This window comes from Gossypium hirsutum, chromosome A08, assembly GCF_007990345.1.
Source record: "Gossypium hirsutum isolate 1008001.06 chromosome A08, Gossypium_hirsutum_v2.1, whole genome shotgun sequence".
In the NCBI taxonomy this organism is placed as follows: domain Eukaryota; kingdom Viridiplantae; phylum Streptophyta; class Magnoliopsida; order Malvales; family Malvaceae; genus Gossypium; species Gossypium hirsutum.
In genome coordinates this window covers 105813754-105885842 of record NC_053431.1, presented here as the reverse complement: position 1 = coordinate 105885842, position 72089 = coordinate 105813754, and the positions used below count along the sequence as shown (strand labels likewise).

The window sequence follows — 72089 nt, the reverse complement described above, 5'->3', positions numbered from 1 at the left end:
TTGAAAAGAATCCTGAGTAGCATTATCAATAGAATCGATAAAATAACATGAGTCATCCTGTTCTCTAGAAAATCTCATGGCATCATAAATTTTGAAAATAATCTCTTCGTCACCTACCCTAAGTACCAATTTACCATCACCCACATCAATTACAGCCCTAGCAGTGGCTAAAAATGGGCGACCTAAGATTAAAGGCACCTCAACATCCTCATCCATGTCAAGCACAACGAAATCAATAGGGAATATAAATTTATCTACTTTTACAAGTACGTCCTCTATAATTACCCTAGGATATTTAACAGATCTATCAGCTAATTGAATACTCATCCTACTGGGTTTAGGTTCCGCAAGACCAAGTTGTTTAAACATTTTATATGGCATCAAATTAATGCTAGCGCCTAAATCAGCTAGTGCTTTATCAACATTCAAACTACCAATTAAGCAGGGAATAGTAGAACTTCCTGGATCTTTCAGTTTGGTTGGCAGTTTATTTTGGAGTATGGCTGAGCATTCCTCATTAAATTCCACTATAGATAAGCTTTCAAACTTCCTTTTATTTGTTAGAAGCTCCTTTAAAAATTTTGCATATGTAGACATCTGCGATATAGCTTCAACAAAAGGTAAGTTAATATGTAGTTGTTTAAAAAGTTCAAGAAATTTACCAAATTGTGCATCCATGCGGTCTTTCTTCAACTTTGATGGGTATGGGATTGGTTGTTTATATTGTTTTGGAATTGGGTCGTTATTATTGTAATGTTCTACCTCCTTTCCTTTGTTTGTGTCAGCTTCTTGTGGTGGCTTCTTTTCAGATTCAGCTAACACTTTCCCACTCCTTAGTATAACTTCTTTCACATGCTCTTTTGGATTGGGTTCGGTGTTACTAGGTAGACTTCTTGGTGGTGTTTCAGAAATTAATTTGGCAAGCTGTCCTATCTAGATTTCGAGCCCTTGGATCGACGCTTGTTGATTTTTAAGTGTTGTCTCGGTATTCTAAAAATGAGTTTCTGACACCGAGATGGATTTTGTTAGTATCTCCTCAAGGTTTGATTTTTTCTCTTGTTGGTAAGGTGGTTGTTGGAAGCCTGGAGGTGGTGGTGGTCTCTGATTCCCTTGGCCTCCCCATGAGAAATTTGGGTGGTTCTTCCATCCTGCATTGTAAGTGTTACTATAGGGATTATTTTGAAGTCGAGAATTATTACCCATATAATTTAATTGCCCGTTGTCCATATTGTGGCCATAAGGTGGGTATTCTGAATTGCTCGTTCCTCCTCTACTTGCATTAGACTGCATTATTGGGTGAACCTGTGAAGAACCAAGAATATCATCAATCTTTTTATTCAAAAGTTCTACCTAATTAGAGAGCATGGTGACCGAATCGACATTAAAAACGCCGGCTGCTTTCGTTGGCTTTGTCCTCATGACTTGCCACTGATAATTATTCAGTGACATCTCTTCTATAAATTCATAAGCATCCTCAGGTGTCTTATTATTGATAGTCCTACCATCAGATGCGTCAACCATCTATCTATTCGAAGGATTCAGCCCATTGTAAAAAGTTTGAACCTGTAGCCAACCCATGGTGAGGGCACCTTCTCAACAGGTCCTTGTATCTCTCCCATGCATCATATAGTGTTTCTAAATCCATCTGTACAAAAGAAGAGATATCATTCCTTAATTTAGCTGTTTTAGCCGGTAGAAAATATTTTAGTAAAAACTTTTCGGTCATTTGTTCCCATGTAGTGATTGACCCTCGTGGTAATGAGTTTAACCACTGTTTAGCTTTGTTCCTTAATGAAAAGGGAAACAACCGAAGGTGAATGGCATCATCAGATATGTCATTGATTTTAAATGTGTCGCAGAGTTCCAGAAAATTTGCCAAGTGAGTGTTTGGATCCTCATCCTGCAAACCATCAAACTAAACAAATTGTTGTATCATTTGAATCGTGTTAGGTTTCAGTTCAAAATTATTTGCAGCAATAGTAGGCCTAACTATACTTGACTCAGTTCCTATTAAATTTGGTTTAGTATAATCATACATAGTGCGTGGAGCACGATTCTGATTTACTGGATCAGCGGCAATCGCAGGAGGTAGCAGATTTTCCTGATTTTCAGCCATCTCCTCGGTTGTGGTTTGAATATAGTCCTCTTTCTCTTCCTCTGTGTATCTTAAGGTTCACCTTATTTCTCTTCAATTTCTACGAGCTTTGCGATTGATCTCACTATCAAAAAGTAATGGTCCCGACGGGTTTCTTCTAGTCATACACTATAAAAGAAACCTGCCAGAAGCGAATAAAAGAGAAAATTAGAAAAGAAAATAATAATTCAAATTTCAAATAAAGTAAAATGGCTAAAGTAATAAAAATCGAGTGTCCCTAATATCTTAGTTCCCCGGCAATGACACCAAAAATTTAATACATGATATTCGCGACAGGTTTTGAAAATTTATAATTAATCGTTCTTGAAACTAACTTTTATCACGATGAAGGCAACTGTACCTATCGAACAGTACTATAGCTTTAGCAAGACCAGATTTTTGAACCCAAAGGAACCAAAAGTACTAGTAATTACTTTCTTTTTATTATCTAGCCTAAAAATTAAGGGATTTGTTTATCTAAACTAATTAACTAAACTAAGGGTGCACAGAGAGGGGAAAAGCTTTTGGGAAAACTCGATTGATTAAGACAATACCCAAGGAAAAATCCACCTAGACTTCACTTGTTATTTAACTCTGAATCAGACGATTTATTCACTTGACTTGATCCGTAGAAATCCCTGAGGTAATAACCGAAAAATGGGTTACCCATCACTCCCTGATACATAGACATATAACCCTGAACTCTTCCTATCTTATGGCATGCCAATTATACCCTACTTGACCCGAACAGTTCATAGGGTAACATATTTACCAAATCAATTCATAAAGTAAATCCTCAATAACAAATCCCAATTTCTATCAATTCATAATCCATTATCATGCATCTATCAACATTATTCATTTCTCATATCAATTCAATATACATTATCTTCATAACTATCAAATTAAATCCATTTTCACAACCAATCATTCAATTATATTTGTTCAATTAAATTTAGCATTTCATCATATTTCCGAAGAACTAACTCACCTTATAAACTTACCATATAATGCAATATTTATATGCAACAATTGAAATAGGATTTTAGAAACACAAACCGTGGACTTTGAGTTAATTGTCAAAAACTTTATCTTTTCCTTTATTTTTCAAGGGATCCGAGTCGATGTTAGCTACAGATTAAAAAAATATAATAAGTTATCAATAGAAAACCAAATTCACATTCAATTGCTAAATTATGCAACTTTTGCATTTTTTTCAATTTAGGCACTAAAACTAGGATTAACATAACATTCACATGTAACCCTCTAATTTAAAGCCGAATTCACTAGAGTCCCTATACAACTTCCTATTTTTTAGTTCCACCATAAATTTCACATTTTGTTTATTTTAGTCCTTATTACACAAATCATCAATTGACTTTACAATTTAGTCCTTAATCAATTCTAAACTTAAAATCTATCCAATTAACACTTCAAGATTCAATTATTTAACAGCAGTAATATCCTAATTCTTTAACAACATCAAAAAGTATGAAATGTGTCAACTAGCCTGAACTATCGAGATTCCAAAAACATAAAAATTACAAGAAAATGACTAAATTAAACCAACCAAATTGAGCTTGAAATATTCAAACACTTATGTCATGCACTCTCCCCCTTGTTCTTTCTGCTTCGAAATGAAAAGAGAATGAAGCGAAAATTGGCTTTCTTTTTCACCCCCACTAATTTATTTCTTTTAATATAAAATTCATTTTATAATTTAATTTTAACTAATGTTTTATAATATAACATATATGTATAATTCATTAATCGGTCATATAATTGTAATTTAGTATATAATTTCTATTTTAACCCCTTTACTTTAAGTCCTAATTATAATTCTGAGCAAATTTCACTTTTACCCTTTAAGCGTTCTAGTCTCTGTACTTAAATTAAACACTAATAATATGAGATTACCTAGCCAAAATTCAATTCACTTCAATTATAAATCCGTAATATTTAAGAAAAATATTTACGAGTCCGATTTACAGAAATGGAGTCCCAAAACCACACATTTCGTACCAGTGACTTTTGGTCAGTACAACTTCCTTGGCGAGTCCTTTCTTATTGCAATCTCAAAGGACTTGTTGTCATCCCATCAGTTAGGATAACTAATGGAGACCCGTGCCACTCTGGGAAACTGAATCTCATCTAATCCTACCTAGGTTGTAAAGTTGTTTGGATTATTCCCTTGTCATCTACCCTATTTGTTATACCTTGCTTTTAGGATTAAACATGTCCGTCTATAGTCATTCTAGCCTATAGTATCTAGCAAACTGTTACCTAAACAACCTTTTGGGTTTACAATTTCGCTTATGTAATGGTCCTCTGTGAAACTAACTCTATGACGATTGTCCCTACAATAGCTTCCCTTCAAAGAGAAATAGTCTTGAAAAACATAATTGTCGCTTAGATAATCCCTATTAAAAACTCTTTCTGTCCTTAGGTCTTAACTAATTCACTTTTATCAAACTTGACTATCCAGAGTACATACAATTGATCTTCCCCTTATAACTAAGATATCATCGAGGCCTTATGACCGCCTATAAATGAGTTGTCATTTATAGAATAAATATAACACCAAAATATAAGAATTAAGAGCAACAATATCTGCAAGTGCACAGGTCAAATTGTAATATAGTTGTACAACGAAATACCGGAAGTATTCCGAGGAGCATACTCAAGGGAGGATAGAATAAATAATAAAAATATTTGTTTACAATAATAAGTCTAAATGGTAATAGTTAATTCCTATATTACGATTGACCATAAAATAGATTAGAGAAATAAAAATAAATAAATAACAAAAAGAAATCAATAAAAAAATAAACAAATGCAATAAATCGATAAACCAATCAGAAAGATGAACTCGCTTTAAGGTTTGCAACTAATTTTGGATTAGAGGTCTAGAGTGGATTAGTCACCAATTAAGTAATTATTACCTCCCGACTTTTAATTAACTTAATCAATTGGTTGATAATCTCTTATCTCTCAACCTCGCTTTCTCAACCAGGATCAATTATGATTTACTCAATTTGACTTATCTTCCGACCTTGTCTATCCTATGATAACTTATTAGGGTTGTCAAGCCAAATAGTTTAAGAGCACATAATTTATACCAACTAATCCATCTCTAGAAATCCCAAATCCTCCCTTAATTACATCCACATCCACTCGTTAATCTCCCCTAAGGGATTTAGCTACTCATGCTATCATAATCTCAACTTGGATTGAATAAACCATGTGAGAAACACGATTGATTCCAAAAAGAAAAAGGATTTGAATAATCATGGATTGAATATCGAATGGGAAATGGAGTAACAAATCTCTCAATTGGAATAACAAAATAAAACAAATACAAAGAAAAATATAAACTGAATACTTTAATTAAATAGGCAAATCCTTGGACCAATACTAATTCAAGAAGAAAAGCAATAAAGTACTTAAATAGCTGAAAAGAAAATAAACTAAAACTAATTCTAAACTAAGAGGTTTTTTTAAGGCATCTAGGATGACTTGATTACATTCAACCCCTAATGTCTTATTTGTAGAGGTGTTGGCAGCCCAATTTAGGTCTTCGGCACATCCTAGGTCTTCGTATAAGATTGATTGCGTAAATGAATATAACCCCAAAATACTTGGACAACACATTAGATCTGTGATGCGTCACACCCCTTGTGTAGCACAACACGACACCTAATTACTTCCTTATTTCATTCTTTTGGTGCTTTGACGTCCTAGGAAGCTTGTGTATCACTCCACCTTCGCTTCTACATCAATTGGGTCTTTCTATCTCAATCCTACACACTCAATTGAACCAATTAGCACAACCTAAGGCCCATGTCGACCTATTGGGTCACAACACCTTCAAAATGTGTTAAAAACACTTATTTTTGTTTACCTTCTAACCTAAAGCCTAATTACTGAAAACGTTAAGTTAAATTCTAAATTGCTTAGAAAACAAGCTCCTGAAGTGTGGAATTGACCTGAATTAATTACTGCATTTGACGACTTATCACCTTATACCAGGAGTAAATCTCTCGTTAAACATCCAAGGTCTTCCTCTGATCCATTTTTCAGTGGTGTCACAAATGGTGGTTTCAGGATCACAATTTTGGTTAATGAGTTTCTAATTTATAGGTATTTAAAATTTTTAGGGTTATATGCTTATCATATTAAGATTTAGTTAGTTGATTTTAGAGTCTACTTAGTTAATTAAAAAAAAGGACTAATTTGTAAAAAATGTAAAATTTAATCGCTATTGAATTATAAAGATCAAATGGATTAGCTATCATTAAATGAAGTATTTAAATGGAAAATATACCATTTTTATATATATGGGACAAATATTAGGTGAGTTTTATACTTTTATACATGATGGTCACTAAACTAACTAAAATTACGACAAAGGCAAGCGTACGTATCGAATAATAATATAGCTATGGTGAGTCGGGAATATCGTATCCATGAGAAATAAAAGTACAAGTACTTACTATATTTCTATTATCTAGCTGAATAAATTGAAGGAATTGTTTTTAATCTCAAAATTAACTAAACTAATTACTAAGACCGCAACAGAGAATGAATTAGGAAAAAATAATCAAATAAGCTAATGAGATAGACAATACCCAGGAAAGAATCCATCTAGACTTCACTTATTATTCTGAATTTGAATTAGATGATTTATTCACTTGTGCCTTAATCCGTAGAAATCCCTAAATTATGCTAATATCTCTTTCGAGAATAAGAACAACTGACTCTAGGTTGATTAATTGAAATCTCTTTCTAATTAAAATCCCTATTGTCGCATTAACCTTTTTTCATGGATTCCCCTATTAGATTTGACTCTAATCTGGTAGATTTATGTCGTCCTATTTCTAGGATTGCATGCAACTCCACTTAATTATGCTAGATCTACTCTTAAACAGGGACTTTTGCTTCACTAAAATAAGTACATTAAGTATGAATTAATATCCTGAAATATTAAAACACAAAATAAGCATACATAATTGAGGACAAGAATCAAGTATTTATCATGTAATTTAGAAATCAAATAATAAGATTCATATAGGTTTCATCTTCCCTAGGTATCTAGGAAATTTAGTTCATAATCTAGAATAATATCATCTCAAAGTTAGGAAAACAACAAGACATAAAAAACCCAATAAAACTTCTAAAGAAATTGGATGGAGATCTTCAATCTTGAAGGAGATCCGCTTCTGAAATGAATCTGATGGCATTCTTCAAGTCTTTTCTTCGCTCTTCTCTATGTGCTCCTTTACGTCCTTTTTTAGTGTGTATTAATAGACTTTAGAATGCTCAGAAAGCCTAAAAATTAAGTTTTTTTGCATGTTTTGGAAATAAGGATCGATATTGACACGGGCTGGCACATGGGCATGTGGCTAGCCCGTATGGCTCACATGGGCGTGTGCCCAGCCCGTGTGGAAAATGCTCAGGCCGTGTGGATCTTGAAAACAGCTCTTTTTGTCTGATTTTGGCTTGTTTTTCTCTCCTTTCATTTCCATATGCTCGCCTAAGTATTAAAACATGAATTTAAAGGATTAGGAGCATCAAATTCACTAATTTACATAATAAATCATCCAAAAATGCATCAAGAATGGGAATAAAAACATGTAACTTTTATAGCTTATCAAATATCCCCACATTTAAGCGTTTGCTTGTCCTCAAGCAAAATCCTCATTCACAATTAAGAATTAATCTTTCTCAACTTATAATTCTCATCAATAATGTTTCGAAATAATTCACAGATAATCATACATTGATAATTCAACTAAAAGAGCACTAAAGATTCAAACAATCCAAGTTGAATTTTTTAAAGCATGAAAGAATAGGTATTTCCCTTTATCTAAGTAATTACCTTTAATTCAAAACCGACAAGAATTCACATCCTCACTAAAGATTCACTCAAATCACTCAAAGTGTTTAAGGTTCAAGAATAAGCACTCAATAGTCAAACATGAAAAGTCATTACCATAGGCTTGCATGAAAATCTAATCTCCACCACTATAAAATGAGATGATACACAAATCAAAAGGTCTTTAAAAGGTTGTAATGGGGATAGGTTAAAGGCGTGGAGAAAGGCTGAAAAATATGGTTAAAATTGAGATCGAATTGATAAATTACCAAACTAGAAAAATAAACAAATGTTGAATTAAAAACAATTACATTAATCAAAAACTATTTAAGAATAACACGAGCTTCTTCTCAAAATATGATTTTAACTGTTCAAGCTCAATTAACATAGAACTAAATAATAATCAATATATATATTTTTCATCATTTTTTTAGTACAATAAGAAATAACTCAGTAAATGAAACAAAAGAGCATAGTTAGGCAACTAACCAAATGAAATCTCGATAAAAAAGGGAGTCAATAAAACGGGAAATATTCTCAATGAAAAAAAAATGAGTTATGGGTTAACATTAATGGGTAAATCAAGAAATGGTGAGTTAAGCTCAAAGGGGTTCACTGAGGGTTAATTATGTAGGTAGACTTTTTATGGGATAATTGGGGTAAAACCTAAGTGTCTTTATCATCTCAGTATATCAAATCAAAGGTGTGGTCTCGACATGCATAATCGAAGCAAGTTCTAGAATAACAAATCAATATTGACACATTCATAACCAATAATAAAAATGAGCAAGAAAAGTGTATGCTCTAAAGGCTCAAAATCTCACAAAAAAATTTAGTTTTGTTGTCAAACTTGTAAATTTAAAACTTCAAGATAATACCTCAATTCAGGAAAACAAACTAAAATTTTTAATTCTGAAAATCAACTTATCATGCTTGATTCTCTCATGTCTTAAAGTTTAAACAATTAATGCACAAATACTTATGAATTTAATCCAAAATACATTAATAAAAATCACAAGTCAATAAAAATTCATTGTAATAGAAGTAAGAAAAAATTACTTAAATACAAGACATAATTTAAGGATTTTCTAATAATTCTATAAGTAACCTCTCCACACATAAAATGTACATTATCCTTAATCTAAAAACATATATAATCACAGTATAACTAGAATGTCATAAGAGAGGGAGAAAACTGAAACTGCCCTGAATAATAGATGAAATCCCCAGAATAGTGAAAAGCGGAATTGTAGACAAATTTAGATGTAGTGCATGATTCCGAGCAAACTACTAAGAAAATAAACACGAGTACTGAAGAAGATTAAGGGATTATACTCGATTAGAAAAAAACCAGAAAAATAAATATAGTTCAAAAGATAAAAACAAAATAAATCTAAGAAAATAAAAATAAAAATAAAACAAATGGTCATCAGACACGTCGGTGACGTGAGTCGTCGGTGCTGAAGAGGAGATATGGAGATGCTGACATATCTACTGCAATGTCGTATCAATACTGTCGAACATTTGAACACAGTACTACTCGAAGCGAGTGAACTGCTCGGAGAGGTTCGCTAAAGTAGCAGCAGAAGGAATAGGGTGGTGACTCGAAGGTGGAGGCTGTGGTGGGTCCTCATAATGGAGAAAAACATCATCAGCAAAGTCCTCAGGCTCATTCTGAGCATCAGAGTGAAACAATAGATACTGGGGAGCATCCACTCTACGATGCTACTCTATCATCCTCATATGAATCATGCTCGAGATTCCCTGTAGGGACATCTGCCTGACGAGACTAAGTGAAGAGGACTGCTCCAGTGTGTCTAGGAGACCGAAGTGTCAAACAAGGCAAGTCACATAAGAGCCTAAACAAATTGGGCCCTTCCTATGGCGTTTAGTCTGATGGCGGAAGGCTAATGCGATGAAGTATGCCAAATCAAAGATATGCCCGATAGCCATGCTCTATAGAAAATAGGCATCATGAGTACTAACGACTCCGGTGATCTTCCTCTTAGTAGTCAAAGTGTCAGCTAAAAGTGAATGAAGGTGCTGTAAGGTTGAAGAAAGAGAGGTTGCTTTCGGGTGACTCGTATCATAAAGTGTCTGGCTTACTGTAAGCTCTGTCCAACAACATGATGGTGTGTAATGGATGTGCCGATGTAGACAGAAGAAGTTCTTGGCACTCATGAATTCCTCAGTGTATAGTCTCATAGCGGCCCCGAACTCAGGGACACTCATCTGGTGCACCAAACCACCAAGTCAGAAAGTGATAGTGCCTGGCTTGTAATGAGTTGTCATGACCTACTGTAGAATAAATGTTGCACAGAACTCTAAAGTAAGCTCCATGTAGGTGGACTCAATGATGGAGAAAAATCTATCCCACAGAGCTGTGGCAATAAAGGCGCGAACATCATCAACTAGGCGGACCTGCTCTAACCCGGCCCAATCAATACATCAGCCTAGGTCATGTGGGCCTTGTCTAAGTAACTGAAATAGATCCTCCTAGGGGCCCGCAAGAAATCAGAGGTAAGGGAGGTGGGCCTCAGCGGAAGCACACAAGGACGAGGTTGTGCCAGGGGTCTTCTGCTTTTTTGAAACGGGGATGGCAACCTTAGACTTGCCGCGTGTGTTCATCATGGTGTGCTTGAAAAAATAAAACAATGTATCAATAAATAGAGCATCACCACTGGTCAAAAGGTAAAATTCAAGTGGTCCGAAATAGCAAATTATTCCTAAAACAATACGTACGAAGATCCAAGCATGCAAAAACCATAAAGTGAAGCCATCATGAATTAAAGTGGTTAAAGCAATAAGGGGCAATAAATTAAATAACGAATTCATAACTAAAAGGCAAATTGTGAAATTGTGAAATTCTGAAATTAAGAATTATTATTATAAAAATAAGAAATAAATAAATAAACAAACAATCTTAATACTAAGAACAAAGAACAATAGTAATTGAAACAGTGAGCAATAAACTTAACGAAGGAATAGCAATAATTATTATACTAATTTTTAAATAGTAACAAATAGAACCAGAAAAGAAAAATGACTAATAAGAATAATACTAAGAATAATAATAATCAATAAAGAAATAAAATAATCTAACTAATAATAATATATAAGAATAATAATCAATAAAGAAATAAAATAATCTAACTAATAAAAACAATAATATATAAGAAATACATAAATAAATAAATAAGTAAAGAAAAAAAGAAGGGTGAAAGGGAAAAAAAAGTAACTGACGTTGGTAGGACGGTGGTCGAAGGGTCGCGCAGTAGTGGAGAGAAAGAGCCAATGAGTTGGGCTGTAACATTTGTGGTTCGAAGGGAGGCTGTTGTGTGACGGGGTAAGGGGAAGAAGAAAACTAAGGGGAAAGAAGAGGTGAGAGGTTCAGATGAGTTAGGGAGTGGGTTTAAGGAAAGGAGTCCGGGTGAGGTCGGCGCAAGGGGGTGGGGTGGTGAAGAGGGAAGTCGAGTGAGAGATGGGGAAAAAAAAGGAAGGAAAAGGGAAAATGGGTTGGGTGTTAGGTGAAGGGCTGTTGGGGGCTTTGGGTAAATGAAGGAAAAGAGGAAGAAGGGAGGTTGGGTTCGGTGAGATGAGGGAGGGAAGGCTAGTGTCTCGAAGGTATGAAGAAGGAGAAGGTACGACAGCCGGAAGGAAGTGGTGGATAGGGTTCGTGGGTGGAGATTTGGGGAGGAAGACAAAGTAAAAAAAATAGTTAGGGTTTGGGGTTAAAAGGGGGACATGTTCGTGTGAGTCCTGTGTTGGGCCATACGGCTGTGTCACACACCCGTGTAGTGTTTTTCTAGCCCATGTGTGTTTTAAAAATACAATTCTACTCTTCATACGGTCTCAGACACACCCGTGTGTCCAGGCCGTGTGGCACACACGGTCGTGTCGCATGGCTGTGTACAACTTCCTTTACTTTTCCCACACCCATGTGACCTACCATACACCCGTGTGGCTCAGTCATATCTTGAACACGACTGTGTATCTTGCTCGTGTTACTCTCTGACTTGTTTAAAATTGAAAAATTTAGCTCCAGGTTTCACACAGCCTAGGACACGCCCGTGTGGACTATTTTAGGTCGTGTCTCTGTCGAGTTTTGGAAAAATTAAGTCCCAGGATCCACACGGCCAAGGACACGCCCGTGTGTCCAGGCCGTGTAGGTCACATAGTTGTGCCAACCGGCCATGTTGGTCACTCGGTCGTGCCAACCGGCTGTGTGGGTCACACGATCGTACCAACCAGCCGTGTGGGTCACGCGGTCGTGCCAACTAGCCGTGTGGGTCACACGGTCGTGGCAACCAGCCGTGTAACTCACTAACGATTTCTTTAAAATTTCAAAACTAAGTCTTAAGATTTCACATTGCCAAGGACACACCTGTGCATCCAGGTTGTGTAGTTTAAAAACACCTTTTTTTTCAATTTTGAAAATTAATTAATAAAATTAGCAGAGTTAACACTCAGGTTGCCTCCCAATAAGCACTTATTTAAAGTCTATGCTCCACTTACCTCATATTCGTACGGTCACAGCGATTCGTGGAGTCAAAACTCCTCTTCCTTGCTGTCAATTCTATTTTTAAAACAAGGTTTGAGTCGAGTAATATTTACCTTAAAAGTGCCAAATTCAGAATAAGTTACCTCAACTGTACTGTATAGGAAGACATTTAATATCGTAAAAGGAGTTGCTTCATTCGCATTAAGCTCAAAAGTGGTAATACGAGGATTCGTTTTATCTAACAGGACCTAGTCCTCAACCTTATATTGGTTCGTTCCATCCTTATGCTCGTCATGGCGTTGCTTTGGTTCTGCATCGTGTATTCTCGGTTTCTCCTTGACATATGTCCGCCATTCGTCTAGTTCATCGATTTATAACATTCTTTCTTCATGAATCATTCTGTTTCTATCACATGGACTGGAACGTGGCTCCACCATGTTTTTTCAAGGGGTTTCCTGCAAAGAAGGTTGAGCCACAATGTTATTCATATTAATAGAACTTGTATAATCATCTCGATCACTAGATGTCTTGACAGAATCATGAGTTTAGAGTTTAATCGTATCATCACCTACGTGAAGTATCAATTCACTTGTACCAACATCGATAATAGTTCTGGCAGTTGCTAAAAAGGGTCATCCTAAGATTAAAGGTACGTCTCTATCCTCATCCATGTCTAAAATAACAAAATCAATCGGGAATATGAATTCATCAATTTTCACAAGTATGTCTTCAACAATACCCCTAAGAAATCTAATAGTTCTATCTGCTAATTGAATACTAGTTTGTTTGCGTTTCCCAAGACCTAGTTGCTCAAACATTTTATAGGGCATGACATTAATACTCGCCCCTAAATCATCCAAAGCATTATCAACATCTAAACTACCAATTAAACAATGAATAGTAAAACTCCCTAGATCTTTCAATTTATTGGGTAGTTTATTCTGCAGAATGGCTAAGCACACTACATTTAGCTCCACGTGCAACGAATCATCTAACTTTCGTTTGTTTTCCAAAAGCTCCTTTAAAAAATTTATGGAATTGGGCATCTACGAAAGAGCTTCAATAAACAGTAATTTAATATGTAATTTTTTAAAATTTTAAGAAATTTACCAAATTGTTCGTTTGTGTGGTCTTTTTTTGTCATGTTGAGATATGGTACACGAGGTTTATATTCCTTACTGACCAGTTTTTTCTTATTTTGGCTTACCTCAACGTTACCTTTACTTACCACAATTTCTTTGCTCGGTTCTGGTTCAAGTTCAACTAACATTTCTTCATCTCGCATAGTAATTGCATGAAGTTGCTCCATTGGGTTAGTTTTAGTGTTGCTAGGCAAGTTACCTTGTGGTCTTTTTGAAATTAGCTTGGCAAGTTGACCTATTTGGTTTTCAAGGTTCAGCTTTTTCTCTTGTTGGTGAGGTTGTTGTTGAAAGTCTGGAGGGGGTTGTGGTCTCTTGTTTCCTTGACCACTCCAAGAGAAATAGGGATGGTTCCTCCAACCTACATTATAAGTGTTACTGTAAGGATTATTCTGAGACTTAGAATTATTACCCATATAGTTGACTTGTTCGTACTCTGTGCTAGGACCGTGGGGTAAATATTCTGCATTGTTAGCTCCTCCTCCATTTGAATCACATTGCATCACAGGATGTACCTGCGTAGAACCATATAAACCATCAATTCTCTTAATTAAAAGTTCTACCTGATTCGATAACATGGTGACCGCATTTACGTTAAAAACACCGACTGCTTTCATCGACTTCATCCTCATGACTTGCCACTAATAATTATTCAGTGGCATTTCCTCTATAAACCCATAAGCCACTTCAGGTGTTTTATTGTTCAGTGTACCATCGGCTGCTGTATTGATTGACTGCGTAGTTGAGGGATTCAAACCGTCGTAGAAGGTTTGAACCTGTAACCATAAAGGTAACCCATAGAGAGGGTACCTTCTCAATAAATCCTTATACCTTTCCCATGCATCATATAGGGTCTCTAAGTCTATCTGTACGAAGGAAGAGATATCATTCGTCAACTTATCTGTCTTAGCCGGTGGAAAGTACTTCATAAGAAATTTCGCGGTCATTTGATCCATGTAGTGATAGAACCTCGTAGTAAGGAATTCAACCATTGTTTAGCTTTATTTCTCAATGATAATTGAAACAACCGTAAGAGAATGGCATCATCAAAAAAGCCATTTATCTTGAAAGTGTCGCAGAATTCCAAAAAATTAGCCAAATGAGTATTTGAATCTTCATCTTCCAAACCATCGAACTGAACAAACTGTTGAATTATCTAAATAGTGTTTAGCTTCAATTTGAAATTATTCGCAGTAGTGGCAGGTCTCACAATACTCAATTCAGCCCCAGTTAGAGTGGGCTTGGCATAATCGTACATAGTACGAGAAGCAGGATTCAAATTTACGAGATTTGCGGCAACCACAGGAGGAAGCTGATTATTTTAATTATCAGCCATCTCATTAGTAATAACAATAACGTCCTCTTACTCTTCCACTATATTCTGTCGATCCTGCCTTGCTTCACTACAGTTTCTGCTAGCTGTACTTTCAATTTCACTATCAAATACCAAAGGTCCCGATGGGTTTGTTCTAGTTATAAACTAAAGGAACCTGCTAGAAGAAAATAAAAGAAAAAATTAGAAACCAAAAATTAAGCTAAAACAAAAATAAAATGCAATGAAAATAAAAATGGCTAAATTAATAAAAATCCAGTGTTCCTAATATTTTAGTTCCCCAGCAACAGCGCCAAAAACTTGATGGTCACTAAACTAAATAAAATTACAACAAAGACAAGTGCACCTATCGAATAATAGTATAGCTATGGTGAGTCAGGAATATCGTATCCACGAGGACTAAAAGTACTAGTACTTACTATATTTCTATTATCTAGCCAAATAAATTGAAGGAATTGTTTTTAATCTAAAATTAACTGAACAAATTACTATGAACGCAACAGAGAATTAATTAAGAAAAAATAATCGAATAAGTCAATGAGATAGACAATACCTAGGAAAGAATCCACCTAGACTTCACTTATTATTCTGAATCTGAATTAGACGATTTATTCACTTGTGCCTTGATCCGTAGAAATCCCTAAATTATATTAATATCTCTTTCGAGAATAAGAATAACTAACTCTAAGTGGATTAATTGAAATCTCTTTCTAATTAAAACCCCTATTGTCACATTAACTTGATCTATGGATTCCTCTATTAGATTTAACTCTAATCCGGTAGATTTATGTCATCCTATTTCTAGGATTGCATGCAACTCCACTCAATTATGCTAGATCTAATCTTAAACAGTGACTTTTACTCTACTGAAATAAGCACATTAAGCATGAATTAATATCCTAAAAATATTAAAACACGAAATAAGTATACATAATTGAGAACAAGAATCAAGTATTTATCATGTAATTCAGAAATCAAATAATAAGATTCATATAGGTTTCATCTTCCCTAGGTATCTAGGAAATTTAGTTCATAATCTAGAATAACATCATCTCAAATTTAGGAAAACACCAAGACATAAAGAAACCCAATAAAACTTCTAAAGAAATTGGATGGAGATCTTCAATCTTGAAGGAGATCCGCTTCTAAAATGAATCTGATGGCGTTCTTCGAGCCTTGTCTTCACTCTTCTCTGTGTGCCCCTTTATGTCATCTTCTAGTGTGTATTTATAGACTTTAGAATACTCAGAAAGCCTAAAAATTTAGTTTTTCCGCGTGTTTGGAAAATAAGAATCGATATCGATACAGGCTGGCACATGGGTGACTGGCTCACACGGACGTGTGGCTAGCCCATGTGGAAAATGCTCAGGCTATGTGGATCTTGAAAACAGATCTTTTTGTATGTTTTTGGCCTATTTTTCACTCCTGTCACTTCCCTATGCTCACCGAAGCATAAAATCATGAATTTAAAGGATTAGGAGCATCAGATTCACTAATGTACATAATAAATCATCCAAAAATACATCAAGAATGAGATTAAAAACATGTTACTTTTATAGCTTATCAATACATTAAAATTTTAATAATTATAATGATAAAAGATATAATAAAATAGTAAAATCATTAAAAATGATCATTATCTTTATTTCTCTATTTGAAAATCGAAATCTTCAAGGAAATGATCCTTCAAGCTTTGGTCTTCTCTCTTATGCTTGCATGGTATGATTTTCAAACCCGTTTCTTATAATTTTTACGTTTTTGAGATCGTTGCAACTAGGTCCAACTAACTTATTGCTTTGATTTTGAAACTGTTAACGATTTTGGATTTTTCCATTGATGACTCTCATTTATTCTTGATATTAAATAATGAATTTGTAGTCTCGGTTGTTGATTAAGATTATTTTATAAAGTGATTTTTGTTAGTTTTTAGTTAAATGATTAAATTGATAAAATATTAAGGTTTACATAGAAATCTTATGAATTTTGAATAATTAGGGACTATACTAGTTTAGAAACAAATTCATATAAATGGACTAAATTGTGATAAATGTACAAGTTCAGGCAAAATATGTTAATAATGAAAACTTAAGGGTCATAGGCATAGAAATAGTTTGATAACGTATGTGAATTTAATTACTATATAGTTCAAGAACCGAGTTAAAAAGAAAATAACTGAGGAAAAGGAAAAATTACGGAGCAATCTGTGTGAAGAAACTAGTAGCGAATTTTAGGTAAGTTTAGAGTATAAATGAATTAATTTGTATTACATTTAAATTGATGTTGTTATGAATTAGTTAAATATTTTATTTTGAAATGTGAATCTTTTATTGATTACTAATAAGTATGAAAGGATTTTGTATTTGTTGAGAAATGGATGTAATCATAATAATGAAATCTTAGAATGAAAACCCTGGATTCGTAGAATAGGTGTGAATATTATGAAAGTACCTCTAATATGTTATTTTGATCAATTCGGTTAATTTCCTATTTGAACGTAGTAAACAACTAGGATACGATTGGGATGTTAATAGGGTTAGTATGCATGCTTGCACAGGATTGCACTTCGGTGCTTCTATTCAGACTTTAGTACCTCTATTTACACTTCAGTGTCTCTATTTACACTACGATGCCTCTGATTGCACAATTGTGCTTCTATTTTCACTTCGGTACCTTGTTACGTAAATGCCTTTGGTATGTGTAGTTACTCGAGTATCCGAGTCAAGTTACTATAGTTTATTGGGATAAGTGTTTATTGATTTATAGTTTAATTACTTACTTAATACTATTTCATATTTATGATGTTATTAAGTTATGAATGTTGGAATGAAATTCTTATATATATATATGTGGATGGTTACATTGAGATAACTTGATTGATGGAATTGATTGACTATTGGAAAGGTGTTGATATGTTATATATGAATAAATACTAATAATTTGTAAACTTGTATTTGGTTATTAGAAGATAGAAATTAGCTTCTTGTTTATTTAACTTATTAAGCTTCTTAAGCTTACTTGTTCGTTTGAGGTTATTTTGTAGTTACCATTTTGCGAATTGATCGGACGAATCGATTTAGAGCTCACACTATCCAGCCATCTCGGTAGCTTTTGTTTTTCATTTTGGGATGTGGTATGTATATAGGTGTTTTGTTGTTGATATGTAAATTGTAATGTAATTTTGGTATATCTAGTAATGTGCTTGGTTTTGGAAGTGTACTTGTGTTGGTTATAAACAAGTTAATCCCAAATGGTACATATATTTGATAAAGATGTTTTGAAATGGTTGCTTGTTGAGTATGCCCATATTTTGGTCAATTAGATTGGTGGTTTTAGGCATGAATGGTTGACTAGTGACACAGTTTATTCCCTAACTGTAACCTTGTTCTTGAATTGAACGAGTGTGTGAATAGAGGTTCCTTTTAATGGCATCTTGGTTAGACATAGGATGCAAGAATATTTTGCATGTATTTGGTGATTTGAATGTGCTTTTAACTATGTAAAATAGGTTAGTTATGGTATGTATTGTTGTACAAGAAATGATGCTTGAATTGGCTTGATGTAGGGGTTAAAAATAGAGCACACGGCTCGGGACACAGACTGCCACACCGTGTGTGCCACACATGGTCACCCCAAACGGTCGTGTGTATTTATTGTTTTAAGTGTAGGTTTTTGATAAACCGTAATTTATACATGTTTTTATCCCATGCTTAGCACATTTATGGATGATTTCTCCTTAGATTTGGTGAATTCGATGCTCCTAATTCTTTAATTTCATGTTTTAAAATTAAGTGAGCATAAGAGAGTAAAAAGAGCGAGAAACGGGTCAAAAATAGAGAAAATGGACCCACATGGGAAATCAACACGGCCTGGGCTTCCTCACACGGACGTGTCCCACAGTCGTGTCCCTTTGGCAGGATCAAAGTACGACTTACATGGGTAGACTACATGCTCGTCCCTATTCAATAGCCTTGACCACGGGCTGGAGTAATCGCACACGGGCGTCCCACACGGGCGTGTCCCTATCGGGCCTAAGTATAACTCTATTCCAAAAAGGCCAATTTTGAGGGCTCTTAGGCATTTTAAAGCCTATTTAAACACCTGATGAGGCACTTAGGAATGGGACACGGAGTAGGAAGCAGGGAATTACTCAAGGAAAGCCGATTGATCCATCTCAAAAGCGGGATTCATCATCAAGACTGAAGATCTCCCTTCAAGTTCCTTCAGGAGTTTTGGGTTTTCTAATGTTTTGTTATATTTATGCTTTTGAGATGTTATCTCAAAAGTATGAACTAAACTCCCTAAATACCTAAGGGGAATGAAACCTAAGATGGATCTTGTTATTATTATATGAATTGTATGATAAATATTTGACTTATTCTTAATTATATGTTCTTAATTCTTGTTTTAATATTCCAGGATATTGATTCGAGTTAATGTTCTTATTCAGAGGAGGAATAGACCCTGTCTAAGAGTAAATTTGTCATAATTAAGCGGATTTGATTGCACGCCTAGAAATAGGGTGATAAGATTTTGCCAGATTAGGGTGAAACTTAATAAGGGGATCCATAGATCGAGTTAATGCAACACTAGGGCATTAATTAGAAAGAGATTTCAATTAATCAACCTAGGGTTAGCCATTATTAGTCTCGAGAGAGATAATAATATAACTTAGGAATTTCTACGGATCAAGTCAAATGAATAAATCGTCTGATTCAGAGTCAAATAACAAGTGAAGTCTAGGTGGATTTTTCCTTAGGTATTGTCTTAATCAATTGAATTTTCCCAAAAGCTTTTCCCCAATTTCTCTCCGTGTACTCTTAGTTTAGTTAGTTTAGATAGCCAAATCCCTTAATTTTTAGGCTAGATAATAAAAAGAAGGCAATTACTAGTACTCTTGGTTCCTTTGGGTTCGACAATCCAGTCACGATAGGTACACTTGCCTTCATCGTGATAATAGTTAGATTCAAGAACGATTAATTATAAATATTTAAAACCTATCGCGAATATCACATATCAAGTTTTTGGTGCCGTTGCCAGGGAACTAGGATATTAGGAACACTCAATTTTTATTACTTTAGCCATTCTACTTTATTTACAATTTAAATTTTTATTTTATTTTCTAATTCTTCATTTATTCTCTTCTGACAGGTTTTTATAGTATTTGACTAGAAGAAACCCGTCGGGACCATTACTGTTTGATAGTGAGATAGATCACACAATTCGCAGAAACCAAATAGAAATAAGGCAAAGCTTACAATACACAGAGGAAGAGCAAGAGGACGATACTTCAACCACAACTAAGGAGATGGCTGAAAACCAAGAAAATCTGCTACCTGCTGTGATTGCTGCTAATTAGAATCCTGCTCCATGCACTATGTAGTATTATGCTAAACCTTCTTTAACAGGAACTGAATCAAGCATAGTTAGACCTGCTGTAGCTACAAACACTTTTAAACTGAAACCTAACACAATTCAAATGATACAGCAATTTGTTCAGTTTGATGGTTTACAGGACGAAGATCCCAACGCTTATTTGACAAACTTTTTGGAACTATGCGATACATTTAAAATAAATGGCGTTTCTGATGATGCCATTCACCTTTGGTTTTTTTCCTTTTCATTGAGGAATAAGGCAAACAGTGGTTGAATTCGTTACCCCGAGGGTCAATTACTACTTGGGAACAAATGACCAAAAATTTTTTACTAAAATATTTTTCGCCAGCTAAAATAGATAAATTACGTAATGATATCTCTTTTTTTTGTGCAGATGGATTTAGAAACACTCTACGATGCCTCGGAGAGATACAAGGACCTCTTGAGAAGATGCCCTTACCATGGGTTACCACTCTGGCTACAGGTTCAAACATTTCATAATGGCCTGAATCCTTCAAATCAACAGATGATCGACGTAGCCGCTGGCGGAACCATCAATAATAAGACACCTGAAGATGCTTATGAATTTATAGAAGAGATGTCACTGAATAATTATCAGTGGAAAGTCATGAGGACAAAGCCAACGAAAATAGCCGGCGTTTATAATGTCGATTCGGTCACCATGCTCTCTAATCAGGTAGAACTCTTGAATAAGAAAATTGACGGTTTTCTTAGTTCTTTATAGGTTCACCCAGTAATGCAGTGCGAATCAAGTAGAGGTGGATCGAGCAATCCAGATTACCCACCCTATGGCCACAACATAGAGAACGAGCAGTTAAATTACATGGGTAATAATCCTCGATCTCAAAATAATCCTTATAATAATACTTACAATGCAGGTTGGAGGAACTACCCAAATTTCTCATAGGGAGGCCAAGGAAATTAGCGACCACCACCACCTCCAGGCTTCCAACAACCACCCTACCAACAAAAGAAAAAACCAAACCTTGAAGAGATGCTAACAAAATTCATCTCAGTGTCAAAAACTCGTTTTCAAAATACCGAGGCAGCACTTAAAAATCAACAAGCATCGATCCAAGGGCTCGAAACTCAGATAGGTCAAGTCGCTAAATTGATATCTGAATGACCAAAAGGTCACCTGCCGAGTAACACTAAACCCAACCCAAAAGAGCATGTGAAAGAAGTTACACTAAGGAGTGGGAAAGTGTTAGCTGAATCTGAAAAGAAGCCACCACAAAAAGTTGACAGAAAGGAGGTCGAACCCGAAAACAATGACAATCTAATGCCAAAAGAATATAAACCACCAATCCCATACCCAGCAAACTTAAAGAAAGACCGCATGGATGCACAATTCGGTAAATTTCTTGAACTTTTTAAACAACTGCATATTAACTTACATTTTGTTGAAGCTATATCGTAGATGCCTACATATGCAAAATTTTTAAAGAAGCTTCTAATAAACAAAAGGAAGTTTGAAGACTTATCTACAGTGGAACTTAATGAGGAATGCTCATCCATACTCCACAATAAACTGCCAACCAAACTGAAAGATCCATGAAGTTTTACTATTCCCTGTTTAATTGGTACTTTGAATGTTGATAAAGCACTAGCTGATTTAGGCGCCAGCATTAATTTGATACCATATAAAATGTTTAAACAACTTGGTCTAGGGGAACCTAAACCCACTAGGATGAGTATTCAATTAGTTGATAGATCTGTTAAATATCCTAAACCCAAAATAAATTTATATTCCCTGTTGATTTCATTGTGCTTGACATGGATAAAGATGTTGAGGTGCCTTTAATCATAGGTCGGCCATTTTTAGCCACTGCTAGGGCTGTAATTTATGTGGGTGATGGTAAATTGATACTTAGAGTAGGTGACGAAGAGATTATTTTTACAATTTATGATGCCATGAGATTTTCTAGAGAACAGGATGACTCATGTTATTTTATCGACTCCATTGATTATGCTACTCAAGATTCTTTTCAGGAAATCATACACAAGGACATGATGGAATAGTGTCTTGCCCAAGGAGATGGGATGGATGATGATTTTGAAATAGAAATCGAACTAAACTCTAATGAAACCTCCCTAAAACTAGCAGAATATGAGGGAATTAAGGTAAAAGATGAACTTAAGTAAAAACCCTCTATTGACGAACCTCTAAAACTGGAACTTAAATAATTGCCAACTCATTTGGAATATGCATTCCTTGGAAATAAATTCACATTACCGATAATTATTTCATCCAACTTGCAACCCAAGGAGAAAGAAGAATTACTCTAAGTATTAAGAGAGCATAAAAGGGCCATAGCTTGGAAAATTTCTGACATTAAAAGGACCAGCCCTTCTTTTTGCACCCACCAAATTTAATGGAAGATGAATATAAACCATGCATCAAGCCCAAAGACGACTGAATCCCAACATGAAAGAAGTTGTTAAAGCTGAGGTAATTAAACTCCTAGATGCTGGAATTATTTATCTTATTTTTGACAGTTCGTGTTAGTGTAGGTTGTTCCTAAGAGAGGAGGCATGACTGTTGTAGTCAATGAGAAGAATGAATTAATCCCAAAAAGGACATCACAGGTTGGAGAGTGTGCATTGATTATAGGAAGCTAAATGATGCCATGAGAAAAGACCACTTTCCCCTTCCATTCATTGAGCAAATGTTGGAAAGATTGTCAGGACACATGTACTACTACTTTTTAGATGAACTATCTGGCTATTTCCAAATCCCAATAGCTCCTGAAGATCAAGAAAAGATGAAATTTACATGTCCATACGATATGTTTGCTTATCGTAGAATGCCTTTTGGTTTATATAATGCTCCTGCTACTTTTCAGCGTTGCATGATGGACATTTTTTACGAACTCGCAGAAGACGTCATGGAGGTATTTATGGATTATTTTTTAGTTTTCGGTAACTCTTTCCATCTTTGCCTAAAAAATGTAAAACGAGTGTTAATAAGATGTGAGGAAACAAACCTTGTGCTTAACTGGGAAAAATGTCACTTTATGGTTCAATAAGGTATTGTGTTAGGACATAAGATTTCTAGTACAAGGATTGAGGTTGATAAATCTAAAATTGAAACCATTGAAAAACTACCTCCCCCTAATTCGGTTAAGGCTATTAGAAGCTTCTTAGGACATACTGGATTTTATAGAAGATTTATTAAAGACTTTTCTAAAATAGCTAAGACTTTGACTAAACTACTAGGAAAAGATGTGCCTTTTAATTTCGATCAAGAGTGTTTAGAAGCATTTAATACTTTAAAGGATAAACTGACTAAAGCTCCAATTATAATTGCACCTGATTGGAATTCACCTTTTGAACTAATATGCGATGCGAAGGATTTTGCAGTAGGTACAGTTTTGGGACAACGAAGAGATAAACATTTTCAACCTATCTATTATGCTAGCAGGACTTTGACAGCCGCACAAGAAAACTACACCACCATAGAGAAAGAGCTGCTAGCTGTGGTTTTTGCATTCGATAAATTTAGGCCATATTTAATATTGTCTAAAGTTGTCGTTTATACTGATCATTACGCTCTTCGCCACCTTTTGACTAAAACTGATGCAAAACCTCGACTCATTCGGTGGATCTTATTATTGCAGGAATTTGACTTGGAGATTAAGGATAATAAATGAGCTGAAAATCTTGAGGCTGACCATCTCTCCAGGCTTGAAAACTCAAGTACCAAAGAACCAGATGACATTGAAATAAATGATTCATTCCCTGAAGAACAATTTTTTTCTATATCTGATTCTAAGGTACCTTGGTTTGCAGATATTGCAAATTTTTTAGCCGCTAACATTATCCCAAGAGGGTTGACACATCAGCAAAAGAAGCGATTCTTCACTGATGTGAAAAACTACTTCTGGGAAGACCCTTTTCTTTTCTGTAAATATGCTGATCAAATCATTAGGAGATGCGTTACAAGGACAGAACCATTGAAACTTTTGGAACATTGCCACTCAAGACCGACTGGAGGACATGACGGAGGAAATAAGACCGCACATAAAGTCCTCGAATCAGGTTTTTATTGGCCCACTGTATTCAAATACACCAACAGGTATGTTACTTCTTGTGACAAATGTCAAAGGACAGGTAATATATCCAAACGTGATGAAATGCCTCAGACAGGTAATATATCCAAACATGATGAAATGCCTCAGACATATATGCTCTTATGTGAAATATTTGATGTTTGGGGTATCAACTTCATGGGTCCATTCCCTAGTTTATTCGGGAATAAATACATCTTAGTAGCTGTTGGTTATATGTCCAAATAGGTTGAAGCCCAAGCTTTACCTACTAATGATGCTAGAGGTAGTAGTACGATTCCTTAAGAAACTTTTCTCGATTTGGTACACCTAGAGCAATTATCCATGATAGGGGTACTCATTTTTGTACCGCCCAATTTGACAAGACCCTCAAGAAATACGGAGTTCATCACAGAACAATTACCCCTTATCACCCTCAAACTAGTGGCCAAGTCGAAGTAGCGAACCGGGAGCTTAAATGTATCCTAGAAAAGACAGTAGAATTAAACAGGAAGGATTGGGCGATGAAAGTAGATGATGCTTTATGGGCTTATAGAACTGCTTTTAAGACTCCCATAGGAACATTACCTTACAGACTTGTTTATGGGAAAAGTTGTCACCTACCATTTGAGTTGGAACACAAGGCATTCTGGGCTATAAAATTTCTAAACCTTGACCTCAAACTTGCAGGTGAAAATAGGTTGATGCAGTTGAACGAGTTAGATGAGTGGTGAGCCAATGCATATGAAAATTCGCGCTTATATAAGGAAGCGACAAAGCGCTGCCACGACGCCCGTTTGAAGCAAAGAAGGCAATTTGAAGTTAGATATCTTGTCCTATTATATAACTCAAGGTTCAAATTGTTTCCTGAAGCTTAAATCACGATGTTCAGGTCCTTTCGTAGTTCAAACTGTGTTTCCATATGGCACAGTAGAGGTAAGTCATCCATCACAAGGCACTTTTAAGGTAAATGGACATCGTCTCAACATGTATAACGATGAGAATTTCAAAAACGATAAAGAGGAGTTACGGCTCCACGAAATTACCTAAATATACCCACAAGGTAGAGTCGAGCTTAGACTATAAACAAGTGCTTCTCAGGAGGCACCCCGAGCACTAATGGTGTTAACTTCTTTAAATTTTAGTCTTTAACATTTAATTCACTAACTGAGTCACTGAATACAGGATTTTCAGAACCACACGGCCAGGCACAAGGGTGTACCGTAGGTCGTGCACATACTACGGGATGCAACACTGCTTTGCGATACGACCGTGTGAAAATAGAGCAAAAATATTTCCCAAACACAGGATCTGGTAAAGCTGCCACGGTCATGCGACAGAGCCGTGGGCAATCCTGCCAAATTAACACGGGTGAGCAACACGACCGTGCCCACCGACCATGGTCGAGCTTGTCAAAATAACATGAGCGTGTGCCTGCATGCACGGGCGTGGGAGAAGCGAACGAAGATTGACACGGCCGCGTAACATGGCCGTGTACACCAATGCGCCTAATTTCGAAAACCACGAAACGCACGGGCTAAAATGAAGGCACACGGGCGTGCCTCACGGTCGTGTGCCCCAATTTATCTATAAACACCTATTATTTATTTTATTTTTATCTTTATATTTTGAAATTACTTTTTATTTCCTTTTAATACTATTTTATCTTGAGTTTTTACAATTTTTAGTTTCGACTATTTCATTACGAGTAATTATGCTTCCTTATATTTAATAAAAAGTTCCTGATTCTATCACAGTTATAAAAAGCTCCAAAGCTCATATCGCATAGGAGCTAAAAACTCCACTGGAAAAGGACTTATGGACTAATGAACCTCTACCACCACCGGAGTATCCTCCTCCACTCTCATCATTTGCCTTAGTCGATTATTATCCACAACTCCAAATCAAGGAGTCCATTCATTATTCAGGAAGTTTCACTTCTTTCCCTATCTTATGATTATTTATCTATATTTTTCAATATATCTATCTTTGTACATTGGGGGCAATGTACATTTTAAGTGTGGGGGGTCTTTCATATCATCATTAGAAATCCCTGAATTTTGTCTTATTCTCACGTGAAACACTCATATCACTATTAGAATGAAACATTGATATACATTGATTGTTTAAACTTTAAGACATTAGGGAATCAAGCATGATAAGTTGATTTTTGAAGAATTATAAACTTTTAGGTTGTTTCCCTAAGTTTGAGTATTATCGTGAGTTGAAATTCACAAGTTTAAACATCAAAAAGCCATAATTTTTGTGAGATCTTGAGCCTTTAGAGCATCTATTATTTCTTTCATGCTCACTTTTATTGTTGCTTTGAGTGTGTTAATATTGATTTGTTATTCTAGAACTTGCTTGATTATGCATGTCAAGACCACACCATTTGATTTGATATGTCAAGATGATAAAGGCACTTAGGTTTAACCCACTCACTCAACAAAAGCCTACCTTCATAATTGACCCTTAGTGAACCCCTTTGAGCCTAACAAGCCATTAATTGATTTACCCTCAATATTAACCCATAACCCATTGTTGAAATCTCCTAATTTGATCCCTATTTTTGTCGAGATTTGATTTGAATTAATTGCTTAGTTATGTTTTATTCATAGTTGAAACAATTAAGTTCTATGTTATTTGACTTGTTCTAAAATATATATATACTTCAAAACATATTAATAGTAATTTGCCGTTTCTAAGCTTGAGTGTTAATTTCATATTCTGAGAAGAAGCTCACTTGTACTCAACTGATGACTAGTTATTTTTCTAGCTAGGTAATTTTTCAATTTAATCTCGATCCTAACCTTTTCCTTCAGCTTGTGACCACACCCCCTAACCAAAGCCACGTTACAACCCTTTAAAGACCTTTTTGATTTGTGTATCAGCTCAACATATAGTGGTGGAGATTTGATTTTCAAGCAAGCCTATGGTAATAACTTTTGTGAGGATGTTAAACTTTTGTGAGTGATTTGAGTGGATCTTTAGTGAGGATGTTAAACTCTTAGATATTTTGATCAAAGGTAATCACTTAGATAATAGGAGACACCTATGTTTTCGTAATAAAATACTCAACTTGGAATATTTGAAACTTTGATGTACTTTTAGTTGAATTTTCAATGTATGCATACTTTTGGATTATTTTGAGATATTATTGATAGAGATTATAAATTGAGAAGAATTTATTTTGATTGTGAGCTGAGGATTTTGCTTGAGGACAAGCAAACGCTTAAGTGTGGGGGTATTTGATAAACAATAATTTATACATGTTTTTATCCCATGCTTAGCACATTTATGGATGATTTCTCCTTAGATTTGGTGAATTCGATGCTCCTAATTCTTTAATTTCATATTTTATACTTAGGTGAGCATAGGAGAGTAAAATGAACAAGAAACGGGCCGAAAATAGAGAAAATGGACCCACATGGAAAATCAACACGGCCTAGGCTTCCTCACACGGGTGTGTCCCACGGCCATGTCCTTTTGGCAAGATCGAAGCATCACTTACACAGGTAGACTACACGCCCGTGCCTATTCAACAGCCTTGACCACGGGCTGGAGTAATCGCACACGGACGTGTCACAAGGGCGTGTCCCTACATGGCCCAAGTATAACCCTATTCGGTAAAAGCCAATTTTGAGGGCTCTTAGGCATTATAAAGCCTATTTAAACACCTAAGGGGGCACTTAGGAAGGGGACGCGGAGTAGGAAGTAGGGAATTACTCAAGGAAAGCCGATTGATCCATCTCAGAAGCCGATTCATCATCAAGACTGAAGATCCCCCTTCAAGTTCCTTTAGGAGTTTTGGGTTTTCTTATGTTTTGTTATCTTTATGCTTTTGAGATGTTTTCTTTCATAAGTATGAACTAAACTCCCTAAATACCTAAGGGGAATGAAACCTAAGACGAATCTTGTTATTAATATCTGAATTGTATGATAAATATTTGACTTGTTCTTAATTATGTGTTCTTAATTCTTGTTTTAATATTCCAGGATATTGATTCGCTTTAATGCTCTTATTCAGAGGAGGAATATACCCTGTTTAAGAGTAAATTTGTCATAATTAAGCGGAGTTGATTGTACGCCTAGAGATAGGGTGATAAGATTTTGTCGAATTCGGCTGAAACCTAATAAGGGGATCCATAGATCGAGTTAATGCAACACTAGGGTGTTAATTATAAAGAGATTTCAATTAATCAACTTAGGGTTAGCCATTATTAGTCTCGAGAGAGATAATAATATAACTTAGGGATTTCCACGGATCAAGTCAAATGAATAAATCGTCTGATTCAGCGTCAAATAACAAGTGAAGTCTAGGTGGATTTTTCCTTAGGTATTGTCTTAATCAATCGAATTTTCCCAAAAGCTTTTCCCCAATTTCTCTCTGTGCACTCTTAGTTTAGTTTGTTTAGATAACCAAATCCCTTAATTTTTAAGCTAGATAATAAAAAAAAGGTAATTACTAGTACTCTTGGTTCCTTTGGGTTCGACAATCCGGTCTTGCTAAAGCTATACTACTGTTCGATAGGTACACTTGCCTTCATCGTGATAATAGTTAGTTTCAAGAATGATTAATTATAAATATTTAAAACCTGTCGCGAATATGATGTATCAGTTTCACACGGCCTGTAATAGCCTGATTTTGGGTCTAGTCAAAACAGTGGTTTTGGGACCAGAAATCTGACGTAGAAAATTTTATTTTTATGGTCTAAAATTTTATGGAATGATTTCGTGAAAATTTCGTTCAAAAATTTTGACGTTTGGGCACTCAATTTGTTCAAAAGAACTAAATTGTAAAAAGTGCAAAAGTTGAGTTATACATGCTAGAGGTGTCTAATTATTATGAAATTTTAAATTGGATGTTCTTAAATGATAATTAGACCATTGGTTAAGTTGTTGGACAAAAATAGACATGGTTAGCTATGATTTTAAAATTTTTCATTAAGGGAATTTTAGTAATTTGGTAATTAAATGAATTAAAAAGCCAATTTTTGTCCGTCTTTCTCCCATGGCCAAAATTTTTCATTAATGATTTTTATGTTTGGGCTGGTATGAGTACAATAAAGATTTGGCTAGGCTTGGGTAATGAATAAATTTGATGAAAATTATTTTACGAGCCTAGGGACTAAATTGTAAAAATGTGAAACTTTAGGGGGTAAAAATGTAATTTTTGTCATAATGTGATTTTGTGCTGATTTGAATAGTATAATTATTAAATAAGTTAAATGTGATATTATAGATCAAGAAAAATGAGGTTCAAAATTAGGACGAGAGAAAAACAAGTATTTGACGGTTAGGCCCTTTTCGCCATTTTTATGCCGAGGTAAGTTCATTTGTCTAATAGGCATTAAATTATATATGTATATATGTTTGATTGATATAATTGTGGTAAATGCTATATTATTGAAATGAAATATGAATGTTATTGAGTACGATACTACGGAAATGATTGACAGCGATTCGATACAACGAAAGTCCCGGTTGAACGTTAGGAATAGATAGGATACAAATGTCATGACATTAGGGTTACTAATACTATGTTTAAGACCATATCTGTGATATGGCATCGATATGAGACTTTGTGTAAGACCATAGCTGGGCTATTGGCATCGATATGAGATTACATGTAAGACCATATATGGAATATGGCATTGGTACGGTACTGAGTGTACAAGATTCCCGAGTATCCTTTAGTATTCCAAGTGTTTTAACGGGAAATTCAATAGGTATGTTAAAGAAGAGAAAGAGCATGTAAGTATTACGAATTTGTACAGGTAGGTACATAAGTTTACAAGCATTGATTTCTTGATATCGTGAGTTCATGATTTTTATGAGCATGTTTTGGAAAGCTTGTGATTATTGGCCTATACTTGTGATATACGAAATACATGGTGAATTCGGTTGGCAATTGTGTAATTGGCTTTTGGACCAAAAATTGAGTTATGATATAGCATGTTATATTTACACAAACTGTGATTTATCTGATATGAGAAAAAGGAAAGATTGGTATAATTGCCTATTAAAATGATTATGGAAGTATGAGAAGATATGAACTTGGAAAAATTGAAAAATTTTAAAATATATGCTTGAAATGTGAATACTCATATTTAATTTTCATGTTTACTATGAGGTTTGAAATGGCATGTTAAGTGCTGTGATATGTTACGAAAGAGAGATTACGGTTGTTAGGCTAATGCCAAAATATGTTAAATTATGCTTATGAGTTAATAGAGTAAACATTGTGACTGAATAAAATTATAACTGTTAAATTTATAGCTATTAGTATTATCTTGTGTTTAAATTGTTCGACTTGATAAAAGGTTAATAAAATTTGCTTATTATTCCCATACAGGCTTACTAAGCTATATAGCTTACTACCCCTTTCCTTTCCTATGTTTTATAGTGTCGTGAAGCTAGCTTGACTTGGAGATCGCTGGAGGTCTTATCACACTATCAAGCTATCATTTTGGGTATTGATAAATTCAAGTATTTTAAGTTTATGGCATGTATATGGACTTGTTCATTTTGTTATATGTGTCATATGATTTTAGCCAATGTAATGGCTTGTAAACATCAAAGGCTTGTTTTTCTATTTGGTCATGTATCTTATATTGGCAACATGGTTATAAGCCTAAGTATATTCATATATGTTTCAATGTCTATGGTGATATGATCATGGTATGCTTGGTGAATGTGAAATATTTGGAAATGTGGTTTATGGCATAATTGTGTAATGCTTGGAATTGTGACCTATTGATGAGATGAGGAATTTGAGTATAATTTGGTAACTAGATAGTAGTTAAATGAAGCCTAATGAAGGTGAAATTGACATGAATGATTTATGGCATGATAAATGTTGTGTGTATGATAAATGTTGATATGGTATTGGTATGTGATGTTCATCATTTTGAATGGTTTGGTTGATCTTACATGCTTGAATTTGTGTCATGAGATGTTGTGTAGATGTGTGCAAGTGAGGGTGGCAAAATGGCTTGGTAAATATCCTTGTTCTTGTCCACACGAGTAGACACACAGGCGTGTGTTTAGGCCATGTGTGACACACAGTCAGACCAATGGGCGTGTGATCCGGCTATGTGCTCCCTGCACTTAAATTGTTGCAAAACAAAATGCTCAGTATCGAGAAAACGGCCATAAGACATGGTCGTGCATCTCAGCCGTGTGAAGGACATGGCCTTGGGACACGGGCGTGTTTCTTTGCCGTGTGACTTCAATTTGTTCTTGCGTGACAAACAGAGAGTTACACGGGTTAGGGACACGGGCGTGTCCCAAGCCACAAGGGCGTGTGGCTCTTAAAACATGAAAAATTTTCTAAGTGTTGTGAAAATTTCCAAAGTTCTCGGTCTAGTCCCAAACCACTTCCACTGTATGTTTTGGGCCTCGTAGGTCTGTTTTAGGGACAATATGAATGTAAATGAAAAGCTTTAAATTTGGATGGAAATTTACGTCTCGATTTTGTATGATTGCTTGTGTATAAGTCTGGTAATGCCTCGTACCCTAGTCCGGCATCGAATACGGGTAAGGGGTGTTACACGGCCTGCGATGCAACCTGTGACTCAAGTCAGCTTATGGTATTGCCTGTGACATGACTGTGTAGCCCTATTTCGAATACCGACATGGGCGGGCACACAGGCTGGGACACAGCCATGTGTTTAGACTTCGAATGTTCACACGATCTGACCCCTGTTTTCAAAATTTTCAAGTTTTTCTGGAATTTTTTTATTTGTTTCGATTTGATCCCAGATTGTTCCTAAGCTGTTGTTAGGGCCCTATAGGCTTGATTTAAAGCCCATAAGTTTATTTTTTATATGACTATATTCAATTGTTATAAGTTAGCATTTAATTTGTCTAATTGTTTTTGTTATGAAATAAATTGTTCTGTTTTGATCAATAAAACTTTGTAACCCTAATCTGGCAACGGAGACATGATAAGGGTGTTACATAGAGTTTCTTTGAGTAGTTCTTGGTGGTTCTTAATGAAAAATATTTATATGTGATCCTTGGTTAACTCCTTATTCATTTGTCCATACACATGGCATTATCGGTACTTCACTCCCATTACTAATTCCATTTGGATTAAACTTCTATACCCTATCGGCCTCTTGCCTACCGATTTAGCAAACCTATCCCATTTTTATTACTTTTTCCTTTTTCGATAGATTCTCAACCCTGTTGGCTAGCTATCGCTGATCAACTCTTACATTTTTCATCATTTGCATGATCTTTCCACATTTATTGCCCTAGCAGTTACCCTATTTTTATTGTCTCGATGGGTTATCCCATGTTTACTGTCTCGGTGAACTCCATATACTGCCATAGTTGAGTTATGATCTTATATGTCATACCCCATGTTTAATGTCCTGATGGACTCTATATGTTTCCATAACTGAGCTATGGTCTTATAGGTTTTTACCCCATGTTTAATGTCTTAGCGGAATCCATTTGTTGCTGTAGTCGAGCTATGGTCTTACACCAAGCTATGTTTCCAAAATGACTTGAAAAAATGGTTTTTTTTTTCTGTTGCATTAGTTTAACATCGAGTTTTTACAAAGAACAGCAGCAAGCAAACAATTTTTTTTCTAAAACATCACTATCAACAATAAAATGAATATTAAGTACAGTTGACCTAATAAATGAATGTTTTAAACTAACACAAAAATACTGTAAAACCCCTTACCCGTATCCGATGCCCGGAGAGGGTTCGAGGTGTTACCAGACTTAAACAATCACAACATGTAAAACCGGGCCACAAAAGTTTTTCCCAAAATTAAAACATCTCAAACACATGCATATCGTCCCTTATACTGAAGCCTATAAGATTGGAAACACAAAAATTTATATACTTTTTCATGCCCATTTTTACTTAAATTCATGCAAATCTGGTTAAATTCTTGTCAAAAAATAATTAAATATATAAAATAATTAAAATGTGTTAAAAATATAAACATGGTGAATTTATTTAATTTTATACTTAATTTTGATTACTTTTGACTATTTTCGACAGATTCGCGTAAAGGGCAAAAATTGGCTCGGCTGACACTGCTGAAAGCACAAAATCGAGAAGCAATTTGAAGTTTCGAGGCACATTAATTTCCAGCCTAAGACGGTCCTGAAATGTGTATTAATTAATAATTTAATTAATTTTAATTTATTACCCATTTAATTTGGGTTAAATAAATTATTTTTAATTAATTATGGAGAAAGGGTCCAGTTGAACCGCACTAGTCGAACCATATTGAGTGAACCGAACCAGCCACTAATTGGGCAGCCCAGAATCATCCATATGCTGACCCAAATCAGTATTTTAGTTGATTAAATATGCTTGCAAAAAGGGCCTTGAAGAACTTTCAAAATGCATTCAAACCCCTCCTTTAATTGTGGCATTATGAAATTGCCCCAAGCCTAAAATAGCAAAGTTGAAACTCTCAATTTTGCCATGTGTGTGGCCGGCCAAGGGAGGTCTCTTAGGCTGATTCTTTTTGCTATTTTTAGCTGCCATACTCAGCTATAAAAGCCACCCCTTTCTGATCATTCAAGCCATCCCTCATTCTTCCCTCATTCCACAACATTATCTCATTCCCTCTCTCACTTTTCTTTCATTTTTCCATCCCATTTTCCTTATTTTTCAAGTGCTGATTTCTTCTCTTGGGAAAGAGGCTCTCATTAGCCATTTTAGAGCAGCAATTAAATGGTCATAAGCCACCTTGATAGCCGAGGGCAACGAAGAATGAAGAACGGAGCAACTAGTCAAGCCACAGAGAAACACCGGATTTGCTTCTTGTTCTCTATCTCTTTAATTTTTGTTGTTGCTTTGACGAACATGTTTAAGAATATTTACGCTATTGAAATGGTTATTTTAATCAATTTAGCTTAAATTAAGTTTGTCTTGGGTTGATTATATTCTGCCTGCTTGAATTGTTAAAATCATATTTATGCTATTATAGGCCTCGGTAAGATGCTTGATTAAGTAAAATCATGCCTAAGTTATTCTTGTGTTACGACTGTAAGGTAGCTAATGAATTAATTATTTAAACGGATTGCAATTGTAATTAATTGAAACAGTACTTAATCAGTGCATGTTTATTCTTCTAAGGTAGCTGAAGGTTAAATTAGCAATGTATCTAGTGATATTATTGTCTTGCATAACTTGCAAGATTATTGTGATTAAACTGTTTCAAGGTAGGGATGCCTTGTTACCTCACATAGTCTTTTATATGCTGATTAGATTTAATTAATTGTTTGAATTGACATAGGGATATGCAAGAGATTAGTTCAGTTCAATGAGTATGTATATGCAATAACATGTTTCCTTACTAGAATCTATTTAGTCGGTTGAATTGACATAGGGATATGTCAAGAGATGAATGGATTTTTGTATGTAAGTTAGTTCATAAGTTAGTAAATTACCGAGTTGCTGTAAATTTATTCGTAACAGTGTAAACATGAGTTTAATAATTCTAAGTTAAATAAATATAATTAATCCAACACAAGTATGTTACATTGATTAAATCTTATTTGAAATTGTGCATTAGAACTCCTTTGTTTTATTTTTAATTATTTACTTAGTTTTTTAAATAGTTTTTCACCATCTTTTAAAACCAAATTATTTTTACCTCACCAAAGTGTTTTACAATTAATTTCATAAATAATTCTTTTTACAGTCCCTGTAGGTACGATAACTCGACATTTACTTGTCACTTTATTACTTGTTGCGATTGTGTACACTTGCACATATTTCCGTCGTTCCAAGTTTTTGGCACCATTGCCAGGGATTGTTTTAAAAAAATCATTCTTTTTGAATTTGTTAGTTTTACATGTTGGTTTATTTTTTTGTTTAATTTTTAACTTAATTAATTTTTCTTTCATAATTTAAGGTGTTTATGAGTATTGACCAGATTATTGACTTACTTCCTATAAACCCTGAAATAGAACGAACCTTTCGACAGCGAAGAAGACAAGCGAATTATCTAATTATTAATTCTCGTTATCTTTGCATAGGATTAGAATTTAGAATTTTTATTAATTAAATTGTTTTAAGAATTCTACTCTAATTCCTATTTTTCCCTCTATAAATACCACCCATCTTCTCATTCATCTAACACTCAAAACCGAAAGCACTAAAAGACCAAAGTGCCAAAGCCCCTAGCCACAGCAGCACCCAGCAGTCGACCAGCATACCCAGCCTCATTGCATGCCGCATGTCCACACTCCAGTAGTTGCTCCTAGGCGCACACTTGCCCATCGAGTGCTGCCTTACGTGCCTAGCCCTGTTCATTGCCTCATGCTGCTTCTGTCCTGCTGCCCAGACCTTCGTCTCGTACCTAAGGCTAGCTCCCGCACGTACCCACGACAGGTCTACTCGAAGAGAAGCCGCGTGCCACTCGTATTGCTCCAGCCTAGCCTGCACACGTTGCTACCTACTCCCATTCCCTGCTGCGCGCTGCTGCCTAAACACCCGAACGGCACCACCCTTTCATCCATCTTAAGCCACAAACCCTCCAACCCTCCTTATAAATTCCCATCTTTTCCTTCATTTTTATTATTATTTTCTAGAGTTCTTATATTTTTACAAAAAAAAAGGTTAAACAAGCCTCGCAAGAGAACTCGTGCTTCTACTCAAATTGATGAAACACGAAACAAATTCCACTGTGAAAAAGCCAGAGTGAGATACGAAAGTATCTTCAAAAATCAACAGATGCATCCAGAAAAAGGCTTTACATTAAAGGAAAGCAACTATAGAGACTTTATGGCAAGTATTCGTCAAGTTGCTTAAACCTTCAATTAGGAGCTGTTTTGTGAGAAGAGACATAGTGTGGATGAGGAGCTAGTCTGTGAGTTCTATGCAAATTTAACTTCAAGCGAGATGACAGAAGTCCCAGTTTGCGGAATCAAGATTTCATATTTGAACCATGGAGTCCATTATCAAAGAAGGAGCGAAGCGATTCATGCAAGGGCGATAGTGATAGAGCAAAATATGAGTCAAATTCGTAAAGGTCTGCAAATAAATAAAGGGGGGATCTTGACTTTACTTTATTTTTGTTCTTAGACTATTTTTAGGATTAAGTTTAATTAGGAATCTTTTATTTTTTGTATAATAAAAAAAGAGAGGAAAATCGCTAACAAAATGTGAGCAAGTCACAAAGTATAAAGTGTTGCAATAGATATATACATGTCTAAGATTGGATTTAGAAAGAGCTTGGTACTTAAGCAGTCAAATTGACTCACCTCCTCTTTTCTAAAATCCTACCTGGTGTATAGTATTTGTTCACTTTAAACAATAAGGACATTGTTCATTTTAAGTTAGGGGGACCGAAAATTTGAATTATTTCCACTCAGAATAAAATTTTTCTTTTAATTATGATTAGGATATATTTTGTTCAAAAATTTGAATTTTGTTAAGTATACTCAATTTGAGTATGAATAAAGTTCTATCATTTCAATAAATTATTATGTTAGCTTAATAATTACATGAATGTATTTTTTAATAAAGCATGAAAATTCGTACCATAAAATTTTTTAGTTCTTTAGGAAAGTTAGGTATGCATGAAATTTAAGTTTTTAGAATTGACTTAGTAGTTTCTTGACACGAAATCTTAGGAAGCATGAAACGTTGGAAATAATTTAGGCAACTATTGTTTGAACTGTTTGAGCCTTTCAAGCCCACCATGGTAAAGTTTTATCCTTTGAAACCCAACTTTGAGACTATATGGCCTAATTTTATTTTGGCCCTTGTAATAATTAGCCATTACTTTTTCGCTTAATGATCTTAAAATTGTCCCAAACACTAGACTCAGTAATATTCAAAATGTGCTTCAAAAATAAGTTTGGGGGAGTTGAAAAGAAGTATCAATTGCTCAAGAATGGCAGCACACAAAGTAAGTGCTCGTGTTAGCTATAAAAAAAAAAGAGCACATGTATTTGAAAGAGATGTACAAAGGAGCATATAAAAGTCAAGTTGGTGTATCGAAGGTAAAAACTCTGAAGGTTCGATTGACGCGAGTCTAGGGTTTTTAAACCAAAATTTATCCATCTTCCACGTACCCCTAGCCTAGCCACATTACAACCTTGGTAAAGACCTATTGATTCAAAGTCCTAATGCTACCTACATTAGTGGAGAGAAATTGCTACGATCAACATATGAAGACATATGTTAAGCTTAGTGATTGCAGCTTAGTCTTGAATAAAGGAATAAAAATCAAATTGGTAAGGGTTAACATGTCTTTGTTACAAAAGTGTTTAGTCTAAATTTGGCTATTATAATAAGTTGTTGAATTTAATTTTAACGATATGTATACTTAAGTAGCATAACTATCAGATTTCTTGTCTTTGAACATAAGTATTCTAAATTCATAATTTTAGGAAAAATGTTTTTCTAAAGGAATTTTTCAAAAGTGTTTTCGAGAAATTCTTTTCAAAATTTTTTCGTTACTCGAGACGAGCAATAAATTAAGTTTGAGGGTGTGGAAACACAAAAATTTATATGATTTTTCATACCCATTTTTACTTAAATTCATGCAAATCCGGTTAGATTCTTGTCGAAAAAAAATTAAATATTATAAAATAATTAAAATGTGTTAAAAATATAAACATGGTGAATTTAGTTAATTTTATACTTAATTTTGATTAATTTTGACTATTTTCGACAGATTCGCGCAAAGGGCGAAAATTGGCGCGGCTGACACTGCTGAAAGAACAAAACCGAGATGCAATTTGAAGTTTCGAGCCACATTAATTTCCGGCCTAAGATGGTCCAGAAATGTGTATTAATTCATAATTTAATTAATTTTAATTTATTCCCCATTTAATTTGGGTTAAATAAACTATTTTTAATTAATTATGGAGAAAGGGTCCAGTTTAACCGCACTAGTCAAACCATATTGAGTGAACTGAACCAGCCACTAATTGGGCAGCCCAGAACAGTCCATATGTGACCCAAATCAGCATTTTAGTTGATTAAATATGCTTGCAAAAGGGCCTTGAAGAACTTTCAAAATGCATTCAAACCCCTCCTTTAATTGTGGCTTTATGAAATTGCGCCAAGCCTAAAATAGCAAAGTTGAAACTCTCAACTTTGCCATGTGTGTGGCCGGCCAAGGGAGGTCTATTAGGCTGATTCTTTTTGCTATTTTTATCTCCCATACTCAGCTATAAAATCCACCCCTTGCTGATCATTCAAGCCATCCCTCATTCATCCCTCATTCCACAACATTCTCTCATTCCCTCTCTCACTTTTTCTCTCATTCCCATTTCCCTTATTGTTCAAGTGCCGATTTCGTCTCTTGGGAAAGCAGCTCTCATCAGCCATTTTGGAGTAGAAATTAAATGTTCATAAGCCACCTTGATAGCTGACGGCAACAAAGAATGAAGAATGGAGCAACTAGTTAAGCCACGGAGAAACATCAGATTTGCTTCTTGTTCTCTATCTCTTTAATTTTTGTTGTTGTTTTGACAAAAATGTTTATGAATATTTATGCTATTGAAATAGTTATTTTAATCAATTTAGCTTAAATTAAGTTTGTGTTGGGTTGATTATATTCTGCCTACTTGAATTGTTAAAATCGTGTTTATGCTGTTATAGGCCTTGGTAAGATGCTTGATTAAGTAAAATCATGCCTAAGTTATTCTTGCTTTATGACTGTGAGGTAGCTAATGAATTAATTATTTAAACGGATTGCAATTGTAATTAATTGACACAGTACTTAATCAGTGCATGTTTATTCTTCTAAGGTAGTTGAAGGCTAAATTAGCAATGTATCTGGTGATATTATTGCCTTGCATAACTTGCAAGATCATTGTGATTAAACTGTTTCAAGGTAGGGATGCCTTGTTACCTCACATTGTCTTTTATATGCTGATTAGATTTAATTAATTGTTTGAATTGACATAGGGATATGCAAGAGATTAGTTCAGTTCAATGAGTATGTATATGCAATAACATGTTTCCTTACTAGAATCTATTTAGTCGGTTGAATTGACATAGGGATATGTTAAGAGATGAATGGATTTTTGTATGTAAGTTTGTTCATAAGTTAGTAAATTACCGGGTTGTTGTGAATTTATTCGTAAAAGTGTAAACATGAGTTTAATAATTCTAAGTTAAATAAATATAATTAATCCAACACAAGTATGTTACATTGATTAAATCTTATTTGAAATCGTGGATTAGAACTCCTTTGTTTTATTTTTAATTATTTACTTAGTTTTTTAAATAATTTTTCACCATCTTTTAAAACCAAATTATTTTTACCTCACCAAAATGTTTTACAATTAATTTCATAAATAATTCTTTTTACACTCCCTGTAGGTACGATAACTCGACATTTACTTGTCACTTTATTACTTGTTGCGATTGTGTACACTTGCACATATTTCCGTCGTTCCAAGTTTTTGGCACCATTGCTAGGGATTGTTTTAAAAAAATCATTCTTTTTGAATTTGTTAGTTTTACATTTTGGTTTATTTTTCTGTTTAATTTTTAACTTAATTAATTTTTCTTTCATAATTTAAGGTGTTTATGAGTATTGACCAGATTATTGACTTACTTCCTATAGACCCTGAGATAGAACGAACCTTTCGACAGCGAAGAAGACAAGCGAACCAGAGAAGGACTGAAGGAATGAATTTCGAGAATATGAATCAAGGAAATGGAGCGAACCTTGCTCAAAATCCTATCCTTATTGCTGACAAAAGGGATAGAGCCTTAAGACAATATGTTGTGCCAGTATTTAACGATCTTAATCCGGGCATTAGGAGACCCGAAATTGAGGCACAACAATTCGAGCTGAAGCCAATCATGTTCCAGATGCTTCAAACAGTGGGCCAATTCAGTGGAATGCCTATTGAAGATCTTCATCTTCACCTAAGACTATTTATGGAGGTGAGCGACTCTTTCAAATTAGTTGGAGTTCCCGAAGATGCATTACGATTGAAGCTGTTCCCATACTCACTAAGGGACAGAGCTCGAGCCTAGTTGAATTCATTGCCACCAAACTCAATTTCTACATGGCAAGAGTTAGCCGAAAGATTCCTCATGAAGTATTTCCCGGCAAGCAAGAATGCTAAGTTGAGGAAGGAGATCACTGCCTTCCAACAAATGAATGATAAGTCCTTGTATGAGGCATGAGAATGATACAAAGAACCATTACGAAAATGCCCTCACCACAGAATCCCACATTGCATCCAACTTGAAATATTTTATAATGGTCTTAATGCTCACACGAGGATGGTAGTGGACACTTATGCTAACGGAGCTCTCCTTTCTAAGTCTCATAATGAGGCTGACGAAATCATTGAGAGTATTGCCAATACTAATTATCAATGGGTATCCAATCGAGCTGTCTCAGGAAGACGAGTCGCTGGAATACATGAAGTGGACGCTCTCACTTCACTTGCATTTCAGGTATCTTCAATCTCTTCAATGCTTAAGAATCTTACCACTAATGGGTTTAACAGTTTTGCAACCCAACCACCTCACCAATTTGAGAGTATAGCTTGTGTTTATTGTGGGGAAGAACATTTGTTCAAAGAATGTCCATCAAACCCTGTATCCGTGTATTACATGGGTAACTAGAACCAAAATCGAGGAAGACAAGGACTGCAATACAACTTCTATAACCCATCATGGTGAAACCACCCGAATTTTTCCTGGAGTAACCAAGGGGCTGGAACCAGTAATAGCTACGCTCAACCTAGACCGACTCAGCCGCTTAGTTTTTCCCAACAAGCTCAGAAACCAGCTCAGGCTGAATCATCCAACAGCTTAGAGTAGTTATTAAAGGTATACATGGAGAAAAACGACGTCACTCTAAGGAATTTAGAGAATCAAGTGGGCCAGCTTGCTACTAAACTCAAGAATCGACCACAAGGTGCTTTACCTAGTGATACGGAGAATCCAAGAAAATCGAGGAAGGAATATTGTAAAGCGTTAACATTGAGGAGCAGAAAGATAGTAGAGCTCAACACTATCGAAGCTGAAAAGGAGCTAGCTGATGCTCAAAACTCAGAGGAAGTTCAACCGAGTGTTGAAATTCCAGTTTCACAATAACCAGAATTTGCAAAACCCGACAAGGTATTTCTAGAACCAGCTAATTCTGATCAACTAACAACTCCGTTAGATGCAGAATTGCCGCAAAAAATGAATCAACCAGTTCCAGTAAAGGAACCACCACCCTACCCTCAAAGACTTTAGAAGCAGAAACAGGAAATTCAATTCAAGAAATTCCTAGACGTACTCAAGCAACTTCACATCAACATCCCGTTGGTTGAAGCACTTAAACAAATTCTGAACTACGTCAAGTTCATGAAGGACATCTTGTCCAAAAATTGAAGACTTGGAGAATTTGATACGGTAGCTCTGACGAAGGAATGCAGCTCATATCTTCAAGACAAACTACCCCCAAAGCTGAAGGATCCTGGATGTTTTACCATACCTTGCAACATTGGAGCAACATATTATGGTAAGGCACTATGTGACTTGGGTGCAAGTATAAACTTGATGCCTATGTCAATATTTAGAAAGTTGGGGATAGGTGAAGTTAGACCTACTACGGTTACACTTCAACTAGCAGATCGATCTTTAGTACATCCAGAAGGAAAAATTCAGGATGTATTGGTACGTATAGATAAATTTACCTTCCCTGCTGATTTTGTTATCCTAGACTTTGAAATAGACAAAGAAGTACCAATTATCTTAGGAAGACCGTTCTTAGCAACCGGAAGGACCCTTATTAATGTACAGAAGGGCGAGTTTACGATGCGTGTTCAGGATAATCAGGTAATATTTAATGTTTTTAAGTGGTACGTGATATTCGTGACAGGTGTTAAAGATTTATGAAAGAATCATTCTTGAGACTAACTTATTATCATGATTAAGGCAAGTGTACCTATCGAACAGTAGTATAGTTCAGCAAGACCAATTGTCTAACCCAAAGGAACTATGAGTACTAGTATTTACTTCATTTTTATTATCTAGCCTAAAAATTCAGGTTTGGTTATATAAACTAATTATTAACTAAGAATGCACAGAAAGAAAATTTGGGATAATACTTTTGGGAAAATTCAATTGATTAAGACAATACCTAAGGAAAAATCAACCTAGACTTCACTTGTTATTTGACTCTGAATCAGACGATTTATTCATTTGACTTGATCTATAGAAATCCCTAAGTTATATTATTATCTCTCTCGAGACTAATAACGTCTAACCCTAGGTTGAATAATTGAAATCTCTTTCTAATTAACACCCTAGAATTGCATTAACTCGATCTATAAATTCCCTTATTAGGTTTCACCGTAATCCGGCAAAATCTTATCACCCTATCTCTAGGTGTGCAATCAACTCCACTTAATTATGATAAATTTACTCTTAAACAGGGTCTATTCCTCCTCTGAATAAGAGCTTAACTTGAGTCAATATCCTGAAATATCAAAACAAGAATTAAGAACACATAATTAAGAAGAAGTCAAATATTTATCATACAATTCAGATAATAATATCAATATCCGTCTTAGGTTTCGTTCCCCTTAGGTATTTAGGGGGTTTAGTTCATACTTATGAAAGAAAACATCCCAAAAGTATAAATATAACAAAACATAAGAAAACCCAAAACTCCTGAAGGAACATGAAGGGAGATCTTCAGTCTTGATGATGAATCCAACTTCTGAGATGGATCAATCGGCTTTCCTTGAGTAATTCCTTGGTTCCTACTCTGCACCCCCTTCTAAGTGCCTCCTCAGGTGTTTAAATAGGCTTTAGAATGCTTAAGTGCCCCCAAAATTGGCCTTTTCTGAAAAGGGTTATACTTGGGCTCGGCAGGCACATGCCCGTGTGACACGCCCGTGTGCGATTACTCTAGCTCGTGGTCAAGGTTGTTGAATAGGCACGGGCATGTAGTATACCCATGTAAGTTGTTCTTCAATCTTGCCAAAGGGACACGGCCGTGTCACACGCCCGTGTGAGAAAGTCCAGGCAGTGTTGATTTCCCACATGGGTCTATTTTCTTCGTTTTCGGCCCATTTCTCGCTCGTTTTCCTCTCTTATGCTCTCCTAATTATAAAACATGAAATTAAAGGATTAGGAGCATCGAATTCACCAAATCTAAGGAGAAATCATTCAGAAATAGGCTAAGCATGGGATAAAAATATGTATAAATTACAGTTTATTAAATACCCCCACACTTAACAATTTGCTTGTCCTCAAGCAAAAGTCCTCAACTCATAATCAAAATAAATTCTTCTCAATTTATAATCCCTATCAATAATATCTCAAAACAATCCATAAGTACTCATACATTGAAAATTCAACTAAAAGTACATCAAAGTTTCAAGCATTCCAAGTTGAGCATTTTATCACGAAAACATAGGTGTCTCCCCTCATCTAAGTGATTACCTTTGATCAAAATATCATAGAGTTTAACATCCTTACTAAAGATTCACTCAAATCACTCAAGGTGTTTAAGGACATCAATAAAAGCACTCATTAATCAATATGAAAAGTTATTACCATAGGCTTGCTTGAAAATCAAATCCCCACCACTATATATTGCGCTGATACATCAATCAAAAAGGTTTTTTAGAGGGCTGTAATGTGGCTTTGGTTAGGGGTGTGGTCACAAGCTAAAAGAAGATGTTAGAATCAAGATTGAATTGAAAAATTACCTAGCTAGAAAAATAACTAATCATCAGTTGAATACAAATGAGCTTCTTCTCAGAATATGGAATTAACACTCAGGCTCAAAAATGACGAATTACTACTAATATGTATGAAGTATTGATTTTTTTTATCATAGAAGTCAAATATTTAGAAGAACAAAACATAACTAAGAATTTTTTTCAAATCAAATCTCGACAAAAATAGGGATCAAATTAGGGAATTTCAACAATAATGGGTTATGGGTTAATATTGAGGGTAAATCAATTAACGGCTTTGTTAGGCTCAAAAGGGGTTCACTAAGGGTTAATTATGGAGGTAGGATTTTGTGGAGTGAGTGGGTTAAACCTAAGTGCCTTTATCATCTTGACATATCAAATCAAATAGTGTGGTCTTGACATGCATAATCAAGCAAGTTCTAGAATAAAAAATCAAAACTGACGCACTCATAATAAAAGTGAGCATGAAAGGAATAAAATATGCTCTAAAGGCTCAAGATCTCACAAAAATTATGGCTTTTTGATGTTCAAACTTGTGAATTTCAACTCAAGATAATACCTAAACTTAGAGAAACAACCTAAAAGTTTTTAATTCTTCAAAAATCAACTTATCATGCTTGATTCCCTAATGTCTTAAAGTTTAAACAATCAATGCATAAATACCTATATTTTAATTCAAGACATATCAATAAAAATCATACATTAATCAAAATTCATTCTAATAGTGATATGAGTGATTCACGTGAGAATAAGACAAAATTTAGGGATTTCTAATGATGATATAAAAGACCCCCCACACCTAAGATGTACAATGCCCTCAATGTACAAAGAACGATATATTGACAAAGATAGATTTATAATCATAAGATAGAGAGAGAAGTGAAACTTCCTCAATGATGAATGAACCCCTTGAATTGGAGTCATGGAGAATAAATGGCCAAAGCCATGATGAGGGTGGAGGAGGATACTCTAGTGGTGGTAGAGGTTGGGTTCCACAAATGTTGCGCCAAAAGAATATTATATCTCATGTTAACTATGGTCGTGGTCGAGTAGGGCATGGCAGTCGTGGAGAACCTTTCCCAGCGGAGTTCCAAGTTCTTAAGTAATAGTGAGCTTTGGAGCTCTTTATAACTGCGATAGAATCAGGAACTTTTTTAGGAAATATATAAGGAAGAATAATTACTAGTAATGAAATAGCCGAAATTAAAAATTGTAAAATAATAATTATAAAACCTAATAAAAATAAGATTAAAGAACAATAAAAAGTAGTCTTAAAATAGAATAAAAGTAACAACATAAAATAATAAATAAAAGTTTTTAAACATCTTCATCGCTAGATGGTTAGCGAGGTGGGGGTGGCGATGAGATGTGGAAGTGCTGACAAATCTGTTGTAGAGTATCATTAATGTTATCGAAGCACTGAAAACACTGCTGCTCGAATCGAGTAAGGTGCTGAGAGATGTCAGCGTATGAAGCCGCCACAAGAATTGGACGAAAGGGGGGTGGTGGCTGAGACGGTGGGTCCTCGTGACATAAGGACATCATCAGTAATGTCCTCTGGATCCTCCTCTTCGGTGGACTGGACGAGGAGGTACTGAGGAGGGTAGGTGCCACATTGTTTCTCAATCATCCTCATACTTAGCGTGCTCGAGATGCCCTGTGGGGACATCTGGCCGATAAGAGTGAGGGAGGATGATTGGTCTGCTGTGTTGAGGAGCCTGAAGTGCCAAGCTAGTTGAATCACATAGGGCTCGATGGAGATGACCCTTCTCCTATGCCACTCATTCTGGTGGCAAATAGAGAGGGCAATAAAGTAGGCGAGGTCGATGACATGCCTATTCGCCATACTCTATAAAAAATAGGCGTCGTGGGTGGTGACGATGCCGGTGCTCTCTCGTTTCCCTATCAGAGTGTGAGCCAAGATGGCATGTAGATACCTCAAGGATGGAGGGAGACCCGATGCCTTGGAGTGGCTAGGGTTGTAGGTGGCCGAGGCAGGGACGAGGTCCCTCCAGCATTTTAAGGGGGAGTAGTGGATGTGGCGGTGGAGGGTGTTGATTTCACTATCGTCCATGAATTCCTCCGTGTATAGCTCTAGTGCAATCCTGAACTCGGGTACGCTCAATTGGCGTACTAGACCACCAAGGCAGAACTGGACCATTCCAGGATCGTCATAGTTTATCATGACGGTCTAAAGATGAAACGTCGAGCAGAGTTCCAATGTAAACTAGAGATACGTCGGCTCGACGATCTCAAAGAAAAGCCCCCGCGGGTTAGTCATTAGGAGGGCTCGGACCGCGTCAGCCAATTGAATCTGTTCAAGTGCGGCCCAGTCAATGCTACGGCCCACACCTATTGGTCAGGTGCCTAATCTCCGTGGTAGGACCCAAGGATGACACTGCTCCTTTCCTCTTCTTTGAGGCGGGAACAGCGGTCTTCTTACAACGTGAGGACGATATTGTACCTGCATTGAAAAATTGAAGTTCAACCAATATGCTCCAAGAATAGTATGGAAAATCAAGGCTAAATGTGAATATTTTATGAGATTTACTTACGAGATGATACAAACTAAAACCGCTAAATATATCAAGTTAGAGAATTATGGAAATAATAAATGAATGCATATGGGTAAGCATAAATTTCATGGAAACAAGGAAAAATGAAAGAGTATAGCATAATGTAGTAACTAAAATGAAAAAAAAATTTATTAAACAAGTAGCAGAAGAATCATGAAATAAGCAACATATTGAAAGAAAATAGAGAGAAAAGAGCAAAAAAACGCAGAAAGAAGAAGCTTGGGGCGTCGGAATCGGTGTTGTACGCTACGCACGAGCGTAGGGGGTAGGGCGTGTGAAGTTGCAGTGGCTAGGGTTAGGGTTTTTTGGGGAGGGAGATGATGAATAGTGAGGGGTTTATATTGATTTTGGGGCACACGGCAGTGGGACACACCTATGTGGCCTAATTTTTGCCCGTGTGTTTTGCGAATTTTGAATTTGGACGTGTCTGACATTTGGCCCATGCCCGTGTTCTTTGGGCGTGTGGGTGCACACGGCCGTGTTTCACAGTCGTGTCTTACTTTGTTCGCTTCTCCCACGCTCGTGTACATAGGTCCATGCCCTTGTTCGTTTTGACAGTTTTGACCACGGGTGGATGGCACGGGCTTGTCGCACGTCCGTGTTACATTCTCAATTTCAACCACGGTTTCGAGGCACGGGCGTGTCTCACGCCTGTGTTTGTTTGGCAGTTTTGCCCACAGCCATGTCGCACGGCCGTGGCAAATTATCACATCACGTTTTAGGTGATCTCGTTATTTCGTGATAGGTTTTAAATATTTATAATTACTCGTTCTTGAACTAACTATTATCGCGACGTAGGCAAGTGTACCTATCGAATAGTAGATAGTTTTAGCAAGACCAGATTGTCAAACCCAAAGGAACTAAAAGTACTAGTAATGACTGTCTTTTTGTTATCTAGCCTAAGAATAATGGGGTTATTAACTAATTACCTAAACTAAGAACTCACAGAGAGAAGAATTGGGGAATTGCTTTTGGGAAAAATCGTTTGACTTAAGACAATATCTAAGGAAAAATCCACCTAGACTTTACTTGTTATTCTGGCTCTGAATCGGACGATTTATTCATTCAACTTGTTCTGTAGAGATCCTTAAGTTATGTTATTATCTTTACTCAAGACTAATAACATCTATTCCTTAGATTGAATAACCAAGACGTTTCTCTAATTAACACTCTAGGGTTGCATTAACTCGATCTATGGATCCCCTTATTAGGTTTCACCCTAATCCGAAAAAATCTTGTCACCCTATGTCTAGGTGCGTAATCAGCTCCGCTTAATTATGATAAATGTACTCTTAGCCAAGGTCTATTCCTCCTCTAAATGAGAGCTTATCTTAAATAAGTATCCTGGGATATCAAAACAAGAATTAAGAACACATAATTAAGAACAAGTTAAATAATTATCATACAATTCAGAAAATAATAACAAGATTCGTCTTAGGTTTCATTCCCCTTAGGTATTTAGGGGATTTAGTTCATAACTAAATAAGAAAACATCTCAGAAAAGTAAAGAATACAAAACATAAAGAAAACCCAAAACTCCTGAAGGGGAACTGAGGAGTGATCTTCAGTCTTGATGATGAATCCGGCTTCTGAGATGAATCAATCGGCTTCCTTGGAGTAATTCCTTACTCCCTCTTCTGTGTCTCCCTTTCTTCCTCCTTTAGGGTGTATTTATAGGCTTTGGAATGCCTAAAACCCCTCAAAATTGGCCTTTTCTGAATTGGACTCAACTTGGGCTCGATAGGGACACGCCCGTGGCACACGCTCGTGTTTGATTACTTCAGGCCGTGTTCGAGCATGCCAAATTGACACGACCGTGTAGTCTACCCGTGTGAGGAGGTCCAAGCCGTGTTGATTTCGTACCTTGGCCCATTTTCTCATTTTTTGGCCCGTTTCTCGTTCCTTTCGCTCTCCTATGCTCTCCTAAGTATAAAACATGAAATTAAAGTATTAGGAGCTTCGAATTCACCAATTCTAATGAGAAACCATCCATAAAATGCATTAAACATGGGGTAAAAATATGTATAATTTACGATTTATCAAATACCCCCACACTTAAGCATTTGCTTGTCCTCAAGCAAAATCCTCAACTTATAATCAAAATAAATTCTCCTCAACTTATAATTCTTATTGACAATATCTCAAAATAATCCAAAGGTAATCATACATTGAGAATTCAACTAAAAGAACATAAAAGTTTCAAACATTCTTAGTCGAGTATTTAATCATGTAAACATAGGTGTCTCTCCGCATCTAAGTAATTACCTTTGATTCAGAATATCACAGAGTTTCACATCCTCACTAAAGATTCACTCAAATCATTCGAGGTGTTTAAGGACAATAAATGAAGCACTCAATAGTCAATAATGAAAAGTCATTACCATAGGCTTGCATGAAAATCAAATCTCCACCACTATAATTTAAGATGATACATCAATCAAAAGGTCTTTAAAGGGTTGTATTGAGGCTTGGTTAGGGGGTGTGGTCACAAGCTGAAAGAAAGGGTTAGAATTGAGATTGAATTGAAAAATTGCCTAACTGGAAAAAGAATTAATATTCACTTGCGTACAACAGAGCTTCTTCTCAGAATATGGAATTACTAATATATATACATAGTTTTTTTGTTTTTTTTAAGAACAAGTTAAATATTCATAAACTAACTTATTACAAACAAGACATAGCTAAGCAATTTCCTCAACTCAAATCTCGACAAAAAAAAATAGAGATTAAATTAGAGGATTTCAACAATAATAGGTTAATAGGTTAATATTAAGAGTAATACAAGAATGGCTTGTCAGGCTCAAGGGGGGTTTACTAGGGGTTAATTGTAAAGGTAGGCTTTTCATGGCATGAGTGGGTTAATCCTAAGTGCCTTAATCATTTTGATATATCAAATCAAATGTTGTGGTCTCGACATGCATAATCAAGCAAGTACTAGAATAATAGTTCAATACTGACGCACTCAAAGCAATAATAAAAGTGAGCATGAAAGGATTAATAGATGCTCAAAAGGCTCAAAAATCTCACAAAAATTATGGCTTTTTGATGTTTAGACTAATGAATTCCAACTCAAAGTAATACCTAGACTTGGGGAAAACAACCTATAATTTTAAATTCTTAAAAATCAACTTATCATGCTTGATTCTCTAATGTCTTAAAGTTTAAATAATCAATGCATAAATCCCTATGTTTTAATTCAAGATATATCAATCAAAATCATAAATCAATTAAAATTTATCCTAAATATGATATGAGAGCTTTTCAAGAGAACAATGTGATTATTCAGGGATTTTTTTGATAATGAAATAAATACCTCCCCCCACACTTAAGATGTACATTGCCCTCAATGTACAAAGATAGGTATTATAAAATAAAAATAAGATAGGGAGAGAAGTGAAACTTCCTGTATGATGAATTCTTCGAACTAGAGTTTTGGAGAGCAATCGGTTCGAGAGTGGAGGAGGATACTCCGGCAGTCGTAGAGGTTCATTAGTCCATAAGTCCTGCACCTATAGAATATTATATATAGTGGTAGCTATGGTCGTGGTTGAGTAGGACATTGCAGTCGTGGAGAACCTTTCCCGGTGGAGTTTTAGTTCCTATGTGATGATAAGCTTAAGTGCTCTATATAACTGTGATAAAATCAGGAACATTTTAGGGGATATTAGGAAGAATAATTACTCGAAAAGAAATAACTGAATTTAATAATTAAAAATAAAATTTCTAAAATCTAATAAAAATAAAAAGTAGTTTCAATAAAAATTAAAAACATAAAATAAGAAATAAATATTTCTAAACATCTTCATCGCTGGATGGTTCGCAAGGTGGGACTGGCGATGAGATGTGGAGGTGCTGAGAAATCTGCTGTAGAGTAGCATCAATGTTGTCAAATCGTTGAAAACACTGCTGCTCGAATCGGGTGAGGCGCTCAGAGATGTCAGCATATGAAGCCGCCGCATGAACTGGACAAGAGGATGGTGGTGGCTGAGTCGGTGGGTCATCGTGCTGTGGGGGGACATCATCAGGAATATCCTCGTAGGCCTCCTCCTTGGTAGATTGGGAGAGACAATATTGGGGAGGGTAGGTTCCTCGGCGCCTCTCGATCATCCTCATACTAAGCATGCTTGAGATGCCTTGTGGAGACATCTGGCCGATGAGGGTGAGGGATGATTCTTGGGCTGCGGTATGGTGGAGCCCGAAGTGTCGCACCAGCCTAGTCACATAGGGGCCAATGGAGAGACCCTCTTCCGATGCCGCTCCGTTTGGTGCTGAATCGCAAGGGTGATGAAATAGGCAAGGTCGATGACGTGCCCTTCCGACATGCACCATAAGAAGTAGACGTCGTGGGTGTTGACGACACTAGTGCTCTCTCGCCTCCCTGTAATCGTGTGAGCTAAAATAGCCTGTAAGTACCTCAGGGATGGTGGGAGAATTGATGCCTTGGAGCGGTTAGGATTGTACGAGGCCGTGTTAGGGGCCAAGGTGTGCCTGCACTTCGAGGGAGAGAAATGTATGTGAACACTAAGAGCATGTAGTTCATTCTTCTCTCTAAACTCCTCCGTACATAGGCCTAGTGCAGCACCAAACTCTGGGATGCTTAGCTGGCGGATTAACCCACCTAAGCGAAACTGGATCGTGCTGGGATCATCGTACCTTGTCATTACGATCTGAAGGTGGAACATTGAGCAGAGTTCCATTGTGAGCTCGAGGTATGTCGGCTCGATAATCCCGAAGAACAGCTCCCAAGGGTCGATGGTTAGGAGAGCCTGAATCTCGTCAGCCATCTGAACTTGTTCTATGGTAGCCTAGTCAATGCAGAGGTCCGCAATTAAGGGTTGGGCCCGAAGTATTTGGAACAGTTCTTCCTAGGGCCCTCGGGGGAACTGCAGGAGAGGGTGACGAATTTCCACTGTTGGTCCCGCGGAAGAAGACGTTCCCTTCCTCTTCTTCGAGGCTGGTACGGCAGTTTTCTCTCCTCTTGAAGACGACATGGTACCTGCGATCAGAATCATCAAGTCATCTTGATGAGTGGTCAAAGTAGAAGGAATACAATTTTCAATTAAAAAGTCGAATTTCAACCACAACCAAACATAACTAATATAGTAATTTCGTGACTTTATCATTGTATGTAGTAATCGCATGTGTAAGAAAAAAGAATGAAGCTTTCCTAACAACATGAAATGTATGATAAATAATTGAAAAATGCAAATTACATGAGAGACATTGGCATGGAAATGTCATGAGGATGGGCATGGTAAAGTTATGGGTATGAAGTTTTCCTAATCACTTGATTTTAACATGCATTATATAATAACTAACCTAAGAATGCAAACTAAAGGATAAAATAATGAGCAAAATGAAAAATAGTTCAAAAGTAATGAAGATTATGTTAATAATAAGCATTAGTGATAAGTAAAATAGAAGTGAAAGGAGTAAACAAATGCTAAGGGAGAGAGATTGAGCATTAAAAACGAAGTTGAAGGCGGTGCACGGGCGTGGCAGGAGGGCCATGTGGAGTTGCAGTGGCTAGGGTTAGGGTTTTTGAATGGAGAACAAAATGAATAGTGTAGAGTATTTATAGATTTTGGGGCACACGGCCATGTCACACGCCTGTGTCCCCCAATTTCAGCCTGTGTGATTCGCGAATTTCAAATTTGGGCGCGTTTAGCATTTAGTACACGTCCGTGTTCCTTGGGCGTGTGGGTTCACACGGTCGTGTCGCACGACTGTGTCTAGCTTCGTTTGCTTCTCCCACGCTCGTGTGTGCAAGCCTCATGCCCGTGTTAATTTAACAGGTTTGACCACGGGTGTTAGACACGGGCGTGTCTCACGCTTGTGCTAGTTTCTCAGTTTCAACCACGGGTCTTCCACACAGGCATGTCGCACGCCCATGTTGTTTTGGTAGGCTTGACCACGACTATATCGCATGGTCGTGGTGTTTAATTATAGCCCGTGTTGGGGAAATCTTTTGCCCTATTTTCACACGGCCTTATGCATAGCCATGTGCTTGGCCGTGTCGCTGCGGAAACACCTGTATTAAATATTTCTATTAGTAAGTTAAGAGTTAAATACCAAAATTGAAAGAAATTACTATTGTTAGTGCTCGGGTTGCCTCCCGTTGAATAATCATGGTGGTTTGAGGAGTTTATTCTCCTCATTCCTGCTATCAATCTCATCAAAATAAGGTTTTAATCTGGTGTTGTTTACCTTAAAAGTGCCGAACTTGGGATGACTCACCTTCACCATACCGAATGGAAAAATACTGAGTACCGTAAGAGGGATTTCCTCATTCGGTGTGGTAATGAAAATGTGAGGATCTGGGGCATCTAATAAGACATTATCACCAACCTTAAGTTGATTTTGAGATGTATCGAGCTTGTTTTGGTGTAGTTTCGGTTTGTTGGGGGTTCTTAGTTTGTGCGTCCTCCATTCATCTAGTTCCTAGATATGTAGTCTTCGATCTTCATAAACAGGTCCTTTACTTGAGAATGACTCGTGTACTTCTTTCAATCTTATCTCTTGCAAAGTGGGTTGTATCATGTGGTTAGTTTTAGTATAATGATTTAAATGATCACCTTCAATTCCTGATGTGTTGCCAGAATTGCGAGCTTGAAGGGTGATTGTTTCGTCTCCCACTCAGAGTGTAAATTCACCTGTGCCAATATCAATGATGGTTTTAGCAGTTGCTAAAAAGGGCCTTCCTAAAATTAAGGGAGTGTTGCTATCCTCTTCTATGTCTAGAACAATAAAATTAATGGGAAATATAAATTTATCGATCTTAACTAGCACATCTTCAATAATACCTCTAGGGAATCTTATAGTTTTATCTGCTAGTTGAATGCTTATCCTAGTTTGTTTGGGTTTCCCGAGACCTAGTTGCTTAAACATTTTGTAAGGTATGACGTTGATACTAGCCCCTAGATCAGCTAATGCATGATTAACATCTAAACTACCAATTAAACAAGGAATAGTAAAGCTCCGTGGGTCTTTTAGTTTGTTGGGTAGTTTATTTTGGAGAATGGCTGAGCAAACTGCGTTCAGCTCCACATGCGACGCCTCATCCAAGTTTCGCTTATTTGCTAAAAGCTCTTTTAAAAATTTCATTGCGTTTGTCATCTGTGATAGAGCTTCAATAAATAGTAAGTTAATATGTAATTTTTTCAAGAGTTTAAGGAATTTACCAAATTGTTCATCTGAGCGGTCTTTCCTTGTCGCGTTGGGGTATGGCACATGAGGTTTATATTCGACAAGCACTGGTTTGTTTTTATTATAATCTACCTCACCTTGACCCTTGCTTACCACAGTTTCGTGCCTCGGTTCTGGTTCAGGCTCAATGACTCCTTCGTCATCTTGAATATTAATTGCGTTGAGCTATTCCCTTGGGTTAGGTTCGGTATTACTTGGCAAACTACCTTATGGTCATTTGGAGATTAGTTTGGAATGCTGGCCTATCTGAGTCTCGAGCCCTTGGATCGACGCTTGTTGATTCTTAAGTGTTGTCTTGGTGTTTTGAAAATGGGTTTCTAACACTGATATGAACTTTGAGAGCAACTCTTCAAGATTTGGCTTCTTTTCCTGTTGGTGGGGTGGTTGTTGGTAGCTCGGAGGATGTTGTGGTCTTTGATTTCCTTGACCGCCCCACGAGAAATTAGGGTGGTTCTTCTAACCTGCATTATAAGTGTTACTGTATGGATTGTTTTGAGGTCGAGGATTATTTCCCATGTAATTTAATTGCTTGTTATCCATGTTGTGGCCATAAAGTTGGTATTCCGAATGGTTTGTTCCACCGCTACTTGCTTCACACTGCATTATTGGGTGAACCTATAAAGAATTAAGAAAACCATCAATCTTTTTATTTAAGAGTTCCACCTGATTAGAGAGCATGGTGACCGAATCGACATTATAAACGCTGGCTGTTTTCGTTGGCTTTATCCTCATGACTTGCCACTGATAGTTATTCAGTGACATGTCTTCTATAAACTCATAGGCATCTTCCGGTGTTTTATTATTGATGGTTCCGCCAGCAACTGCGTCAACCATTTGCTGAGTCGAAGGATTCAGACCATTGTGGAATGTTTGTGCTAGGAGCCAAAGCGGTAACCCATGGTGAGGGCACCTTCTCAGAAGGTCATTATATCTCTCCCATGCATCGTAGAGTGTTTCTAAACCCATCTGCACAAAAGAAGAGATATCATTACGTAATTTAGACATTTTAGCAGGCGAAAAATATTTTAGTAAAAATTTTTTGGTCATTTATTCCCAAGTAGTAATTGACCCTCGTAGTAATGAGTTCAACCACTGTTTAGCTTTGTTCCTCAATGAAAAAGGGAATAACCGAAGGCGAATGACATCATCAAAAACGCCATTAATTTTAAATGTATCGCATAGTTCTAATAAGTTGGCTAAATGAGCGTTGGGATCCTCATCCTTCAAACCATCAAACTGAACAAATTGTTGTATCATTTAAATAGTGTTAGGTTTTAATTCAAAAGTATTTGTAACTACAGCAAGTCTAACCATGCTAGATTCAGTTCCTGTTATAGAGGGTTTAGCATAATCATACATAGTGCGTGGAGCAGGATTTTGATTAGCCGCAATTGTAGAAGGTAGCTGATTGCCTTGGTTTTCAACCATCTCTTTGATTGGGGTTGAGTATCGTCTTCTTCCTCGTTCTCTATGTATCTTAAGTTTCGCCTTATTTCTCTTTGATTTCTACGAACTGTACGATCGATTTCTTCGTCAAAAAGTAATGGTCCCGACGGGTTTCTTCTAGTCACAAAATATAAAAACCTGCCAAGAGAAAGAAAAAGTAAATTAATTAGTAATAATAATAAAATTAAATTAAATTAAATTGCAAGAAAAATAAATGGCTAAAGTAATAAAAATTGAGCATTCCTAATATTCCAGTTCCCCGACAACGGCGCCAAAAACTTGATCGGGTTATTTCGTGATAGGTTTTAAATATTTATAATTACTCGTTCTTGAACTAACTATTATCGCGATGTAGGCAAGTGTACCTATCGAACAGTAGTATAGTTCTAGCAAGACCAGATTGTCGAACCCAAAGGAACTAAAAGTACTAGTAATGACTGTCTTTTTGTTATCTAGCCTAAGAATAATGGGGTTATTAACTAATTACCTAGACTAAAAACTCACAGAGAGAAGAATTGGGGAATTGCTTTTGGGAAAAATCGATTGACTTAAGACAATACCTAAGGAAAAATCCACCTAGACTTTACTTGTTATTCTGGCTCCTAATCGGATGATTTATTCATTCAACTTGTTCCGTAGAGCTCTCTAAGTTATGTTATTATCCGTATTCAAGACTAACAACATCTAATCCCTAGATTGAATAACCGAGACTTTTCTCTAATTAATACTCTATGGATCCCCTTATTAGGTTTCACCCTAACCCGGAAAAATCTTGTCACCCTATGTCTAGACGCACAATCAACTCCGCTTAATTATGATAAATATACTCTTAGCCAGGGTCTATTCCTCCTCTAAATAAGAGCTTATCTTGAATCAGTATCCTGGGATATCAAAACAAGAATTAAGAGCACATAATTAAGAACAAGTTAAATATTTATCATACAATTTAGAAAATAATAACAAGATTCATCTTAGGTTTCATTCCCCTTAGGTATTTAGTTCATAACTAAATAAGAAAAGATCTCATAAAAATAAAGAATACAAAACATAAAGAAAACCCAAAACTCCTGAAGGGAAATTGAGGAGTGATTTTCAGTCTTGATGATGAATCCGGCTTCTGAGATGAATCAATCGGCTTCCTTGGAGCAATTCCTTACTCCCTCTTCTATGTCTCCCTTTCTTCCTCCTTTAGGGTGTATTTATAGGATTTAGAATGCCTAAAGGCCCTCAAAATTGGACTTTTCCGAATTGGACTCAACTTGGGCTCGGCAGGGACACGCTCGTGGCACATGCCCGTGTTCGATTACTTCAGGCCGTGTTCGAGCTTGCCAAATTGACACGGCTGTGTGGTCTGCCCGTGTGAGGAGGTCCAGACCGTGTTGATTTCGTACCTTGGCCCATTTTCTCTGTTTTTGGCCCATTTCTCACTTCTTTCGCTCTCCTATGCTCATCTAAGGATAAAACATGAAATTAAAGCATTAGGAGCATCGAATTCACCAATTCTAATGAGAAATCATCCATAAAATGAATTAAACATGGGGTAAAAATATGTATAATTTACGGTTTATCATTAAGGAAAAAATCTTGCCCTGTTTTCACACGGCCTAATGTACACCCTTGTGCCTGGCAATGTAGTCTTTTGAAATTTTGTGTTCCATGATTCATTTAGTATGTTAGATGTAAAAAACTAAAATTTTAAAGAAATTAACACTGTTAATACTCGAGTTGCCTCCCGAGAAGTGCTTATCTCGACTTACCTCTCTTCTCCATGGTCAATTTGGTGAGAGGAGTTTACACTCCTCATCCCTGCTATCAACTTTATCCATATAAGGCTTAATACGGGTATTGTTTACCTTAAATGTGTCGAATTTGGGATGAATTACCTCGGTTGTACCATATGGGAAAATACTAAGTACCGTAAGAGGAATTTCTTCATTAGGTTCAAGAGTGGCAATGCGAGGATCTGCTGCATCTAGTAGTACTTTGTCTCCCACCTTAAGTTAATTTGGTGAGGTATTGAGCTTGTCCTGGCTTGGTTTCGATTTACCGGGTGTTCTCGGTTTCTGTGTCCGCCATTCATCTAGCTCCTCGATTTGTAACATTTGTTCTTCATAGATAGGTCCTTTGTTGTTGTTTGAACACGGCTCATATGTATTCTTCGAAACTATTTCCTACATAAAGGGTGTCACCACATGACCAGTACTAGTAGAATGATTTATACAACCACCTTCAATTTTTGATGTGTTACTCGAATTACGAGCTTAAAGGGTGATTATTTCATCTCCTACACGAAGTGTGAGTTCACCTATACCAACATCAATAATGGTTCTAGCAATCGCTAAAAAGGGTCGTCCTAAAATTAAAGGTGCGTTACTATCCTCTTCCATGTCTAGAACAACAAAGTCTACTGGGTATATAAATTTATCGATCTTAACAAGAACATCTTCAATGATACCCCTAGGAAATCTAATAGTTTTATCATCCAATTGAATGCTCATCCTAGTTTGTTTGGGTTTCCCAAGACCTAGCTGTTTAAACATTTTATAAGGCATAACATTATTGCTTGCCCCTAAGTCAGCCAATGCATGATAAACATCTAAACTACCAATTAAACAAGGAATCGTAAAACTCCCTGGATCCTTCAATTTGTTGGGCTGCTTATTCTGTAATATGGCTGAACAAACTGCATTCAACTCCACATGCAACGCCTCATCCAACTTTCGTTTATTTGTTAAAAGCTCCTTTAAAAACTTGACTGTGTTTGGCATCTGCGAAAGGGCTTTAATAAACAGTTAGTTAATATGTAGTTTCTTTAAAAGTTTAAAAAATTTACCAAATTGTTCGTCTGATCGGTCTTTCCTTATCGCATTGGGGTATGGCACATGAGGTTTAAATTTTGTACTCATCGGCTTTGGGTCATTTTGGCCTACCTCATTCTTACCTTTGCTTACCACCGTTTCTAGCCTTGGTTTTGCAACTAACCCTTCCTCATCTTGAATGGAAATCGCGTTGAGTTGCACCCTTGGGTTAGATTTAATGTTGCTTGGCAGGCTTCCTAGTGGTCTTTCAGATATCAGTTTAGTGAACTGACTTATCTGAGTTTCAAGCCCTTGGATCGAAGCTTGTTGATTTTTAAGTGTTGTCTCGGTATTCTAAAAATGAGTTTCTGACACTAAGATGAATTTTGTTAGCATCTCTTTAAGGATCGGCTTTTTCTCTTGTTGGTAGGGTGGTTGTTGGAAGCTTGGAGGTGGTGGTCTCTGATTCCCTTGGCCTTCCCATGAAAAATTTGGGTGGTTCCTCCAACCTGTATTGTAAGTATTGCTATAAGGATTGTTTTGAGATCGAAGATTGTTACCCATGTAATTTAACTGCTCGTTCTCCATGTTATGGCCATAAGGTGGATATTCTGAACTTCTTGATCCACCTTCACTTGCTTCGCACTGCATTACAGGGTGAACCTGTGAAGAACTAAGAAAACCATCAATTTTCTTATTCAAGAGTTCTACCTGATTAGAGAGCATGGTGACTGAATCGATGTTATAAATGCTGGCTATTTTCTTTGGCTTTGTCCTCATGACTTGCCACTAATAGTTATTCAGTGACATCTCCTCTATAAATTCATAAACATTTTCAGATGTCTTATTATTGATGGTTCCGCCAGCAGCTACGTCAACCATCTGCCGAGTTGAAGGATTCTAACCATTATGAAAGGTTTGAACCTGTAACCATAGTGGTAACCCATGGTAAGGGCATCTTCTCAAAAGGTCCTTGTATCTCTCCCATGCATAGTAGAGTGTTTCTAAATCTATCTGCACAAAAGAAGAGATATCATTACATAATTTAGCCGTTTTAGCCGGCGGAAAATATTTTAATAAAAACTTTTCGTTCATTTCTTCCCAAGTAGTGATTGATCCTTGTGGCTGTGAGTAAAACCACTGTTTAGCCGCATTCCTCAATGAAAAGGGAAACAACTGAAGGCGAATGGCGTCATCAGAAATGCCATTGATTTTAAAAGTGTCACAAAACTCTAAGAAATTTTCCAAGTGAGCGTTGGGATCATCGTCCTGCAAACCATCAAACTGAACAAATTGTTGTATCATTTGAATTGTGTTAGGTTTCAGTTCAAAAGTATTTGTAGCTACGGTAGGTCTAACTATGCTCGATTTAGTTCTTGTTAAAGAAGGTTTAGCATAATCATACATAGTACGCAGAGCAAGATTCTAATTAACAGCAATCGCAAGAGATAGCAGATTTTCTTGGTTTTCAGTCATCTCCTCGGTTGTGGTTGAAGTATCGCCCTCTTGCTTTTCCTCTACGTATCGTAAGCTTCGCCTTATTTCTCTTTGGTTTCTGTGAACTGTAGGATCGAGCTCACTATCAAACAGTAATGGTCCTGATGGGTTTCTTCTGGTCATAAACTAGAAAAACCTATCAGAAGAAAATAAATGTAGAATTAGAAAAGAAAATAAAAATTTAAATTGCAATAAAAGTAAAATGTCTAAAGTAATAAAAATTGAGTGTTCCTAATATCCTAGTTCCCTAGCAACGGTGCCAAAAACTTGGTATGTGATATTCATGATAGGTTTTAAAGATTTATAAAAGAATCGTTCTTGAGACTAACTTATTATCACGATTAAGGCAAATGTACCTATCGAACAGTAGTATAGTTTAGCAAGACCAGATTGTCGAACCCAAAGGAACTACGAGTACTAGTATTTACTTCTTTTTTATTATCTAGCCTAAAAATTAAGAGGTTTGGTTATCTAAACTAATTATTAACTAAGAATGCACAGAAAGAAAATTTGGGAAAATACTTTTGGGAAAATTCAATTGATTAAGACAATACCTAAGGAAAAATCCACCTAGACTTCACTTGTTATTGGACTCTGAATCAAACGATTTATTCATTTGACACGCCCGTGGGTCTATTTTCTCCATTTTCGACCGGTTTCTCGCTTTTTTTACTCTTCTATGCTCTTCTAAGTATAAAACATGAAATTAAAGGATTAGGAGCATCGAATTCACCAAATCTAAGGAGAAACCATTCATAAATAGGCTAAGCATGGGATAAAAATATGTATAAATTACGGTTTATCATTAAGTCTATGTGATTTCCTAGCACAATTGATGATTGTTCTGCAGTATCTAATTTAGAGGATTTAATAGTGGAAAAGGATCTCAACTATGTTGAGGATCCGTTGGAATAAATTTTGACATCAGATCTTCCAAACGATGAAGAGGATGATGAATACTTAGCTTTGTTAGAAGCTAATCAAAGGGGATTTAATCCGCAATCCCGTTTTGAACCTTTTGAGTTAGAGAAGAGGGAGTATGCCCGACCAAAAGCGTCAATCGAAGAACCACCTAAATTAGAACTCAACGTATTACCTTTACATTTAAAATACGTTTATTTAGGTAACGCTTCTACTCTGCCTGTGATTGTTTCAGCAGAATTAACTACTAAGCAAGAAGAGAAACTCATCTCAATGTTGAAACAATTCAAGAAGGCTATCGGATGGACCATAGTCGATATCTGTGGTATTAGTCCATCTGTATACATGCCACAAGATTATCCTAAAAGATGGCGAAAAAGGGACGATTGATGGACAATGAAGACTGAACCCCATCATAAAGGACGTGGTGAAAAAGGAGATTATCAAATGGTTAGATGCGGGTATCATTTATCCCATCTTAGATAGTTCGTGGGTAAGACCGGTCCAGTGCGTGCCAAAGAAGAGAGGTATCATAGTTGTAGAGAATGAGAATAACGAGTTGATACCAACTAGAACAGTTACGAGATGGAGGATTTGCATCAATTTCCAGAGGCTGAACAAGGCAACTAAGAAAGATCACTTTCCTTTCCCGTTCTTGGACCAGATTCTAGATAGACTCGCGAGGTGAGACTATTACTGTTTTCTCGATGGATACTCGGGGTATAATCAAATTACAGTAGCACCAGAAGTCACCTGCACGTACGGTACATTTGCATTTCGATGCATGCCATTTGGTTTATGTAATGCACCTGCTACATTTCAAAGATGTATGATGTCTATTTTTATTGACATGGTTGAAAATTACTTGGAAGTTTTTGTGGATGACTTTTCAGTATTCGGAGATACTTACGATGATTGCTTAGCCAATCTAGCTAAGGTACTAAGACGATGCGAAGAAACAAACCTCGTAATTAACTGGGAGAAATGCCGTTTCATGGTACGAGAAGGAATTGTTCTAGGGCATCGAATAACGAGACATAGAATCGAGGTAGACAAAGCAAAGGAAGATGTTATTGAGAAGCTTCCACCTCCAACATCTGTAAATGGTGTTAGAAGCTTTTTGGGCCACACCGGTTTCTATCGAAGATTTATCAAGGACTTCTCCAAAACTATTAAACCCTTATGCAAATTATTAGAGGACACAACGTTCATATTTGATGAGGAATGCTTAAAGGCGTTCAAAGATTTAAAGAGTCGGTTAGTTACGGCACCCATAATCGTCACACTAGACTGGGAATTGCCATTTGAATTAATGTGTGATGCAAGCGACTTCGCGATAGGAGCTGTCATGGGCCAATGAAGGAACAAAGTTTTCCATCCCATTTACTATGAAAGCCGGACTTTTACAGGAGCTCAACTGAACTATACAATAACAGAAAAAGAGTTACTTGCTATTGTATTTGCTTTTGACAAGTTTCAATCTTATCTTGTAGGTACCAAAGTAACTGTTTATACGGACCACTCGGCAATTAAGTACTTATTTGCCAAGAAAGATGCTAAGCCGAGACTGATCCGATGGGTGCTTCTACTTCAAGAGTTCGATCTAGAAATTCAAGATTGGAAAAGAGTAGAAAACCAAGTAGCAGATCACTTGTCCAGTTTGGAGCCACAAGAAGGGAATTCTCCTATCATACCAATTCAAAAAACGTTTCCAGATGAACACATACTAAAGGTAAGTCACGTCCATAGTACCCCTTGGTTTGCTGATATTGCTAACTATTTATCTTGTGGTTTGATGCCAATTGATAAGACTTATCAACAAAGGAGAAAGTTTCTTCACGATGTGAAGTACTATTTCTGGGAAGAGCCATATTTGTTTAAAAGGTATGCTGATCAGATGATCAGGAGATGTGTGGCAGAAGATGAAGTACAAAAGATTTTATACCATTGTCACTCAACTCCAAGTGGGGGACACTTCGGAGGTACTCGTTCAGCGGGCAAAGTATTACAAGCCGGATTCTTTTGGCCAACACTATTCAAGGATGCATATGCGTACGTAAAAAGCTGTGACCGATGTCAAAGGGTCGAAAATGTCACCAACAGAAATGAGATGCCTCGAACAAACATCATTGAAGTAGAATTGTTCGATGTATGGGGTATTGACTTTCTTGGTCCTTTCCCTCCATCTTTTGGTCACAAGTATATATTGGTAGCAGTAGACTATGTGTCCAAGTGGGTCGAGGCTGAAGCTTATCCGACAAACGGTTCTAGGGTTGTAATTAAGTTCTTGCAAAGACACATGTTCATAAGGTTTGGAACCCCAAGAGCTATCATTAGTGATGAATGGTCCCACTTCATGAACAAGTGGTTAAAATGGTTATTAGACAAGCACAGAGTGAAACACAAGGTTGCAACAGCTTACCATCCACAGACGAATGGGCAAGCTGAACTGGCAAATAAGGAAATCAAAGGCATACTTGAGAATGTAGTTTGCCCAAACAGACAAGATTGGTCCAAAAGGCTGGATGATGCTTTATGGGCTTACAGAATAGCATACAAGACGCCTTTAAGGATGTCACCCTACAGGTTGGTCTTTGTAAAAGCATGTCATCTACCCTTAGAGTTAGAGCACAAGGCTTACTGGGCTCTTCGACAACTCAACTTGGATCCTAAGCTTGCTAAAGAGAAACGGATGCTCCAACTCAATGAGCTAGAGGAACTTCGGCTATTCTCCTACGAAAATTCCAAATTACTCAATGAGAGACTTAAGAAATGGCATGACAAGCACATTCGAGTTCGAGAATTTGAAGCAGGTCAGCGAGTTTTTTTATTTAATTCCAGACTAAAGTTCTTTCCAGGTAAGCTAAAATCACGTTGGTCCGGTCCATTTACTATTCATCGCGTCTATCCATATGGAGTTATCGAGCTCCAAGGTAAGGGAGGTAATTTTCAAGTTAACACTCAGCGCCTGAAACACTATTGGGGAGATAAGTTTGAATGGAATGAAATTTCGTTTATTTTATCGGATGTTTAAAATTTTCTTAACTTCCTTTTTAATAAATGATTAGGGTATATTTTCGGGATTAGTATGTTTAAATAAATTCTGTTTAGGAGATTAGAACTTAAGCGAGACCGCTTGTGACCCCTCCAATCTTTCCTAGGAATTGATTTTGACATAATTTTCCTAAAAATTATTCTCTAAAGAGAAATTTAAATTTTTTATTTTTCAAATAAAAGGGTCAATGTTGATCCAAGTCTTAAATTGCAACTCAATTCCAAATTTTCATTAAGTCTAGGACTTAATTGAATCATTTTTAAAATCTAGTTGCTCTTTTCGTAAATAATAAAAACTAGATGCCTCTTTTTGTAAATATTTTCAAAAGACTTCTAGAATAAATGTTTTTAGTTTAAAAAAATGATAATTATTAATATATAATTATATCCGTTATAATATATATTAATTATTATCAATTTTAGGATTTTTGATAAGTTTTTAATGATAATAGGAAGATAATCTTTAATATATAATTATATCTATTATATTAATCTTTATCAATTAGCTGAGAATTAGGATTAATTTTTCATGTTTTATCTTTGATTAAATAAATTAACTAGCAATTAGAAATTTAATATACAAATATCTAATTATTAATTGTTGTTATTTTTGCCTAGGATGAGAACTTAGAATTTTTGTTAATTAAATTGTTTTAAGAATTCTACTCTAATTCCTATTTTTCCCTCTATAAATACCACCCATCTTCTCACTCATCTAACACTCAAAACCCAAAGCACTAAAACACCAAAGTGCCGAAGCCCCTAGCCACAATAGCACCCAGTGTCGGCCAGCATACCTAGCCTCATTGCACCGCCGCACGTCCATGCTCCAGCAGCTGCTCCTAGGCGCACACTTGCCCATCGCGTGCTACCTTGCGCGCCTGGCCCTGTTCATTGCCTCGTGCTGCTTCTGTCCAGCTGCCTAGACCTTCATCCCACACCTAAGGCCAGCTCTCGAGCACACCCACGACAGGTCTGCTCGACGAGGAGCCGTGCACCACTCGTACCACTCCAGCCTAGCCTGCTCACGTTGCTGCCTGCTCCCATTCCCTGTTGCGCCCTGCTGCCTAAACACCCGAACGGCACCACCCTTTCATCCATCTTAAGCCACAAACCCTCCAACCCTCCTTATAAATTCTCATCTTTTCCTTTATTTTTATTATTATTTTCTAGAGTTCTTATATTTTTACAAAAAAAGAAGGTTAAACATGCCTCGCAAGAGAACTCGTGCTTCTGCTCAAATTGATGAAACACAAAACAAATTCCACTATGAAGAAGCCAGAGTGAGATACGAAAGTATCTTCAAATATCAACAGATGCATCCAGAGAAAGGCTTTACATTAAAAGAAAGCAACTATAGAGACTTTATGGAAAGTATTCGTCAAGTTGCTGAAACCTTCAATTGGGAGTTGTTTTGTGAAAAGAGACCTAGTGTGGATGAGGAGCTAGTTCGTGAGTTCTATGCAAATTTAACTTCAAGTGAGATGACAGAAGTGCCAGTTCGCGGAATCAAGATTTCATATTTGAACCATGGATTCCATTATCAAAGAAGGAGCGAAGCGATTCATGCAAGGGCGATAGTGATAGAGAAACAGATGAGTCAAATTCGAAAAGGTCTACAAATAAATAAAGGGGGGATCTTGACTTTACTTTATTTTTGTTCTTAGACTATTTTTAGGATTAAGTTTAATTAGGAATCTTTTATTTTTTTGCATATTAAAACAAGAGAGGAAAGTCACTAATAAAATGTGAGCAAGTCACAAAGTATAAAGTGTGGCAATAGATATATACATGTCTAGGATTGGATTTAGAAAGAGCTTGGTACTTAGGCAGTCAAATTGACTCACCTCCTCTTTTCTAAAATCCTACCTGGTGTATAGTATCTATTCACTTTAAATAATAAGGACATTGTTCATTTTAAGATAGGGGGACCGAAAATTTGAATTATTTCCACTCAAAATAAAATTTTTCTTTTAATTATGATTAGGATATATTTTGTTAAGTATGCTTAATTTGAGTATGAATAAAGTTCTATTATTTCAATAAATTATTATGTTAGCTTAATAATGACATGAATGTATTTTTTAATAAAGCATGCAAATTCGTACCATAAATTTTTTAGTTCTTTAGGAAAGTTAGGTATGCATGAAAGTTTAAGTCTTTAGAATTGACTTAGTAGTTTCTTGATGCGAAATCCTAGGAAGCATGGAACGTTGGAAATGATTTAGGCAACTATTGTTTGGACCGTTTCAGCCTTTCAAGCCCACCATGGTAAAGTTTTATCCCTTGAAACCCAACTTTGAGACTATATGGCCTAATTTTATTTTAGCCCCTCCAATAATTAGCCATTACTTTTTCGCTTAATGATCTTAAAATTGTCCCAAACATTAGACTCAGTAATATTCAAAATGTGCTTCGAAAATAAGTTTGGGGGAGTTGAAAAGAAGTATCAATTGCTCATGAATTGCAGTACACAAAGTAAGTGCTCTTATTAGCTATATAAAAAAAAGAGCACATGTATTTGAAAGAGATGTACAAAAGAGCATATGAAAGTCAAGTTGGTGTATCGAAGGTAAAAACTCCGAAGGTTCAATTGACGCTGAGTCTAGGGTTTTTAAACCAAAATTTATCCATCTTCCACCAACCCTTAGCCTAGCCACATTAAAACCTTGATAAAGACCTATTGATTCAAAGTCCTAATGCTACCTACATTAGTGGAGAGAAATTGCTACGATCAACATATGAAGACATAAGTTAAGCTTAGTGATTGCAACTTAGTCTTGAATAAAGGAATAAAAATCAAATTGGTAAGGGTTAACATGTCTTTGTTACAAAAGCGTTTAGTCTAAATTTTGCTATTATGATAAGTTGTTGAATTTAATTTGAACGATATGTATATTTAAGTAGCATAACTATCAGATTTCTTGTCTTTGAACATAAGTATTCTAAATTCATAATTTTAGGAAAAATGTTGTTCTAAAGGAATTTTTAAAAGGTGTTTCCGAGAAATTCTTTTCAAATTTTGTGCATTACTTAGGACGAGTAATAAATTAAGTTTGGGGGTGTGGAAACACAAAAATTTATATGCTTTTTCATACCCATTTTTACTTAAATTCATACAAATCCGGTTAGATTCTTGTCGAAAAATAATTAAATATTATAAAATAATTAACATGTGTTAAAATATAAACATGGTGAATTTAGTTAATTTTATACTTAATTTTGATTAATTTTGACTATTTCGATAGATTCGCGCAAAGGGCTAAAATTGGCTTGGCTGACACTGCTGAAAGCACAAAACCGAGAAGCAATTTGAAGTTTCGAGGCACATTAATTTTCAGCCTAAGACGGTCCAAAATGTATATTAATTCATAATTTAATTAATTTTAATTTATTCTCCATTTAATTTGGGTTAAATAAATTATTTTTAATTAATTATGGAGAAAGGGTCCAGTTGAACCGCACTAGTCAAACCATATTGAGTGAACTGAACCAACCACTAATTGGGCAGCCCAGAACTGTCCATATGTGACCCAAATCAGCATTTTAGCTGATTAAATATGATTTCAAAAAGGGCTTGAAGAACTTTCGAAATGCATTCAAACCCCTCCTTTAATTGTGGTTTTATGAAATTGCCCCAAACCTAAAATAGCAAAGTAGAAACTCTCAACTTTGCCATGTGTGTGGCCGGCCAAGGGAGGTCTCTTAGGCTGATTCTTTTTTCTATTTTTAGCTTCCATACTCAGTCATAAAAGCCACCCCTTTCTGATCATTCAAACCATCCCTTAGCCATCCCTCATTCATCCCTCATTCCACAACATTCTCTCATTCCCTCTCTCACTTTTCTCTCATTTTTCCATCTCATTTCCCTTATTGTTCAAGTGCCAATTTCTTCTCTTAGAAAAGAGGCTCTCATAAGCCATTTTGGAGCAGAAATTAAATTTTCATAAGCCACCTTGATAGCCGAGGGCAATGAAGAACGAAGAATGGAGCAACTAGCCAAGCCACGGAGAAACACCAAATTTGCTTCTTGTTCCCTATCTCTTTAATTTTTGTTGTTGTTTTGATGAACATGTTTATGAATATTTATGCTATTGAAATGTTTATTTTAATCAATTTAGCTTAAATTAAGTTCGTGTTGGGTTGATTATATTCTGCTTGCTTGAATTGTTAAAATCGTGTTTATGCTGTTATAGGCCTCGGTAAGATGCTTGATTAAGTAAAATCATGCCTAAGTTATTCTTGCGTTACGACTGTGAGGTAGCTAATGAATTAATTATTTAAACGGATTGCAATTGTAATTAATTGACACAGTACTTAATTAGTGTATGTTTATTCTTCTAAGGTAGCTAAAGGTTAAATTAGCAATGTATCTGGTGATATTATTGTCTTGCGTAACTTGCAAGATTATGTGATTAAATTGTTTCAAGGTAGGGATGCCTTGTTACCTCACATAGTCTTTTATATGCTGATTAGATTTAATTAATCGCTTGAATTGACATAGGGATATGCAAGAGATTAGTTCAAGTTAATGAGTATGTATGTGCAATAACATGTTTGCTTACTAGAATCTGTTTAGTTGGTTGAATTGACATAGGGATATGTTACATTGATTAAATCTTATTTGAAATCATGCATTAGAACTCCTTTGTTTTATTTTTAATTATTTACTTAGTTTTTTAAATAATTTTTGACCATCTTTTAAAACCAAATTATTTTTACCTCACCAAAGTGTTTTACAATTAATTTCATAAATGATTCTTTTTACAGTCCCTGTGGGTTCAATAACTTGACATTTACTTGTCACTTTATTACTTGTTGCGATTGTGTACACTTGCACATATTTCTATCATTCCAAGTTTTTGGTACTGTTTCTGGGGACAGTTTTAAAAAAATTATTATTTGTGAATTTGTTAGTTTTACATTTTGGTTTATTTTTCTATTTAATTTTTAACTTAATTAATTTTTCTTTGATAATTTCATGTGTTTATGAGTATTGACCAGATTATTGACTTACTTCCTGTAGACCCTAAGATAGAACGAACCTTTCGACAGCGAAGAAGACAAGCGAACCAGAGAAGGACTGAATGAATGAATTTCAAGAATATGAATTAAGGAAACGGAGCAAACCTTGCTCAAAATCCTATCCTTATTGCTGACGATAGGGATAGATCCTTAAGACAATATGCTGTGCCAGTATTTAACGATCTTAATCCTAGCATTAGGAGACCCAAAATTGAGGCACAATAATTCGAGCTGATGCCATCATGTTCTAGATGCTTCAGAAAGTGGGCCAATTCAATGGAATGCCTACTGAAGATCCTCATCTTCACCTCAAACTATTTATAGAGGTGAGCGACTCTTTCAAATTAGCTGAAGTTCCCGAAGATGCATTACGATTGAAGTTGTTCCCGTACTCACTAAGGGACAGAGCTCGAGCCTGGTTGAATTCATTGCCACCAAACTTAATTTCTACATGGCAAGAGTTAGCTGAAAGATTCATCATGAAGTATTTCCCACCAAGCAAGAACACTAAGTTGAGGAACGAGATCACTGCCTTTCAAAAAATGGATGATGAGTCCTTGTATGAGGCATGGGAACCATACAAAAAACTATTACAGAAATGCCCTCACCATGGAATCCCACATTGCATCCAACTTGAGATATTTTATAATGGTCTTAATGCTCACACGAGGATGGTAGTGGACACTTCTGTTAACGGTGCTCTCCTTTCTAAGTCTTATAATGAGGCTTACAAAATCATTGAGAGGATCGCCAGTAACAATTATCAATGGCCAACCAACCGAGCTGCGTCAAGAAGACAAGTCGTTGGAATACATGAAGTGGATGCTCTCACTTCACTTGCATCTCAAGCATCTTCAATCTCTTCAATGCTTAAGAATCTTACCACTAATGGGTTTAACAGTTTTGCAGCCCAACCACCTCACCAATTTGAGAGTATAGCCTATGTTTATTGTGGGGAAGGACATTTGTTCAAAGAATGTCCATCGAACCTCGAATCCGTATATTACATGGGTAACCAGAACCAAAATCGAGGAAGGAAAGGACTGCAATCCAATTTCTATAACTTATTGTGGCGAAACCACTCGAATTTTTCCTAGAGTAACCAAGGGGCTGGAACCGGTAACAGCTACGCTCAACCTAGACTGACTCGTCCGCTTAGTTTTTCCCAACAAGCTCAGGAACCAGCTCAAGCTGAATCATCCCATAACTTAGAGCATTTATTAAAGGCATACATGAGAAAAATGACGCCACTGTAAGGAATTTGGAGAGTCAAGTGGGCCAGCTTGCTACTAAACTCAGGAACTGACCACAAGGTGCTTTACCTATTGATACGAAGAATCCAAGAAAACCGGGGGAGGAACATTGTAAAGCGTTAACATTGAGGAGCGGAAAGACAGTAGAGCCCAACACTATCGAAGCTGAAAAGGAGCTAGTTGATGCTCAAGACTCAGAGGAAGTTCAACCGAGTGTTGAAATATAATTAATCCAACACAAGTATGTTACATTGATTAAATCTTATTTAAAATCGTGCACTAAAACTCCTTTGTGTTATTTTTAATTATTTACTTAGTTTTTTAAATAGTTTTTCACCATCTTTTAAAACCAAATTATTTTTACCTCATCAAAGTGTTTTACAATTAATTTCATAAATAATTCTTTTTACAATCCCTGTGGGTACGATAACTCGACATTTACTCATCACTTTATTACTTGTTGCGATTGTGTACACTTGCACATATTTCTATCATTCCAAACATACATCGGGGTGGTTCGGGACTAAACCGAGAACTTTAAAAATCTTTGGGCAACTTAACCAATTTTCTTGCTTTGGAGAGCCACACGCTCGTGTGGGTTCGGCCGTGTGGTCACACACGTCCGTGTGGCTTGGGACACGCCGGTGTCCTTAGCCACTGTAACTCTCTGTTTATGATGTCAGTTAAACCAATTGATCCACACGATCAAGCCACACGCTCGTGTGCCAGACCGTGTCTTCCACACGGCTGTGTCACATGGCCGTGTCTCTGCCCGTGTGGCCAAGACTTAGGCTATTTTCCAAGCTTTATGTTGTCCTTAATTCTTTCCCATACTTTATACATCATGGACCCAAATTATAGCATCAGTTTAATGATTAATCGACCTTGAGAAAGATTCAATTAAATAACTTGCATGTTGTCTTACAAGTGTTTATTACCCAGCACTTAATCTCTACACATTCTAAAATTGTCCATGTTTAATCGTTATCAACTTACTACCAGGCCACATATTCATTCCATGTCCACGACCACCTTGAATGGTTCTAGGGCATTCATCGTATACATGCGTTATACTAATTATTCATAGCAACCAATTATAATCACACGACATGCATTAACCCATAAGAAGAATAATTAGGCTTACAAGCCATAACCATAATAAGCCACATCTCATGGCTATATACAATAGATCAATATAAGTCGATACATTTGGCTAATCATAACAACATCTAATATAAAAACTAGTCCTTATACATGCCACTCACTTGAAAGTGTTTAATACACATATGACAATACTCTGGAGTTGGTAGCTTGATAGTTTAATGCTGCCTCCGATGATCTCCAACCCGAGCCAACCTAACAACACTAAAGAAATGGAGAGAAGGGAGTAAGCTTAAAGCTTAGTAAGTCCATATGAAAATAATAAGCATTATAACAACATACTTCCTTAGGCAATCAACCATAATGACACTTTTTTACTCATATTCTAGTTAAGCTATTTTCTCGACCCATAGTTACTAATTTATTTATATCTGGAGCTACGAAACTCCAAATTAAGATCCATTAATTTTCATTGAAACCAGACTCATTTCTTCTTACAATAAAATTTCCAAAATTTTTGGTCTAGCCAATAAGTACAATTTATTATTCAAAGTCTCCCATGTTTCGCTATTTGATAGCTTCAACCTTTCTTCACTAAAATTTATTTATCTCATAGTACGAGACTCGGATAATGTTCCCGTCTATTTCTCCCGAAAGTAGACTCATTAAGGATTTCATTCATATTATTATTAACTCATAATTATTTTGTACAATTTCTAGTGATTTTCCCAAGTCAGAATAGGGGATTCCAAACTCATTCTAACTCTGTCTCACAAGAATTCAAATATCTCATCATATGAGATTCCTTTACTAGCACCATTTCCTTTATCTAAAACTATACCCACTAAGCTTTAATTTCATATTTTATTCAGTCTCTAACTCAATTTTCACTATTTTTGGTGGATTTTCAAAGCCGGACTATTGTTGTTGTCCAAAAACTGTTTTAGTGCAAATTCATAGTAACTATCATAAGCTCATTGATCATGGACTCATCATTTCATGAAACCCTTATCTCATTACACAACGTAAGTTAACATGATATTACAACACAATTCATAATCATAAGCATAAGGATGGTTCATCTTTCTAACCTTTTTACTTGTTTATTATGTATACACA

At 36.1% G+C, this 72089-nt stretch overlaps 6 non-coding genes across 6 annotated transcripts; 4 read left to right on the top strand and 2 right to left on the bottom strand.

The window, feature by feature from the left end:
- Positions 1-1571: 1571 nt before the first annotated feature.
- On the top strand, positions 1572-1678 carry LOC121205542 (small nucleolar RNA R71). Its single transcript, XR_005900618.1, has one exon. It is a non-coding gene; the product is annotated as a small nucleolar RNA R71 (small nucleolar RNA).
- Positions 1679-14441: 12763 nt separating this feature from the next.
- LOC121205276 (small nucleolar RNA R71) lies at positions 14442-14548 on the top strand. The gene has a single exon (XR_005900360.1). It is a non-coding gene; the product is annotated as a small nucleolar RNA R71 (small nucleolar RNA).
- A 25958-nt stretch (positions 14549-40506) lies between these two features.
- On the bottom strand, positions 40507-40613 carry LOC121205271 (small nucleolar RNA R71). The gene has a single exon (XR_005900355.1). It is a non-coding gene; the product is annotated as a small nucleolar RNA R71 (small nucleolar RNA).
- A 14154-nt stretch (positions 40614-54767) lies between these two features.
- On the top strand, positions 54768-54874 carry LOC121205227 (small nucleolar RNA R71). Its single transcript, XR_005900312.1, has one exon. It is a non-coding gene; the product is annotated as a small nucleolar RNA R71 (small nucleolar RNA).
- A 4185-nt stretch (positions 54875-59059) lies between these two features.
- LOC121205313 (small nucleolar RNA R71) lies at positions 59060-59166 on the top strand. The gene has a single exon (XR_005900397.1). It is a non-coding gene; the product is annotated as a small nucleolar RNA R71 (small nucleolar RNA).
- Positions 59167-69125: 9959 nt separating this feature from the next.
- On the bottom strand, positions 69126-69232 carry LOC121205860 (small nucleolar RNA R71). Its single transcript, XR_005900933.1, has one exon. It is a non-coding gene; the product is annotated as a small nucleolar RNA R71 (small nucleolar RNA).
- Positions 69233-72089: the final 2857 nt, after the last annotated feature.